A 72089-nucleotide genomic window follows, 5' to 3' on the forward strand; every position below is an offset into this window, starting at 1 on the left:
ATGTGCAGCCAAATTGAGCACAGAACATTTTTTTATATGTAAAGTGTAATTGATTTTCCTAAACTAGACAATTCAACACAAATAAGTTAAAAAGAATTGTGAAATTTTAGAACCATGTATTTCTTACATAAGCACACATTTAAGAATAAAGTCAAGATTGACATGCCAAAAACAAAATAATTCCAGATATTTGTTGTTCATGAGATGTGTAGGAAGAGGAATTCAATTATTCTACACAAGGCACCTGTCATAATGATCATTGCAGCAAATGTTAAGGTTTGTTAAAAGTTTTAATGTTTTAAATATGTTTCATTTTTGGATTTGCTTAGATATGGCAAAATCAAGACTGTTTGCAGGTCATAAAATTTTTCGATAAAGTATATAATTTTTCTGGTAGCATGTACTAGTAAGTATGTACATTTCATAGTTTATAGAAACTTTACTAATGAGAAGTTGCAAAGACTGTGTAAAGAAGCAGAGTGAAGAGGTAAAATTTTAAGTACACAGTTTCTGTTAAACCTTTAGGGCTCCCTTACGTTATATGTTTGTGATGAACAAATAATGATATAAGACACATACAAATGGTGAGATGAACTATAAATAGTAATCTTAGTGGGTAAATTTAAAAGCTACTCATAGCTTTATCCAGTTTTAAATGTACAAGAATATGAGAAAATAGTAAAATCTACTGTGTGCACTTCAAATACTGAAAACCCTGGTAATTGTTTTCTTTTTTATTTTAGTAATCATTAATATTTAATTATTGTTTGCTTTATTTATAGCATTTTTTCCTTGTTGTAATATAATACAAATTTTTGTGAGTAGTGATTAAGAGGTACTTTGAGAATATTATTGGGATGGCCATACCATATTTCATAGGTGCATGTGAATGTACAAAGAGCAAAACTAAAAACAAAATATTGATTAAAAATTTTATCAAGTAGAGTCTGAATCAGGAGTGTTGATAAATGTCCACACCTAAATCTTAACCCTCAGCTGAAGTAGTGTTATTACAGAATTGAGGCTACAAAATTGTTTTGTTTTGTTATGTTTTGTTTTTTTTTTGCTTTGGTTTTGTTGGTTGTGGGGTTTGAACTCTGGGTTTTGGTTACTGTCCCTCAGCTCTTCAGCTCAAGGCTAGCGCTATCACTTGATCCACAACACCACTTTCACATTTTTCTGCTTATGTCATGCTGAGGAATGAAATCCAGGACCTCATGCATGCAAGGCAAGCACTCTACCACTGAGCCACCTTCACGGCACCTGAGAAACTGTGATTTAAAAAATCATCTGAACAATATTTGCTTTCTGCTTTGGATTATATAATGAAATATGTGAACACATTTTTATATTTTTACAATTGTCATACTTCTAAATTTATACTAACTGCAGCCAGTTTATCCTTTTCAAAGTCAAGAAATATTTCTGAGAGTTTGCTTCTGTGAAGAATGTTTTTGCATTTATAATTTCTCCTGTGTAATTTTTATTTTTTATCAAAATCATTTTATATTTTATGTTGATGAGTTATCATACATCAAATACCTTCAAATGTATATGTAGAGTCTCAAGATAGCAATATGAATATTCTCGTAAACCTCTTGTTTATCTGTTACGCACTATAAGTATTATGATATTTTTCTCTCTCTTTCACTCTCTCTCATTTCCGCTCTTTCTCTTTCATGCTCCTTGTCTGCTACTTAGAATTTCTGCTGGTCTACTATTATCCTTCATGGTCTACTGGTTTTGTGGGAACACGATAGGGACCATCAGTTACCCTTGCATTCTTTAAGAGTTATAGTAGTGACGTGAAATTATTCTTTGCCATTCTAAATGGCAAAACAACAGATCTAGGCATTCCTTTTCACTTTTAGTACTATTATAAATTTTATCTCATACGAATCATTGAGACTGATAAGATACTTTTAGCCTGAGTCCTAAAAATTCTTTTTCTTTTACAAACAACCTTTTTCTTTTATTATCAGTAAGTAACAAAAACAACGCTATCCTATGGAACGTAGCCTGAAGTTGTTCACAGGGATGAAAAACAAGGTAATGGGGGAAGTGAGTACAAAGGATACCCCTCATATAGCACAGATACTTAGAGCAGTTTATCATGTACACTTTGTGATAAGGAGAATGCGCTGGGAATTCTAGATTAAATCAATGAACACCTGATATATATGAACATATATTTATGTTTGTATATTTATTTATATATGCATATATGTGTATATCGGCCCATATATATAAACATGAATGTTACTATACACACAAATACACACATACGTACACACATGTACACATGCACAAATGGAAAAAGACACATATATAGCAAACACAAGTTTTACTAGTTGTTCAATATGCCTTAGACAGACTGCTTGGAAATAAATGTGTTGAAGATGTATTTGTCTCTAAGAGTTCTTTTACCACTCCTCTTAACTCTTCCAACTTGTAGGTTTAGAGATATTCGACTTGAAAAATGCAGTACAAGTGATAGCAAGTCACTCAGAAATCTCAATAAGTATAGGTCATATGATGTCTCCCTGCTCCCCATGGAATGCTTGCTCTTGTAGACACTCTCAACAGCCAAATTAGTAGAACAATATCCTTGTTAAGAATAAAGTTATAAGGCTTTAAATGGCATCCTTCCGTGGGCTCTTTTCCAACAGCCAGCATCAATTCCTAAGCAGATGAGTGACTCCTCAGAAGACGAGCGCAGGTCAAAATTTAACCAAACCATATGAAATGTCTAAAGTGAGAAATGCTGACTGAGGTTGTGCCGATGTCCTGGCAACGAAAATAAGAAAAATGAAAGTTTTTTAGGTATTAAAATTTTAGAATAATTTGTAACCTGTCAATAAATGTGTAGAACACAATTATACTAACTCACAAAAGATGATGTGCATTTCATTTATGTGCTTTTGGACTTGGAAAGTGTTTTTAAGTGTGTCTACACAAGTAGAATCAGCATGAAACAAGCCAGCATTTCTTCATTTAAGACACAAGGAAAGGATACAGGTTGTCCCATTGTATCAATGAGATTTGCAAGATAATATTAGAGGGGGATGTATGGAGGTGTTGGGGATGTGTGAAGGTAAGGAATAGTAGGGGAAAAACAAAGGAGGTTGTAACAATGCTCAATAAAAAATGTACTCATTACCTTACTTATGTAACTATAACCTCTGTGTACAGTATCTTTACAATAAAATATATATTAAAAATGCACAAGGAAAACTTACTTATAGCAAGTTGTATTTGTCACTCAATATAAGTAAGGTATTGGTTTTAGGAGCACAGGCATATTAAAATTTTGCAAACTCAAATTCTCTACATAAACACAGTTTATTATTTTCATTAGAATCTGCCCACAACCTAGTACAGTGTAATTTCTGTGAAAAATTTTACTACATTCTATGTTTGTAATGGAAAATAAAATATTTTCACTATCAACACATACAAATTTATCTTAGATAATTTTTGTCTGCATTTTGTGGATGGAATTGTGAGAGCTAATTTGAAAAGCACAAATTTAATCACCAAGAGCCGTCTTCAAGATGTAACAAAGATCTAATACAGCATCATTGAATGGTATGGGACTCTAAGGAGAAGTACTTGAATTGAAACATTATCAGAAAGTGTAAGCACACAAAGACTATTTAGAAATGCAGCTGCTAGATTTCTCATGGAGAGCTTTTATAACATTTGTGAAACACAAGTCAGAACCTCATGGAAGTGTAGACAATTTTCCTTCACCTTTCTGTTAATCTTGGTCATTATCAATCATAATATAGCTAATCTAGAATAATCTATAATAAGAAAATGCTTATGAGAAGTGGGGGAAGACGGTGGAGAAGAAGCTGGAGGCTAAACAATCTCTTGCATGGAAAGCTGTTTTAGTGTCCCAGTGAGTGAACAGTACTAGGCTAGAGTATCACACCCAGTGTGCCATCACAGTACAGAGTTTTGCTAGAGAGGGAAAATCCAGGGAAGGAGACAGATCAGGGCAGTTGCTGTAGCCATGGCTGAGGCAGCTTTGGTGGTGGCCATAGCCAACCCGCCATATCTACAACAGAGAGGGTCCAGGACAAAGGCAGCAGACACATTGGATGAGCAGATTCAACTCAACAACAGCAACAACTTAAAAGGAGCAAATGAATTAAACCATCTTAACAGGCCCATATCAAGCATTGAAATAGAAAAAGCAGTAAGAGACCTCATGTCTAAGAAAAGCCCAGGACCACATGGATTTACAGCAGAATTCTACAAGGTTTTCAAAGCAGAGCTCATACAAATACTCCTCCAACTCTTCAATGAAATTGAAAGAGAAATCTCAGGACCAAACTAATTCTATGAAGCCATCAAAACTCTCATCCCAAAACCATGCAGGAACTCATCAAAGAAAGAGAATTATACACCCATTACTTTGATGAACATTGATGCCAAACTTCTCAACAAAATTTTGGCCAAACAATTCAACAATTCATCCAAAACATTACATACCATGATAAAACAGGATTCAGTTCAGGGATCCAAAGATGATTCAATATACACAAATCAATTAAATAACACCACTTTATGATGAAGTTTCTGGATAAACTAGGAATCCAGGGAACATTCCTCAATAAAATAAAGGCTGTATATGACAAACCTGCTGCCAGCATTGTACTTAATTGTCAAAAAGTAAAGACATTTCCTCCAAACTCAGGAACGAGACAAGGATGTCCACTCTCTCCACTTCTCTTCAATTTACTATTAGCATGCCTAGCTACAGCAATAAGAAAAGATGAAAACTGAAAAGGGATCCAAACAGGGAAAGATGAAGTAAGACACTCCTTCTTGCAGATGACATGATCTTGTATTTAAAGAATCCCATGGATTCCACTCCCCAATTACTCATGCTGATTCAAAACTATGGCAATGTATCAGGGTATAAAATTAACCCTCAAAAATCAGTGGCTTTTCTGTATGCCAACAATAAGAAAAGCGTGGCTGCAATCAGAAAAGCAACTCCATTCTTAATAACCCCACATAAAATAGAATACCATTGAATTAACTTAACCAAAGAAGTAAAGGATCTCCATGATGAAAACTTTGAAAACCTGAAAAAGAAAATCAAAACAGAACTTAGAAAGTGAAAAAACTCCCTTGATCCTGGATTGGAAGGATTAACATCGTGAAAATGGCAATACTTCCCAAGGCATTCTACAAATTCAATGCAATACCTATCAATATTTCAATCTCATTCTTCAAGGAAATAGAAGAGGCAATCCAAAAAGTCATATGGAATGATAAAAGGCAATGAATAGCATAAGCAATCCTTAACAGAAAGAACAGTGCTGGAGTAATATCAATACCAAATTTCAAACTCTACTACAAAGCCTTAGCAAACAAAACAGCTTGTACTGGCACAAGAACAGACCTCAGGACCAATGGAATAGAATTGAAAACCCAGAAATGAGCCTACAGACCAATAGATACTTAATCTTTGATAAAGGAGATAAAAAATAGAATGGAAGAAAGACAGCCTCTTCAGTAAAAGTGCTGGCAAAATTGGTTAATCACTCATAGAAAACTAAAGCTATATCCTTATATATCATCCTGTACCAAATCAACTCCAAATGTATCAAAGACCTCAGAGTCAAAGCAGACACCCTGAAAACATTACAGGATGGAGTAGGACATACCGTAGGTCTCCTGTATAGAGGCGGAAATTTTCTTAATAGAGACCCAGAAGCACAACAAATCAAAGAAATGTTGGGTAAATGGGACTGTAAGAAATTGCAGAGTTTCTGCATGGCAAAGGACATAGCTAGCAAGATCAATAGAAAGCCCATTGATTGGGAGAAGATCTTCGTTAACCATACAATAGACAAGGTTCTCATATAAAATATATGTTGAACTCAAAACATTAAATCCCCCAACAACAAATCCTAAAAGAAACAACTTCCCAATAAATAAGTGGACTAAAGACTTCAAGAGAAACTTCTCTGAAAAGGAAAGAAGGAAGGCCAACAGACACATGAAGAATTGCTCAACCTCCCAAGCCATAAAAGAAAAGCAAATCAAAACAACATTGAGATACCACCTCAAGCCATTTAGAATGGCTATAATAGAGAAGTCTAATAACAACAGATCCTTGAGGGGATGTGGCCAGAAGGGAACCTTACTCCATTGTTGGTGGGAGTGAAACTTGTTCAACCACTTTGGAGTAGTATGGAGGTTGCTCAAAAGATTCCACCTAGAACTTCCCTATGACCCACCAATCTACCTTTTGGGCATTTACCCAAATGATCACAAACAAGACCATAGTAATGCTACCAACACAACTATATTTATTGCAACATTATTTACCATAGCTAAGATATGGAATCAACCCAGAAGCCCCTCAGTAGATGGATGGATCGAGAAAATGTGGTATTTAACCATGTCCTAATCTTAGAGAGGGAAATGGTTTGGATAGAATGATAGGAGAGAGATTACAAAAAAAAGAACAAGAAAAAATGGAAAAACCAAAATTTAAATTTAAGTAGTGAAACACTTAAAAATTATGTAAGTTTAAACAAATGATATTGAGAGAAGAAAAGGATAAGATGAGAAGAAGGGATGGATTGAAAGGAGAAACGAAAACTAAAAAATAAAAATTCTTAAAATTAGTTACTTGAAAATTATATGCATATAAAGAGATAATACTGCTATTAAAAATTTAAGCCTAAGAGGTTGTGAATTGAGTAATAAATTTCTGGATTAAATGTGTACACAATGGGGTATAAGGTCTAATAATCAACGACAGGTTATATAACTGGGAATGAGCCAAACAGCAATTTTGTCACGCAAAAAAAGAAAAAGAAAAAAAAATGAAAAGAATACGTAAAAAGGACCAAAAATTCAGAGGAGATAAAAAACGCGCATGCGCGTGCGTGCGCGTGCGCGCACACACACACACACACACACACACACACACGTATACACCTAAAATAAACATTATGGGAGGAAAATAAGATTAATAGAAAACAATTTTAAAAATTAAAAATTTTTTAAATGGTTCAAATAAGAGTTATTTGATTGCAACAATGAGATGTACAATTCACTATGTAGAAAAACGAAATTAACAACTTTGGTGGGGTGGTGGGAGAGGATCGGGTGTGGGGAGGGGAGAAATATGGGAAGGGATGGGAAGGGGAAACAACAAGGAGGCAAAAATGCTTGATAAGAAATATACTCGTTACCTTGCCCATGTAGTTGTAACTCCTCTGTACTGTATTCTCACAATAAAAAATAAAATAAAATTTAAAAAAGAGTTCTTTGATTTTTTTGGGGCGGGGGAATGAGGGCAATGGGATGATTGTGTATCTCCCATGTCCATAACCAGTCTCTTGGTGGAGTCTCTGGTCTGCTTGTGGTGTTTGGTTTTCCTGTGGCTTGATTGTTTTCTTAAGTCAGTTTGTTTGAGCAGGCAGAAAAATGCTTTGCCTATCCCATTGTCTTGTGATCCTCCTCCCAGGCTAGTTCAGTGGGAGGTAGATTTGCTTTGAGTATCCCAAAAGAGGGAGATGGGAGTTTCCTCTAGTTTGGAGATGCTGTGATGAGACTAGGTTATGGGTAGAGTTGAGGCCTTTCAGCAATCAGTAGCTTTTCCTTGTTGGGCTAGCTCCTGAGACTCTCAGAGAGCCCAGCTTGGAGCCATTCTCAGGGTTTATGTTTACTGAGTTTTGTTTGTCTAGGCTGCTGTAGGGAGGGCAGCCTCTGGCTATGTTTACCCAGTGATGAAAGTCACTCTTCAGGGGGGAGATTTTTCTCTGTCTGGGTTGGTTGACTTTCCCCTGGGTGGAGCTGAGCCTGGCAGGTCAGGGCAGGTTCCTGTGACCTGCTAAATGACTCTTTTTTTTCTTCCAAGGCCTGAGTTGGAGCTAGTTGCTCAGCTGGGCCTTTGTTAGTATCAAAGACAGAGATCTCCAGTGGTAGGGGACATCTTTCCCTCCTCTGCTTCCTAAGAAGGAATGAGGAGATCAGGGTTCTACTCATGCCAGAGTCTTGTTCCTGGGCAGTTTCTGGTCTTTGATCTGCAGGATGAAGATATCTGCTCCTTGTCAGTTCTTGCTTGTGTTGGGTAGAATCCACTTGCCTGCCACATCTGGCACTTTTGTCCCAGATTCTCTCTGTAGTTATGGCTGCTAAGAGTGTCTCTGCTACCAACTCTGCCACTGCAGCCATAGCTAGCTGCATGTGTTCAGATCTGTTTCCTTGCTTGGATTTTCCCTCTCTGTCCAAACTCTCTGTATTGAGATGACACACTTGGTGTGACTCTGTAGCCTAAGACTGTTCACTGGAATACTAAAATGCTTTCTATGGGAGAGCTTGTTTAGCCTTCAGCTTCTCCTCTCCCATCTTCCCCCAAATCTCATGAATTTTTAATGAGTGTTTTTTTTTTTAGGGAAAAATTTCATTTGTGTTTATATTTTGTATTGGCATAAAATGAGCCTACTATTGTCTTAATTTAATAAAATAGAATTCTCTGGCTGGGCACCGGAGGCTCATGCTTGTAATCCCAGCTACTCAGGAGGCTGAGATATGAGGATCTCAGTTCAAAGACAGCCCGGGTAGGAAAGTCTGTGAGACTCGTATCTACAATAAGCCACTAGAAAATCAGAAATGGCACTGTGGCTCAAGCAGTAGAGTATTCACTTTGAGCTGAAGTGTGTAGGACCATCGCCGAGGCAGAGAGTTCAAGCCCCACGACCAACCAATTAAACAAAACAAAACAACAACAACAAAAACAAAAACTCTCTGATTCTATGACAGCATAAATTTTGTGGGGAATGGTTAAGACAAGGTTGTCATTCTAAAAAATATATATATATATATATCACCCCCCAAATAAAGGAACAATAGGAAATAGATAGCAGGAAACTTATAAATCTTAATGGACTAACAGTCTGTCAGTTTGTTTTAAGTTTTTATCAAAAATGAAAGTAATACTGGATAATATTTTATTAAGACATTTAAATTTCTTTGACCTTGACATTTCAGATTCAGTTTAAAAAGTAATTCAACAGGTGACAGTGTTTTCTCCTTACTTTTCCAAAGAAATGATTATTTCAACAGTATAGTGTATAGCACAATATAACCAGAAAGCATTTTTAAGGAAAAAAAATTCCCATTCTTTTTTTGCTTGTCTGTATTTTAAGCTGCATACCACATCTTACCCACCCTATTGTCTGTCTTCTCATTTGAAACATTTCAGTAAATGTGTCAGCCAGCAAAGTTTTACAAAATAGCATGCTTTCATTCATTGTGCTTTCCAAAATATATCTCACAAATGCCAACAACAAAACACAACTTGAAACATCTGTGGATTTTTCTATTTATGGTGCAAAGTAATCACTTTCCATAATCCTTAGAACCAGCTCTTCACAGGCATTAAATGCTCTTTCACTTCCATGCTTTAGAACAGCAGCATGTAACAATGGTATACTTGTAAATTTGTTCACCACATCTGGTTTGTTTACAGCAAGGACTGTCTTCATGGAAGATGGTAATAGATGAGTTGTGCAATTATGTAGTTTAAAAGGGCTCTGAGTTAGGGATAAAGAATATCCATTTATGTGACTAAATATTTAAATTAAATCTTATAATGTATACTCCTTCAATTTTCTGGCTAACATATTCTACAATCTTGGTATTTTTAAAAGAAATATTGTACGTTGTTTCCTTGGTGACAACGTAATTGGAAGACTTAAAATTTTCCTATACTATGGCCATCTGAAATGAGATGGATGTACTTAGGTTAACATAATGAAATGTTGGGACACAATGTTTGAACTTGGATGGGATTTGATTGGAATTGTGACAGGCTTTCATAGTATGAGAAGAAAAACAAAAGACCATACTAATACTTTTATCTGCCACATTGTTTTATTAGTTTATTCAAACACACACATATAAACAGATACACATTATGAAGACCCAGTCAGTCTGCAAGAAAATATTTTAATAGGAATTCCATATAATATTTAGTCTGCTGAGATCTGATTAGAATTTTAAGAAATATCTAGTGGCTTCCACCCCTGGACAAGTTATCATTGGTGAAGATGTTGCCATTGGATTTTAGAATGCCCCAGGAAGATCTATGTGTTTAAGAGAAATGACATTCCAATTCCTCCCAGACTGTGGAGTTCTTCTGGAGATTAAGTTCTTCAGAGTGAAACACATGAGAAAATAGACTCTCATCTTCTTTCTTCTTTTATCTTTTAATCATTCTAGGTAAAAAACTTTTCTCTTTGACATACTCCCCTCCTTGACATTGTCTTGGCACTGGCCCCAAAAGCAATAAAACCAGCTGAACATACACTGAAACATTCAATCTTGTAAATCTGAGTAAGCCTTTCTGCTTAATAAATGGACAATATCAATTATTTTGGTAGGTTATAAAGCTAACCCAAAGTTCTAGTCTTTCTAAAAATGTAGAGTATATTAAATATGCTTCATTATAAAATATCTAACTCCATGTTGTATATTGTGTTTTTTATTCTGTTGATCCTAGCGCTTACAATCAGGACCTAATTGTAAAACTGTTTGCAATAAATAATCACATTACTTTTATGATTCCATAATTTAACTTGTTTAACTACATATTTATAGAATATTGTAGCTATGGAAAATCAATAAATATTGAATTTTGATATAGGATTACCTATCACTGTAAGTGTTGTCAAAATTTATCTAAACTGAAATGATTGTAGTTGATATCTTTCTCAAGATTCCACATGTTTATACTTTCAGCTGACCTTTTACAAAACTCATACCCCAAACATAATTTTTAGTTTGTTCATGCCATCATAGGAACATAAATATATGGCACAAATTGTTAATTAAATTTATCTGCTGCCATTAATGGAGTATACCTAATAGAATTAAGTATATACCCTCAGGGAAATAAGATACTTCCTTCTAAATCCAGACTTGCAGGCAGACAGAGAGACACCCACACCCACACACATACACACACACTCACACACACACACACATACTTACTACTCTGACTCAGGTTAGGTTCCAGACATTGGGTATCAGACAATGATCTATTAATCAAACTTGCTTGTCCAGATATAAAATACATTCATAATTCCACACATACAAAAACACCAGATCATTCAAAATAATGAAAATATAAAACATAACCACCCCACTATGGGCCATCTACTCGCTGATTTTATTCATTTATGTCGATGCATTTTTCATATCATAATTAAAAGTCTTTTTGTATCTCTCTGATTAGCAGATAATATGTTAACATATGAGAGAAAATGTAGGTAAAATTACTTTTTGCATATGAAATAATGACATTTCTGAGGATAAAACATGCCTGATTTTCAGTTTGGTTGCCAAAATGGAACTATTAGACCTTTTGAATATTTAACTTTAAATCTGAACCTTCTAATTTCACTGGGATTTGAATTGTGTTACTTACAACATTTATGTAAAATAAAAGCATTACTAAATAGAAAGGAAATTATAAGTTTATCACACCTTAATCCCTGAATTGACTTTATTATAAAAACAATTACATTTATGTAACATCATAAGCATCCTGAAACAAAATATGAGTTATGGAAACAGAAGACTCCATTTTTTGTTCAGTGTATGTAATCGTTATTTATAGTTTGAGATGATTCTGTCTTCTTTACCTTATGCATGGTATATTACTTCTCGTCTTCAGGAAGGTGGGGGTGGGCACAGAGCTTTAGGGAAAGGGTGAAAAAATGAAGCAGTGGAGTTCATTTAACATTGATGAAAGTGAACTATTTAACATATGGGTGGGGAAAGAAGGGAGGGAATGGGAAAATATGAGGGAACACAAGACATTTCATAAAAGGAAATGTACTCATTATCTGATTCATGTAATTGTAATCCCTCTATAAATCCACTTAATAACAGAGTAAATTTATTTTAAAAAAGCAAACAAAATATTGTTTCTTAGAATCATACGAGTATGTTTTGTTCACTGGTTTGAGCTGGTTGAGTCTATCTCTGAAAATAGCTAAATTTACATTCATTGGGCAAATTTTTGAGCTACTAGTAGTTAGAAGTCAATTATGATTGGATGTTTTTCTGAGACTCTAATTCATTTATTTCTTTAATCTAATTTGTATGATTTCTATTTACCAGTTTTTGAATTGGCTTGTTCTTGTTTTTCAAGGACCTAGTGGTACATTATTAGTGCTAATTTAAGATTGTTCTAATTTGTTGATGTACATAGTCAAAGCTATAAATTTTCCTGAGTATTGCTTGTGTTCTTGTGTCCAAGAGGAGGTAGTATTTTGTCTGTTCACTTCTACTTAATTCCATAACGTTGGAACTTCCCTCCATATGTCTTCAGTGACTCACTGATGATTTAGCAATGTGTTATTCAGTCTCTGTGAGTTTCAGAATTTTTTGTGATGCCTTTTGTTGTTGAGATCTAATTTGGTCTCATTGTGGTCTGACATGATACAAGGAGTAATTTCATTTTTATTTTTGAATTTTCATAGATTATCTTTGTGATCTAAGATATAATCTATTTTGGAGAACGTTCCATAAGCTGTTAAGTATAGCTTGTCAAACCAGGTATTTGGTTTTGATTTTTTGCTAGATTTTGAACTGGATGGCCTGTCCAGAGGTAAGAATGACGTGTTCAAGCGTTTGGATGTATGCATATTTTTAGGACAAGTAGTATTTGTCTGATGAATTTGAGAGATCTAGGATTCAGGGCATTGATATTTAGCATTGTTATATCCCCCTGATGGAGACTTTCCTTCATCAATATTTAATGTCCTTTTTAGTCTCTTTTTACTTTTATACCAATTTTAATTTAAAGCCAATGTTATCTAATTAATATAACTACTCTGGCCTGTTTATGAGGTCCATTTTTAATTTGTAAAGATGATGTACAGAAGGGATCCAATTACATAAGTCAAATGATGAGCGCATTTCTTTTTCAACAGTGTCACCTCTTCCCTCATATTCTCCGAGTTTTTCCCTTTCAACCTCCCTCCCCCATATGTTGTATAGTTCATTTACAAGGTAGTATCTATTGAGTGGCACTGCTACATTTGTTCACCCTTTGTCCCACCATTTCTGTGTTTCCCCTTGCCCTTTACAAACTTGCATATAAGACCAAAGGTGCAGAAATTAAAACAAAAAAAAAACAGCATCCAAATTCAGATGGAAAAAGCAAAATAATAAAAACCTCTCATTATCAATTCTTGGAAATCAATTTGATGAACATTATTTCCTATGATAATATTCATATAGCTATTGACCCTTTGTGATCCTCTCCAAAGGGCATACTCCTTTGATCTCACTGTATAAATGTTTAGAATCCCATGTAATTTATCATGTCCTAATGTAATGTTTTCTCTTTTAACATCCAACTGTGTTTTAAGTTGTAGAATTAAAGGCACATTCTAATACAACAAATGAGGGAAATCTGGCAACCTATATTTCTTTGAGTCTGATTTTCTTCACTTAATATAGGTTTTTTCCAAGTATTTCCATTTCTTTATGAATGGTATAATATCATTTTTTCTGGGTGAATAGAGTTGCATCATACTGAAGTTTCTTCATGGCAAAGAAAAAAGTTAGCAGGGTATATAGAAAGAGAACAGAATGGAAGAAGATTTTTACTAACTAAGCATTAGACAAGGGTTTATATAACTAACCCATATTTACAGATCAAATAAACCCTCAAATGACCAAGAGCCCAATTAATGTATGGGATAATGACTTAAGGAGAACTTCATAGAAGAAAAGTGACAATGACAAATAGACATATCTCTCTCCATGAAAGAAATGCAAATCCAAACAACACTGAGAATCTTCTCATCCCTATTACAATGCCATTATGAAAAAATGAACAATCGCAGATACTGATAGGGATGTGGTCCAAAGGAAACTCTACTATATTGGTGGAAATGTAATCTTATTCAATGGCTTTGGAAAACACTATGGAGGTTGCTCAAAAAAATGAATAGAAAGCTCCCTATGATACAGCAATTCCACTTATTGGCATTTATCCAATAGAGCAGAAACACGACCACACTGAAGCTTCCAGCACAATCATGTTCATTGTTGCATTATTTTCTGTAGCTAACATATGGAATCAGCCCAGATGCCTCTCACTGCAATAAGGGATCAAGAATTGTGTTCCTGTGTGTATATGAATTATATATATATAATTTTATTGATTCCTATTTACAAGTATTTATGTATATATACATACATAATCAAATTTTATTCATCAATCATTAAGAATAATATTGCACCATTTTTTTGGGGGGATCCAGTCGTGGGGCCTGAGCTCTGGGGCCTGGGTGCTGCCCCTCAGCTCTTCAGCTCAAGGCTAGCGCTCTACCACTTGAGCCACAGTGCCACTTCCGGCTTTTTTCTTTTTGCTTATGTGGTGCTGAGAAATTGAACTCAGGGCTTCATGCATGCGAGGCAAGCTCTCTACCACAATTTTGAGTATACAGAAATCATAGTTACTGGTCATGTATTTCTCAGGTTTGAGTATCAAGTCATTTCAGACAAAAATTGAATTTCATATATTTTATGTCAACAGTGATTTTTTAGAAATTGAATCAATCTTAATATGAGATAACTAACGCAAGATTTTCCATGACTTTTCCAATTATTCCTATAGACTTTAATATAATTTATTTTTGAATGGTAGGAAATTCATATTATACCTACTTTCTATAGAATAATTAAGAAATAAATGATTGTGATAGCATTCATTTTTCCTTCACTAGAAAGAATGAACCTAACTATAGACGACAAAATACTTCAATGAAAATGCCATAAAATTATGAAAAGTTCGAGTGACTATAAGTTGAATGAAATAGTCATTTTTGCAGGTCACAAAATGAAATCTCTTGAAGCTTCTTTATCTGTTAAATAAACTGTATTTGCATTCAAAATATTTCATTCATCTCTCCAACAGTGGTATAACCAAAACAACTCCATGCCAAATAGCTTATCTGTTTAATTCAAGTAAATATTTAGGAACAGAAGTTATCACACTTGTATAGAAATATCTACCCACCATTCTAGAAATTAAATCTGAAATCATAAAGGATTGGGATTAATAATTAGCTTTCACTATGTTGCCATAAATAGGTTGTGAACCTTTTCTAGTGCGCACAGTTGTAGAGGTATGGTCACTAAGAACTTGTGATCAAAGACGATGTCAAGATCAAAGTCTTTCCTCCTCTTCCTTCTTTTCCTTCTCTGTCTCCTTCTCCTTTTCCTTCTCCTTCTCCTTCTTCCCCTCCTCCTCTTTCTCTCTCTCCCACTCCTATTCCTCCTCTTCTCTACTTTCTGTCTTCCATGAATACACATACTCCATCACATGTTCCTGACATTGTGTTCTGTGCCACCACCAACCCAAAGCAATGAGGATAAGAAACATAAACTGAACTGTATAAAATCAGATGCCAAGGTTAATCTTTCCCCCTTATTAATTAATTTTATAAAATATTTTGTCATATTAATAGGAGACTGACACCGCATGCTCTCATTTATTATAAGGGATAGGATTTACTGGAAAAAAATCTAACATCACCCTAATGAAATGATTTATTAAATCAATATTATATTAGGACAAATCTACTTTTAAATAACAGATATACTTCAACAAGAGGCAAAAAATTCACCTCTATGGTTTGCTATGAAAAGACAGCAGAATTCAATCTGTTCCTCGTGGAAATTGACCTATAATTGGCAATATTGTCAATTTCGTAAATGATTTAAGAAGACTGAAGAACAAATTTCAACTCTAAATAAGAGATCAAATTTACTTTGTCCCTGTAAACAACCTTTGTATTCTATCTATGTTTGGTCCACAAAATGACTTGTATTCTATTTTAATCATATTCTTAATTGACTTTAAGTGGTTGCATGGGAGTATCTGATTGACCATGCAGTTTATGAATAGTGTTTAGTGAGTTATTTTGTTTTCTTTCTTCTCTTCTGAGGTTTGAACTCTGGGTCTGAGCGCTGTGCATGACCTCCATTCGATGAACACTAGAACTCTATCACTTGAGGCAAAGCAGTACTTTCAGATTTTTCTGACATTTAATTGGGGATAAGAATCTCACAGAGTTTCCTACCTGGGCTGGCTTAAACCTCAATCCTCAGCCTCCTGAGTATCTAGGATTACAGGCATCAGCCGTTAGTGCTATCTTAATACAATGCATCGTTTTCTTTTTGACCAGTCCTGGGGCTTGAACTCAGGGCCTTGGCAATGTCCAAGAACTTCTTTTCCTCACACTGGCACTTTACGACTTCTGTCACAGTGCCAATTCCAGCTTTATTTTGTTAATGTAGAAGTGAGGAATCAAACCCAGGGCTTCACAGTATTCCCCTAAGTCTACCACTAAGCCACATTCCCAGCTCAATACAAAGCTAGATGATCATTATCCCTCATTCTTTTCAGTCCTATCTCATTCCTCAATTTACATAATTTTGTAGAGTATTCATTGACTTGCAGTGTCATATACAGTCACTCAGATGATATATCACAGATCATATTTTATTGAAAGTCTTATTCATCAACATATTAAACGTGTGCATTATAGAATTCTGTGACTTTAAATTCTAAATTATCACTCAGATTCACCCATTACTATTCTAAAATTTTTCTTAAGGTTAATGCAAATGCAATCTGTAATTCTTCGATAAAGTACAATGATTAATAGAATGTTAAAGAGTTGGACTATGAATATCACCTTCAGTTCTAGAACATTTTTTCATCACTACCCTCTCAAAGTACTCCAATATCTATTATTAGTCACTTCCTGTGATCATTTCAACCTATGCTCCACTTTACCAACCATTACATCATAGTCTACCACTACGGCTGTGTCCATTTTAAAAAGCTCATATAATTAGAAATTGAAGTTTATTTTATCCATTCCTCCCAAGTAAAATTAGTTTCCGAACCAAGTCCATATAAATTTTTCCCAGGGATATACCATATTGATTTGTGTGTGTGTGTGTATAATTCTATAATACCCTCAATGGGCATTTCAATATTTTATTATATGTTATTATAAAAGTTTTCTTTTTTGGGGGGGAAGGGTATGGTCGTGGGGCCTGAACTCTGGGCCTGGGCGCTGTCCCTCAGCTCTTCAGCTCAAGTCTAGCGCTCTACCACTTGAGCCACAGCTCCACTTCCAACTTTTTTCTTTTGCTTATGTGATGCTAAGGAATCGAACACAGGGCCTCATGAATGCAAGGCAAGCACTCTACAACTGAGCCACCTTCCCAGCCCTATAAAAGGTTTTCTTATGTATGTAATTGTACATGTGTTTTGTTGGACATATGTTGAAATATATTTTGTATATGAGATTACGATTCAAAATGCTGGATCATAGAGGCAACTCTATGTGTAATATCTTAGATTGCCAGTATGTTTAACAAACTGACTATATCACTTTAACTGTCAAGCACCAATATATAAGGATTCCAATTTCTACATATTGGTTGTGCACTGCTATTCTACTGTTTTTTCTATTTCCACTAATCTCTATATGTATGCAATGTATAGGTCGGGTATGATTTTGACATATATTTTTTGGATTTTGGTATATTATTATAAAGATATGTATTTGGATTTTTTAAAACATATTTAGGATAGTTAAAGCTTTTCATAGGCAGGATGGTTAATGTTTTTCATAGACATTAATGTATTTCTTATTCAAGTCTCTTTAAATAAATGTATATGTATGCACACTATGTGCATATTCATATATTTCATAATTATATGTGTTCATACACAAATACCTATATATGTATGCATTTATATGAATATACATATATATGTTTATTATTATTTTCATTTTTCTGTAAGTTAACATTTTACTTTATTTGCCAAACGTGTCCTTTATTGATTTTACTTTATTTTATTTTATTGTTAAAATGTTGTACAGAGGGGTTACAGTTACATGAGTAAGGCAATGAGCACATTGCCTGTTGATCATTATTACCTCTTTCCTTCCTTGTTGTTGTGCCACTAACCCTTCCCTCCCCCAGCTCCCACCTTCCTTTCTCCCCATTCTTTGCAGCATGAAGTGGTAAGGTTCATTTCCAATAAAGTCTTATTTGTATCTGTGTTGCAATGGGTCATCCTGTGTCCTTGTTTCAGCGTTTTGTAATTCCCTTTACCCTCCCCAGATTAGACATGTATATACAAGATGCAGGGTATCAAAATCAAGTACAGTGACAACAGAGGATATTCAATAGGGGAAAGAACATACTAAGGAGGGCTGGGAAGGTGGCTCAGTGGTAGAGCACTTGCCTTGCATGCTCGAGGCCCTGGGTTCGATTCCTCAGCACCACGTAAGAAAAAAGCCAGAAGTGGCACTGTGGCTCAAGTGGTAGACTGCTAGCCTTGAGCTGAAGAGCTGAGGGACAGTGCTCAGGCCCAGAGTTCAGGCCCCACGAATGGACCCCCCCCCCCAAAAAAAGAACATACTAAGGAAACAACAACAACAAAAATGAATAAAATGACATTGTACATTTACAACAGTAACAATAGAGACCGAACTCCCAAACATGTCCCTTATTACCAAGCTAGTTATTGCAATTCATGTCCTTATCATTTTTGGAACTTCACTAAAATGTTTTGTGGCCTTCCATGTGGACTTATATGTTCAATTTTTCCTAAATCTATCTATTCCTAAGATACCAGCCAGCTCTCTTCTGAAGCCAAAAAGCAGCCTTATACTGCTTGGTTCCAAATCACTTGTATTTTTTCTTTGTACTAAGAATACTGATTCAAGCCCAGTGCTGGTGGCACATTTTATAATTGTAGCTACTCAGGAAGCTGAAATGAGGATCGTGGTTCAAAGCCAGCCTGGGCAGGAAAAGTCCATGTGACTCTTATCTCCAATAAACCACCAGAAAACCAGAAGTGGCGCTATGGCTCAAGTGGTAGAGATCTAGCCTTGAGCTAAATAGATAAGTGACAGCGCCCATGTCCAGAGTTCAAGGCCCACGACCACCACCAGCAACAACAACAACATGGACCAAAGGGTCCTACCCATAATACCTTCCTTCTATAGCAAATCACACAACCTCCAAAATCCACATAATTGAATCATTTAAAGACAAATGATGAAGCAACGTCTTCATTTGTAGAAATACATACTTGCGACAAGGATGGAAAAGGCACTGAGACCCAAAGGAAGATTCCATAGATAAAGGAATGTGTCCCACACACTTCCAACTATAAATCTGGGAAAGTCAGTCATCTTTGTCATACTAATAAAAACCACAATAAAGCTAACTGTGGAATTCAAAAGGATTGCATGAGAACAAGTGTTCATTGTGACAGCACAGTAACTTCAGTTCAAATTATTATGTCTCTCTTTCCTTGTCTTTTCCCACCTCATTCTTGAATTCTGAAGGTGAGATTCTGGGGAGCCAGTTCCCTTTGGTCCAGTAATTAATGAAAGTGGACAGGTGATTGGAGATTCAATTTCTTCACATATTTATTGGATTCTCATTTTTATTAAGATTATGGAGAAATAATGTGATTGCAAAACACAAGAAAGTCTTAACTTTTCCACTAATTTCTAAAATGCCTGCTGTAAGAACAATAAAATTAACGAAAGAAACAACAATATAAAGGTATTTGTGGTGTGTTGATACCAGGAGAAATTGAAATGTCACATATAAATATCAAATTACATTTACAAAGCACAACCCCTAATTCTTCACTGAGCTAATGTGATAATTAAACATTTATATTTTCTAACAAAATCACCATTGAGAATACCACAGTCAATTTCATTCACAGAAGCAAAGCTTCAAAGAACTGCTAAAATTTTTACCTATTCTTTCCTGGAGTTGAGAGGGTTGATTCTTCTGACGTTGACTGTTTGATCCTCTTCCTCCTCACAAATAAGTGTGCCTATGTAGAACAATTTATACCTATACCTTAACTTCATGGGTGTCTAGCCTTTCTGGTTGGATCATATATAGTTTATGAACATGGACCATGCCTTAACAAGCAAAAACATGCTCTAAACCAGTTATAACAGAAACATCTGTGATAATGGAAATATTCTATATATGCATTGTCTAACACACTAGCCACTAGCAATATGCGACTAATGAATCTCAAATGTGAATAGTTTCTGAAAAATTAACTCTTCCAATTTCAGTTAAATGAAATTTTAAATAATAAGATTCATCTACTCGCTGTTATCTGAACAGCTCAGTTTCCAAATAAGGAAGCTGAAGTTCTCACAAAGATGATGATAAAATATAATCCAAGTGAAGAAGTTTCCATTAGATACTAGCTGAATGCCTATGAATTATCTGAGCTTTCCTGTCTTATAGAATTGAGCCATCACTCACCTAGATTGACAGCTTGGAGGAAAGGGGTGGGAGATAAACACAAGCTACTTGGGATACTGAGAATTGCTCCTTGAAGCTGAGGGTTATGCATGAATATTTTCTATATTTAGTAGACAGCAAAGTGTGTGGAATCCTGTAGGTAGAAAAATAATGATTGTATTTCAATCAAACAGGTGATCTGTTTATCAAAATGGGAGAGAAGTCAGACAGGTGAATTCTATAAATATACAAACTATATAGAGAAATTTTGCTATGTTCTATTCCATGATAGGCCCTGGCATAAACGTTGGCACTTAGTACATACTCTGTAAATATTCACACACTAAAAAACAGAAATGTAATCCTTTATTACTGCTAAAATAGATAGAATATCTTCATAATATATATTTGTGGGCCTATTTTTTCCCTTAATTTTTTCCACACCTACATTAAGAAATGGCTCTAAGAGAAAAGCTTCTAGATGTGTTAAATTTGAATTCCATCAATTTCTTTTGTTAAATTGTACTCTAGATAGGATTGAGGCCTTAGGGTTAGAATAATAGTAAGAATTCTAAACAAATTGTCATGCCTCATTTTTAAGGGGAGCTATGGCTTTATTAGGAAAAATATGTATTGGTCTTGGTAGCCAGGAACATTCAAGAAACAAAAGAAAAAGAACAATTCCATGTCAGTCTCAACTGTTTGCATATCTTCAGTGAACACTAGCTGCTCTATATTCCGTAGTATATTTGCAAGCTTTTTCTAAGCTATTGTCTTCCTCCAGAGTAAAGTTCAGGCATGCCTATTGCTCATTATAAAGATCGCAGTTGCTCAAACTCAGAACCCATTGTTTGTATAAGCTTCACATGGCTATCTTTACTTCACTCAGTGGCACTGAGGGATGAGAGATACACTTGAAATATGTAAATATACACATATACATATATCTCACTGGCTTTCACTATTACTGTAAAAATTAAGACCTTTTTGTCTCTGACCCAAGAGCATCATAAATCGTCTAGCATCCATTAAAGTGTGACAAGTTCATTATTAACTTGTAAGTAGGTTAAATCTCCAGCTTCACACAATTCTAAATACTCATATGAAGAAAAATACATACCAAGAGTTTTGGTGTGCTTCTATATTACGAAGATCTCAATATTCATCTTATTTGCCGGGAGGAGGTAAAAATGCTTGATAGGAAATGTACTCATTACCTTGACATGTAACTGTAACCCCTTTGTACAGTATTCTTACAATCAAATATGTACAAAAAGGAAAAGAAAAGAAATTGGAAGTCACGTATTTCCATTAAAACTAACTAAATTTAAGGCCTGTAACTTTCTACAGGTTTTTAAGGACCAAATAAGTTGTGGATATGTCCCAAGGCCTTTACGAAAAGCTAAGGGAGAGATATTCAAAAGTGGCAGTAGATAGGTGACCAGAGCGTAATTATGTAGCTTTACTTCACTGTTACCATAGCAGGAGTTCAAATCAATATGATGGTTCGTAGTTACAGGACCAGAAGACATACTGGAAACTGACATCAATGAAGGGTCATTCATTGTTGGAAAACATAAATCAGGATGCACCAAAGGTTGCAATCAACAGTGTCCAAAAAAGCAACAAAGAATGGGATAAAGTTATTGCAAGTATATATTTGATAAATGCTTCACATCAAGAATATATAAAAAACGGGGCTGGGAAGGTGGCTCAGTGGTAAAGTGCTTGCCTCGCATGCATGAGGCCCTGGGTTCAATTCCTCAGCACCACATAAGCAAAAAGGAAAAAAAGCAGGAAGTGGCACTGTGGCTCAAGTGGTAGAGCACTAGCCTTGAACTGAATAGCTGAGGGACAGCACCCAGGCCCAGAGTTCAGGCCCCACGACCGGAACCAAAAAAAAACATAAATAAAGAATATATAAAAAACATCATTGCAATGAAACACAACCTGATTTTACAATGTGCAAAGAACTCAGATGTTTCTCCAGAGAAGACAAACTGTTAACAAGCCCACGAAGAAGGTGTTTAACATCATTAATCACCACTACAGTGTAAGTCAAAATAATGAAGAAAATAACTACTTCATATGAATTAGGTAGGTTAACTACAAAAAAATAAAGTAACAATATTGACAAAAGTGTGGTAAAATTGGAACAGTTCTATGGGAAACAGGATGGCACCTTTTCAAACAATTAAAAACAGGATTATTCATACCTATAATCCTAACCACTCAGGACAGGAGGCTGAAATGCAAGGATCACGGTTCATAGCTAGCCTGGGCAGAAAACTAGAAGAGGATCTGTCGTTTAAAGTGGTAGAACTCTAGCCTTGAGGAAAAGTTCAGGGACAGTGACTTGGCCCTGAGGTCAAGCCCCATGACACAAAAATTTAAAAGAAAAGAAAGAAAAGAGAGTTTTCATGTGATCCAGTGGCTACAATTCTGGACATACACTCTAACCATCTAAAAGCAAGGTCTGGAAGAGATCTTGTACACTCATATTCATTTTGTATAATACTCAAAACATGTAGGCAATCCAGTGGCCATCAACAAATGAATAGTTAAAGCAAATGTGGTTTATACATACAGTGGTATATTATTACAACTTCAAAAAGAATTATGGGGCTGGGAAGCTGGCTCAGTGGTAGAGCGCTTGCCTTTCATTCATGAGGCTTTGGGTTCGATTCCTTAGGACCACATAAGCAAAAAGAAAAAAGCCAGAAGTGGCACTGTAGCTCAAGTGGTAGAGTGCTAACCTTGAGCTGAAGAGCTGAGGGACAGGGCCCAGGCCCAGAATTCAGGCCCTACGACCAGACCCCCCCCCAAAAAAAAAGAATTATGTGACATATACTATATTATGGATGACTCTTTGGAACACTGCTAAGTGAAATAAGCCAGTCATAAAAAAGATCAAATATTACATGATTTACTTATATCAGTAGTTACATAGAACAGTATAATTGATAGAGAAAGGAAGCAAAATCATATTTGATGTATACCTTGAAGCAGAGGAGAGTGGAAAATTGTTTTAATAAATAAAGAATTTGAATCTTAGAGGATGTAAAGAGTGTGGACATTGAGATTGTACAATATTGTAAATGCACTTATTACTACTATTTTATATTCTTAAAATGATTAATAAAACCTGGGAGAGAATAATGAAGGGGTTAAGCATAATCATGGTACATTGTATGCCTATGTGGATATATCAAAATGAAAAAATCCACTTATTTAAGTAGGTAATGCTAATAGAATTGAAAAAATGCAATAAATTTTAAGTTAATTGTGCAAGTTTAAGTCAGAGGCCTTTGCTTCTTCAAAACAGCAATTTAGATATCCAATTTATCTGTCCACATATTGTTGATGGGACATCACAATGTACAGTGCCCTGTGAGTAACAAGTGCTTATGTGCCACTCAGAGGGAGTTAAACCACTTCATCTGGGTAGTTATGGATAAAAGGTAATGGTTGGAACTGGCTCCAACGTGGTGGGGATGAATGATGCAGCAAAAAATACACACCCTTTTCCCATGAAGCTTTAGGTGCTAACACATGACTTTTTCTGAATATGGTCTGGGGAGTGCCCCTATACTTCCCATCCAATCAAAAGTGTTTTCTGTGCTTGTGCTCTGAGATGGGGCATCCAATAAGGAAAAATTCCATACTTATGTTCTGAGACTAGGAAACCAATTATGAGACAATATGTCCCTCTTTACGCTGGGGAGTCTGTTTCACTGCTCTGTTTTTGCTTTGAGGTAGAGACTGTTGCACTGCTCTCTTTTCACTTTGAAGAAAAAATGCTTTAAAAACTGTTCTGCTCTCTAATTCTTTAAAGAAAACAAACCCGAGACATAGACAATACTGTTATTCTGAAGATGTTGAGGGCAGGGAAGCATTGACCTTCAGCTTTGAGACTAGATTTAGATTAGAATTTGATATGTTTGGTGCTGTGGTTTCAGATTAATCTGAACCATGCTAATGTCTGCATTTTCTCAATTTTTCAACTAGAATCTCTAAAGTATTAGGAAAAAAAGAAAACAAACAAATAAAAAACAACAAGAACCTGATATTAGGCAAGCAAAGGCTCAAGAAATTCTCAGATTTCTTCCTTTTATCTTGTATGAATCTAGTAAATGAAAATTAATGCAGCAAACTAGCATGTTTAAGGTGTTAAAGTCTGTAGAATGTGGTTTCTTTTCTTCCTCTTATTCTGAGATAGAAATTGATCTATTCTAAAGCCAGAGGATATGTTTTCTTCACAAGCTAGATCAGGTTCGCTGAATTTTGCTTTCTTAAAAGTTGCCTAACTCCTGTAAGAGGGAATTGAAGACTGCTACGGAGGTGGGATTGAGTGTGAGATGTGGGAAGTGTTCTCATACTCTGCATCTAGAGGGCTAGAAAATATGATGATCTGCTCGCTGCCTCAAGCAATTCAGAAAGTGGCTCGCATTTTCTAAAACTTACTTCCAAACATTCACCTTCTCCTTCCCACCAAGAATTCCCCCTCAGGCTTCTTCTTGCCATAGTGTCTTCACTGCTTAGAACTGCTTCGCCTCAGAAATGTGGCATCAGAAGTGTGCCCTGTGGTCAGCCAAGCAGCTGGTATCTGACTGATTCATCTATGGCTCTGAAAATGCTGCAGCTCAATCTGTGCTCTGTGCTCAGGGTTCAGTAAGCATGCTTAAGTCCATAGTTACATGCTTTCAGACAGCAGTCTTTCCTCTTTATTTAGCGGTAGGAGCACAAGTATAATGAAGCAGCCACACATAACTTTTGGTTTCGTAACCACTTGCAGAGGCGAGTTGCCAAAGGGAACCAAGGCAATATGCGAATAAGGTGTTTTTACCTGGAAGCTCATAAGCCTCCATTCCAAAAAGGGAGCTGCTTATAATAAATTCTGTCTGGGAATGGACTGTGTAGGAGTTAGAATAATATTTTTCTCTGAAAATGATGGATTGAGGGAAAGCATTGACTAACCTAATCATCTTCCAAAAAGCTATATAACTAAAGTATATTCTGTTACTAAAATCATTCTAGGGACTTGAAGAATAGTTTAACTCATAAAGCACAAGCTGAGTAAGAATTTTCTAACAATTTCTGGCCTGGTTGTCCTGGTTTACTGGATTGCTCTCAAATTGTTAACCCCTTTCAAAATAACCAGCTGAGCTGCAAAAGAGCCAATAGAGCAAGATTGTGAATACAACTTGTGATCAATACCAGAAGTAGTAACACATTAGGGGTATAACCTGGGCAGACTTCCCACTCAGAGTGGTTGCTTCCTGTCAATAACATGCCTTTTAACAGAAATAAACTTTGCCATGCTAAGTTCCTTTCAAACTAGTGGTCTTTCTTGGGATATTGGGTTACAGTAGGGGAGTATTCCCAACAATGGGGGACTAGTCCAGGATCTATGTTATGCAAGGGGGATGTAGGGAGATCCTCAGGAGGAGACACATCCTGACTTGTTGAGATAGCTCAAGGTTGGGTTAAACACCATCCGTTGTGGTAAAGGATGCAAAGTGTATCAGCAATTTCAGGAAAGGGCCAAGGAAGCACCTCAATAAAAAGTAATCTCATACATCAGCCATGAGAGAAAAAATTGGACTAGAGCATACTACCTGGTTGGTTGGGGATTTTTAGGGGCTGAGTGTGTCTTAGGCACAAAGAGAACTTGAGTCTCGATGTGTGTTTTCATTCCCTGGCCCAAGAATAAAAATGTGGGAGCTGGAAAAATCTTCAGTAACGGGAGAGTTAAATGTTAAATATGAGAAGGGTGCACAAGAAACTTACAATAGGGAGTTTTACATGCACCAAAAACTGAAATCACAAGAGACCTGCTAAAATGGGGAAATAAGAATTCTAGGCCTAAGGAACCTAAGAACAATGATCTAAGGACCTGCTTCTGATAATCCATAGGGAGAATGTTGACAAAGGTCTGAGAACACTATTATATAATGGATGATTTTCATTATGGAGCTCCATAATGTGCACGTGTCCAAACAAAAACTTGTTATGAATATGTGCTTGCATTTGTGTGTTTTAAATCTTAAATCCTGAAAGGGGATCTCAAAAAAGTCCTACTCACTAAACTCCCTCAGCTGCCCACTTTGACTCTGAAGCCTGGATTGATCCTCCAGCTGATCCAAGGATGTATGGAAATGAACCTTAGTTTCAGAAGCAGACTCTTTGGGTAGACTTAAAATTCAAGTCAAAAACCAGGTGCCAGTGGCTTGCACCTGCAATCGTAGCTACTCAGGATATGAGAATTAGAGTTCAAAGCCAGCCCAGGCAGGAGAGTCCTTGAGACTCTTACTTCCAATTAACCACCAACAGCTAGAAGTAGTGCTGTGGCTCAAGTCTTAGGGCTTTTGCCTTGAACTCTGGGCCTGGGTGCTATCCCTGAGCCCTTCAGCTCAAGTCTTATGTCAAAGAAAATAATGCTTTGGTGAAATGGGTTAAATATTCTGCCCACCATTACTCTTAAGATTCTGTGGCACAGAAACCAGAAAAACAAGTGGTCCACTTCCTACTATGATGAATCTCCGATCCTCAAGGGCATGGATGCATGATATGTCATTCAAACACCGCCTGGGGAAACTTGTAAAACCCTGCTGTTGCTGTTCACAAGAGTATGGATCTAAGACAAAAACCCTATCTTCCCAAGCCAACTATACCCCTTGCTTCTCTAGGTACGGGGAGGGGTAATTGGCATTTCTGGGAAACTTATCAAGATGCAGTGGAATCAAAACCTTGAAGAGATGAGCAGTAATCACTAAGTATAGTCAGGGGAGATATCTAATGGTATTGTGGAGGACCAGTGTTGTAGACCTTCCTGGCCAACTAGAGTAGAACCCGTACTTTGGTTCAATTGGCCATCCCTTTCACTCTAGCATTTCATGCACTTGTCCATTCTCAAACATTTTATACTAGTTAGGAGAGACCCCTTCCCTAGAGGGTCATTCGTATTTTCTAATTACTTAGGTGCTTTTCAGGATCGCCCCTGACAAAGTTTCAAAAAATTCAAAGCTTGAAACCAGAAAGCACCTTATGAATCAGTTTTATTCTTATGATTAGTATAAATAAAATATTTTGGGTGTTGGGAATATGGCTTTGTGGAAAATTGTTTTTCCAGCATGCATGAAGCCCTGGGTTTTATTCCTCAGAACCACATAAACAGAAAAGGCTGGAAGTGGCACTGTAGTTCAACTGGTAGAGTGCTAGCCTTGAGCAGAAGAAGCTCAGGGAGCCCTAGGACTGGCAAAAATAAAATATAGAGTAGAATAAAATCAAAAGAGGTTTGTTATTTATACTAAATTTTTTTTAACCCATAAACTAAATGCTCTAGTAGGATGGCATGGGAAAATTAGCTGTAGAAACATTATCAGACAAGGTAAGAGCTTCTGTGGTGATTGGAGACAAAAGTTGCACAAAGAACTTTTTTTTCGGGGGCGGGGGTTCCAGTCATGGGGCCTAAACTCTGGGCTTGGGCACTGTCCCTCAACCCTTCAGCTCAAGGCTAGCGCTCTACCACTTGAGCCACAAGCCACTTCCGGCTTTTTTTCTTTATTGCTTATGTGGTGCTGAGGAATCAAACCCAGGGCCTCAGGCATGCAAGGCACACACTCTACCACTGAACCACCTTCCCAGCCACTGCACAAAGACCTTAGAAGGTTTGAACATTGGAAAGTGAGCTAACTAAAAACTCTGACGAAGAGCTGGGAAGGTGGTTTAGCGGTAGAGAGCTTGCCTTGCATGCATGAACGCCTGGCATCGATATCTCAGCACCATGTAAGCAGAAAAAGCACTGTAGCTCAAGTGGTAGAAAGCTATCCTCGAGCTGAAGAGCTGAGGGACAGTGTCCAGGCCCAGATTTCAGGCCTCACAACCAACAAATCCAAGAACAAAGAAAAGAAAAAAAGAAAAAAAAATATGGGCACTGGTGGCTCATGCCTGTAATCCTAGCTACTCTGAAGACTAAGATCTGAGGACGGTCATTCAAAGCTAGGCAAGGCAGGTAAATTCTGTGATACTCTTATCACCAAGAAACCACTCAGAAAACTGCAAGTGGTGTTGTGGCTCAAGTGGTAGAGGACTAGCTTTGAGTTGAAGAGCTGAGGGACAGCACCCAGGCAAAGTGTTCAGTTGCAAGACCGACCAAAAAAAAAAAAAAGGCAAGCTACACCTAAAGGGTTTCCTACCAAGAGGGATATGATGCAAATTTATTCTTGGAGCAGACACTCTGTGTATGTATTCCAATTTTGAGTCTACCTAGATTCAAATTGAGACTGAATAAGTGAGGTAAATACTGTGGTGATTGTGTCCACAAAAGGACTACTGCTATGACTGTGTGGCAGGGAGGCCACACAAGAGGTCCTATTTGTGCTGTCATGGAGCTCAGACCCCATGTGCATGAAATTCATGATAGGTCAGCAAAATGTGATCTGAGACAACTTGGAACACCTTGTTACTCTTCTCAGAAGCAAGAGTCTATTTCAAAAATCCCTGAAACTGATCAGCTCTATTCTTTCCAGGTCAACTACCTGGGGAAAATTGGACATTTCTGGGAAACTTACCTGGATGTAGTGAAGGCCAACCCTTTGAGATGAGCAGTAAGTACAAATCATAGCCAGGGGAAATGTCTGGTGGTATTCCAGGAGACTACTAATGGAGATGTTACTGGCCAACTGGAGTGGAATCTGTGCTTTGGTTCCAGTGGCCAATCCACACCTGACCATTCTCAAACACCTTAAATTAAGTAAGGAGAGACTTCTTAGTTAGAGGGTCCTTCAAACTTCATATTTGCAAAAACAAACTACATATTTACAAATTTCATATTTACTTAGGAGCCCCTGAAAAGTTCCCAAAGAGCTTAAAGCTAGAAACCAGAAACAGCAGCTTAAATTAGATTTATTCTGTTGATCTCCATAACCTATGATCTTCATAATTGAATTATTCCAATATGTGCTTTTATTTATCAGCAGGATTTGTTTATTGGAAATGCCACCATGTAAAATAACTAGAAGCCCTTGGTAGGATTGAATGGGAAAAGTTTGGTCTAAATATAATACTTGATCAGATAAGATGGTGATAAGTGAAATGAACCCCAACATAGGGGCACAAGTGTTTTTTTCATTTCTTGCTATTGTTTCTAACATAGTTATAATGTTCCATGTGATTTTTGTTTCTTTGTATTCTGTCCCCCCCCACCCAAAACGGCATAACCACTGTTTCCAATGTTTTTGATGTTGGTGCCCTCCATCTTGTATATAAACTTCACTAGATTGGGGAGGAAAAGGGGAAAAAACTTAAAGGGGAATACAGGTTGACCCATTGTAACAATGAGATGCACAAGACACAGTTGAAAAACAAACTTTACAATTTAGGCGGGGGTCGGGAAGAATGTATGGAGTAGTTTTGGAGCTAGGAGTTTAGGGATGGTAGGGGACATATAAAGGAGGAGGTAACAATGCTTGATAGGAAATGTATGCTTTACCTTGGTCATGTAACTAACCCCTCTGTACAGTATTTTTACAATAAATATATAAAAATAAAAGAATAAATGTGCTTCAAAGGTAATCTGTGTGGTGGTTGGAGGCCAATGATACAGAAAGATTACAAGGATTGAATACTGGAAACAAATTACCTAAAAACTGAGATGATGCTGAGTATAATCCTAAATGCGCAGATGGCTGAATTCTTAGGATCTTTGTTTGAAGCCAACCCAGACAGGAAAGATGAGACTTTTATTTCCAATGAAGGTGCAAAAAAAGATACTACTGGAGTTGTGGCTAAAGTGGCAGCCTTGAGTAAAACTGCTCTGGCACAATGCCCAGAGCATGAGATCAAACCCAAGACCAATCCTCCAGTCACTTATAAAAAAGGTTGTGTGTCTGTGTGTGGTGGCAGATCCCTTTACTAGTTTGATGACAGAATGAGTATTTTAACAATGAGTCATGGTGGCAATATTTACCTCTTTAGTAATTGTTTCCTTAGTAATATGTGCACAGGTGCTTTATCTCTTCTATAACAGGTTTTGTTCAGTGACTGACTGAAAAACTGCCTTAATCAAACCCTTTTTTAAATCAAAATATCTTATTGGATACTCCTGAATAGGAAAGTCAATGATTATTGTTTGGAAGAAAAGAAAGCAAAATCAGATGCGAGAATTGTAGAAGTTAAATCTTGAAGTGCTTGACTGATATAAGCACTGCCCTTGTAAAGGTAGTCAAAACCTTACTAATGCTATTTTAGAGAACTGCGAGGGGCTAGAGACATTGCACTAGTAGTAGAACACCAGCTGAGTAAAAGTTGGTTATTTTTCATATGGCCAGGTGTTCGGATTTGGTTGATTATTAAAGCTTTTGACTAGTTTGAAAGGGGTCAAAATTTTGATCCATCATGAAAGATGATCCCAAAGCTCAAATTCATGGGAGCCAGTGGTGGGCTGCCTAGCCAGTGTGCTTATTCAACTTGGACATGCGACAGGATGCCTTCTGCAGGAGTAAACTTTGCCTTGCTGAGATGGTGTTTGTAGGATACCTTAATTGACCCCGGTATTTCCAAGACAGATCTTCTGTGCCATTCATGAGGCATCCTACACATCCAGCCGCCCTGTTGAGTCAACCTCCTGGATGGTCTAAACATGACATTCCTGGTAGCTGATAATGGAACTAGGTATAAAGTTAATCTGCAAAATCAGGAAGAGCTACAAACAGACACACTCAGAAGCAAGCAACCTCATGCATTGGCCTTGCTAGAAAAAAATGAAACTATGTATCCTGCTTTGGTACTTGTGTCTTTGTAGGGATGGTGTATGAGAGAAGTGACTTAGACTCAGGCTCTTAAATTCTTTCTGTCTAAGAGTCTTGATCTACAAATTCATTTGTCCAGCTAGGAAGAGTGAAAAGTTGAAGATGGAGTCATCTCTGAGAAAAATCTCTAATAATGGCGCTGAGAAAAGGGAGGAACGAGAAACAAAGTCTGAAGGGACAAGTGTACCAAAAAATCTTACTCCCATTACAGCATGTCTTTGTGATTGAAGAATTCTAAACCTAGGAAGCTCAAGAAAATTGGATGCCCCTCAGTAGATGAATGGATCAAGAAAATGTGGTATATATACACAATGGAATTCTATGCCTCCATCAGAAAGAATGACATTGCCCCATTTGTTAGGAAGTGGAAAAACTTGGAAAAAATTATATTAAGTGAAGTAAGCCAGGCCCAAAGAAACGTAGGTCCCATGGTTTCCCTTATTTGTAATATCTAGTATATGTATGAGTCAAGCGGAAAAGGTCAGATAATGTGATGTCAGGAAAATGAACCCTTAGATGTGTATTTTAATGTTTTTTTTCTTTCATGCATGTGTTTCTAACACATTTATAAGATTATCTCTTTGTTGCTTTGTATGTCCCTCCCCCACAGTATAACCCCTGCTTTCACTATATTTGATGTCAGTATAACTTTTGGAGGAGATGGGGAAAAACCAGTTGTTTAAGGATACAGGTGGACCTGTTGCAACAATGAGAAGTATAAGTTGTCATGTCCAAAACGAGCTTTACAACGTTAGTGCGGGGCGGGGGGGAAGAGGGGGAAGGGGGGGAAGGAGAAGGATTGGGATTAGGAGGGGAGGGGGGAGGCTGGGAAGGGATGTGAAGGGTAAACAAAGGAGGAGGCTGCAATGCTTGGTAAGAAATGTACGCATTATCCTGCCCATGTAACTGTAACTCTTCTGTACAGTATGTTCACAAATAAAATTAAATTAAATTTAAAAAAAAAAAGAAAATTGGAGCTAAAAAGCCTCCCTCAGACATTCTTAATATTGTCTTCTTTTAGGGAGAATGTGGGGAAAGCTATGAAAATGTGTGTTAAGGCTGATTTTTATTTTTGAGCTCTAATTTTAATGTTCACTTGGTAAACTAAATCCTCTATATGCCTATCTCTGTGTAAATACTCATCAACATGAAATATAAAGTGATTTTGATAAAAAATAAAAATGACTCAGAAGAAATTATAAATACAAAACAATCTTCACAGAAGCAAACTCTCAGAGATATTTCATGAATTTGACAAGGATAAAGTGGGTGAAGTTAGTATAAATTTAGAAGTATGACAATGCACAAAAACATAACAAGATACTCATATATTTCATTATATAACCCAAAGCAGAAAGCAAATGTTGTTTAGATGATTTTTAAAATCCAGTCTCTCAGGTACTGGGAAGGTGGCTCAATGGTAGAGTGCCTGCCTTGCATGCATGAGGCCTTGTGTTTTATTTCGCAGCATCACATAAGCAGAAAAAGATGGAAGTGCTGCTGTGGCTCAAGTGGTATCACTAGCCTTGAGCTCAGGGACAGCACCCAGGCCCCAAAGTTCAAGCTCCATGTCCAACAAAATAAAAATAAAAACAAAACAAAACACAGTCTCTCACTTTTCTGGCTTCAACTTTGTAATAACTCTGCTTCAGCCTAGGGCTAATATTTTAGGTATGGACATGTATCAACACTCCTGAATCAGACTCTACTTGATCATTTTTTAAATACATATTTTGTTCTTAATTTCCCTCTTTATAAATTCACATGCACCTATAAAAAATGGTGTGGCCATCCCAATACCCTTCTCAAAGTACCTCCTAATGACAACTTACAAAAAGTTGTATTATATTACAAGGAAAACAATGCTACAAATAAAGAAAACCAATAATTAAATAAGAATGATTAATAAAATAAAAAACAAAACATTTACCATTTTTTCAGTTTTTGAAGTGTACTACAAATTAGATTTTATTATTGTCATATTTCTTTACATTTAACACTGGCTAAGATTATGACGTTCAACAAGAATTTTATAGGCTATGAGTAGTGTTTAAATCACCCACTAAGATTACCATTTATAGTTCATCTCATAATTTGTATATGGCTTATATCATCATTTGTTCCTCACTAACATATAAAGTAAGGAAGGCCTACAGTTTTAACAGAAACTGTGTAGTTAACATAGTCAACTCTTTATTCTGCTCCTTTACACAAAGACTTTGCAACTTCTCATTAGTAAGGTTTCAATAAACTCTGAAATGTACATACTTAGTAGTAGTTATGTGCTACCATAAATCTTAAATACTTTATAGAAAAGTATTATGACTTGCCAAACAGTCCCAGTTTTGGCATATATAAGCAAATTCCCAAAATTAAATATATTTAAAACATTAAATATTTTAACAAACCTTAACACTTGCTGCAGTGTTCATTATGACAGGTCCCTTGTATAGAATAATTGAATTCCTCCTCCTACACATCTCTTGAACAACAAATATCTGGAATTATTTTGTTTTTGACATGTCAATCTTGATTTTTTCTTAAATGTGTACTTATGTAAGAAGTACATGGTTCTAAAATTTCATGAAATTCTTTTAAGCTTACGTTTTGTTGTATTTTCTAGTTTAAGAAAATCAATTAGAATTTATATATAAAAAATGTTCCTTGCTCAATTCAGCATCACATACACTAACATTGGAATGATACAGAGAAGATTAGCATGGCCCCTGTGCAAGGATGACAGGCAAATTTCTGAAACATTCCATCGCCCAATTTGTTAGGAAATGGAAAGACTTGGAAAAAAATTAAGTGAAGTAAGCCAAATCCAAAGAAACATAGGTCCCATGGTTTCTCTAATTTTCAATAACTAATGTATGTCTGGGATAAGCAGAAAAGGTCAAAAGTTATGTGTATATGACCAGATAAGATTGTGTTAAGGGAAATGAACCCCAAGTTAGGGACACAAGTGGTTTTTTATTTTCTTGCTATTTTTTCTTACATACTTATGACGTGCAGTGTTTTTTTTTGTTTGTTTCTTTATATGTTCCTCCCCCATGTTATAACACCTGTTTTCAATGTATTTGAAGTTGGTGTGCCTACATCTTGTTTATACTCTCCTCTAATTTTTTGAGAGGAAGGACAAAAAAACCAAAATGCTTAACTAGGGATACAGGTTGACCCATGTAACAATGAGATGCACAATTCACTATGTTGTAAAGTGAACTTTACAATTGAGGCCGGGAAATGGAGGAGGTTAATGGACTTGTGGAGGTGGGAGGGAAGGGATGGTAGGGGAACAATAAAGGAGGAGGTAACAATGCTTGTTAGGAAATGTACTCATTACCTTGCTCATGTAATTGTTACCCCTCTGTACAATATTTTTACAATAAAAATGTATAAAAATGTTCTGAGATGGAAGAGTTTATTTCCTTTATTTTACTCATATAATTTCGTTAGCAAAGAAATTCATGCAAAACTCCGATATGAAGGTAATTTGAATAAATATGTTTGTGAACACACGCATGTGCTTAAGCACTTGCATGTGTGTTGGCGTGTTCAGAGTTTGAAATCAGGGCTTCAAGTCTTGCAAGGCCTTTTCTCTCTAGATTGGTGTGCTACTAAATGAGCTACATCTCCATTCTTGGCCCTTTGCTAGTTCATTAAAATTTTTGAAAAATAATCTCATGAATTTCGTTTGCCCTGATTGGGTTCCAACTGTTATCCACAGATCTCAGGCTCCTGAGTAGATATCCCAAGTAGTTAGGATTACAGGTCTGACAAACCAGCAAAGACTTTCAGAATAACGTTAAAAGTAGAAGAAAATTTACTTCAGAGTGGCATGTTTTAGCATCTCCAATTTTAAAGCATTTTGGAGTGATTATTTATGATTTTTTAAATTTTTGGTTACTTATAAGAAAGTAGATGATGATATTTAAAAGTTTTAGTACTTTTTGAAAAGGATACTGGAATTGTGGGACAGAAGAAATTTGCCTCTCTTTGGACCTCAATGTTTAAGCTCAGCTCTGAGCATGATAACCCAATGTCACCAACACAATCTGTGTTGAAGACAAATGTGACAGAAAACAATCACCATGGGCAATATGAATATTGAATTGAGAGTGTTATAGAATGGAGAGATTTTATCTACCTTTTGTGTATTGCTGAAAGACTTTTGGAAATTTGACTCATTTCCTTCCTCACTGTGTGTGTCTTTAGGTCATGCACTTACTGCCTTTAATTGCAATTCTTCCCAACACTAAAATGGTAATAACATTAGCATTATAGCAAATGTTATCTTAACAATTAAGGGAATAAAACTTGTGAAATACTTAACATAAACTTGTAGGAATGAGCTTTGAGTTTAGCCAGCATTCTTTTTAAAATACTAAATAGAATGTGATAATAGTACAGAAACCATTACATGTAGTGAGCAAACAGAAGTAATATCTATTGATCATGCTCTGCTTCCAAGGAAGCCAGGTGGATAACTTCTCTTGCTGTAAATCAAACTGGTCATCTTATGTCTTGATAGTGTAAAATTATCAGGGACAGAATGATGAAAGAATGTTGTAGACTGAGATGAAATCCATAAGAAATTGTGCAAAACGGATAAAACATAAAATTATCTGAGCAGTATATTGTGTTTTACAACATTTAAGTTACATCGCAAAGATAAAGAAGACATAGAAGAATAAATTCATTTTTTGTTGTCCCATCATATGTCCTTAAAAGGATTAACTCTTTACTCATTCTTATACAGGCATCATCGGATGAGAGGAACTGTATTTTTTTTTGTTTGCTTACTTCCATTTATTCTTCAGTTTTAAATCTGAGCTACTTGAGACTGAAAGAAACCAAGGGAAATTAGACAAACAGGCTTTGGAAAGAACAATCAATGTAAAATAAATAAACTACAGCCTTGTAACAGGTCTAACTAAATTGAGTTACATACTGTCAATTGTTAACACAAAATGATTTAAGCAATACCATGTTATTAAAAACTGAAAAATGTTAAGAGTTGCTACATTTTTTTTCTTTTATACTACCTTGAATTAATAATTGATCTAATTTAGCGAGATTAAAGATAAGATTAACAGAAACTGGATCAAAAATGGACAAAAGGTTTGAATAGACATGTTCTCAATAAAGCCCTGAAAATTGCCTGTGGGTTTACAAAGTTGTGTTTAATACAACTTCTATGCTGCCGTAATGCTTTTTGAGCAGAAGTCATTAGAGAAATATAATTCAAAATTACTATGATACAACTTCATAACTATTATAACTTATCAAAAAATTAATGGAACCAGTTATGGTGGTAAAGGCTTGTAATTTCAAGCATTTAGGAGGTTGGATTTAAGTCTAAGGCCAGTCTAGGGTACTGCAGATAATAAAAACCTGCCCTTTATTACCTTTGAAGAAAAGGTAATAATGTTGGTGAGAGTGTGGAGAAAATGAAATTATCTACTCTATTGGTCAAAAAACAGGTTAGCATTCTTGTGGTAGAAAGTAGTATGCAAGTTTCTACAGAAATTCAAAGTTGAGATATCATGTGACCCACCAATCATGTGATTATTTCTCTCTAGGTAACTCGAAAATAAATCTGTAGTTCATTGTTATTCACATTATTCACAAGAGCAGCCAAGATATAAGTCAATGTTCAGTGTTCAACTGCAGACTATTAAAGCAACCTTGGTACAAGCACAAATATCTTTTTCTGTTTCATCCTTAAAATAACAAGAGACTGCTGCCATTAGCCATAACTTACAATGACCTGAAAAATGTATTGGAAATGAAGAAAAATGTTGTGTTCTGATCTTTGTAAACTCACTTCTCTCTCTCTCTCTCTCTCTCTCTCTCTCTCTCTCTCTCTCTCTCTCTCTCTCACACACACACACACACACACACACCAACCTCAAATATTAAGACAGCATTTTTTTTAAGTAAAGCAAAGTGGAACATCTGGGGCATTTAGTTTACAATGTAGAAGATACTAGATATACAGTATGAGGTATAGAGTTGAAATGTTCATGAGAATGCAGGGGACAACATTGGCCTTACATAGGAATGAAGCTAAATAAGTAGGAGTTGTTCTTCTTAGTAAGGGTTGCTCTTTTAGTTGTTGTTCTTTCAGTAATGGATAAGATGAACATAATTTTTTCAATATACCTGCCTGTTTGGAGAAATGATAACAAACAATATAGCAATAATGTTGCACGCTCAACATAGAACAAACTGTCAAATTAAAATACATGAGATTATCCTTGATGTAAACTAATTATTACAAATAAGGGAAACCATGGGAACTATGTTTTTTTAAGTCTGTCTTATTTCACTTAATATGATTTTTTCCAAGACCTTCATTTCCTTACAAATGAGGTAGTATCTTTCTTTCTGATGGAAGCATAGTATGTGTGTGTATGTGTGTATGTGAGTGTGTGTCTCATTTTCTTGATCCATTCATCTACTGAGGGCCATCAGGGTTGATTCCATATCTTAGCTATGGTAAATATTACTGTGATAACCATAATTGTGCTTGTAGCTTTAGTGTGGCCTTGTTTGTGGTCATCTGGTTCAGTGCACAGAAGTAGGATTATTGGGTCATAGGGAGCATTATTGTGTACATCAAGTATAATCTTAGTAGATGAGTAGAACAGCTCAATAGCTATGTACATATGACCGTATAAGGTGATTCTAAGTGAAATGAACTCCAAGACATGTTCTTTGTTGTTGTTGTTCTTAATGTACTACATGATTTATTTTTATCCTTTTTATGTTTTCCCACCTATGGTTTATCCCCTGTAGTCACTGTATTTGATTTTGGTACCCTGTGTATTGTAAATATGTTGATCCGAACTGGGGAACGGGAAGGAAAAAAAAATAGTGAGACAAAGGACAAAGGGGGAAATTATACAACAGTGTTACTCACAAAACAATAGCTTGGAAACGATCTTGGGAGGTGCGTTGTTAGGGAAGAGGGAGAAGAATGGGTGAAGGGGTAACAAGATAGAAAATAATTAATTCATGACCTTAATTATGTAACTATAACCCCTCTGTACATTACCTTGAAAATAAAATTTAAATAAAATATATGAGAGCAGCAATACAGTCGGTGGGACTAGGGGAAATGCTGTACTATACAAAGAAAAGTAGAACAGCTGTGGAGAGCAGCAACTTGACTTTAATGTAGGAAGTAATAAACTAGCGTATAGATTTTCAGCCTCATGTCAGTCACTAAAAAGGGAAAACAAAATGCATAATCAGCAAACCAATAGAGATAAAATAGAAAACTAAACAATTGAGGTGAAGAGATGACTTGCATCAAGAATAACAAATGACACAATTAGAAAACAATAACAAGATGGTAAGTTTAATAAACATTACCCATAATTCTATTAAATGTTGTTTACATCACAATTTGTTAGAACTATAATTCAAATCACAGTTTAATAGTATATCATTTTAGTAATATTTTACTTATCATTGATTACTTCATATTGAATGTTTAATATATAATTTTACTTTCTGCAGATATAGAAAAAAATGAAACTAATTTCAATAAATTAATGTAATAATTCAAAGTGTATCCTACACTTAGCACTCATCTTAACATGAAAAAATAAATTATTGCACCTCATTGTAGTAAAATTCACACCACACAATACAGGAGGGTATGACTCCTCTAATCTAGCTTAAATTGTTGAAATTTGAATTTTACATGCATGTTTAATTCCTGTCTAGGTGAAATCTAAAACATATACAATCATATACACGAAGAGTATTTCAGATGATACTTAAAAGTCACATTCATTAATTAAATTTTTATTATTTTGTACTAAATAAATATTTAAAGAGAGACTGAATTTCTGAGTAGATGATGATGTATGTGTGCCAGATTATTCATATTGAGGCTTATTTTATATTTCTGACATTGATTCTACAGTCGGATTTCAATTTCCATAAGGGGTTAAGTGCTTTATATTGGATATATGAAAGTAAACTGAATGTTTATTCCATTAATCTTTTGCCACTTGTCTAATCCCAATATAATTTATCCATGTGTTTGATGTAATGAAAATAACAACAGATAAAAGCAAGATAAATCAGTCTGTAGTAGACAAGTATTTTCACCTTTATTTTCATAGTTGGTCCTCTTTTATTTATTTTTTTTTTTAATTTAATTTTATTTTATTTGAGAACATACTGTACAGAGGGGTTACAATTACATGGGCAGGATAATGCATACATTTCTTACCAAGCATTGCAGCCTCCTCCTTTGTTTACCCTTCACCTCCCTTCTCAGCCACCCCCCTCCCTCCCACCCAATCATACCACCCCTCCCCCCCCCCGACATTGTAAAGCTGGTTTTGACATGACATTTTGTACTTCTCATTGTTGCAACAGGTCCACCTGAATCCTTAAACGACTTGTTTGTCCCCATCTCCTCCACATGTTATACTGACATCAAATATAGTGAAAGCGGGGGTTACACTGTGGGGGAGGGACATACAAAGCAACAAAGAGATAATATTATAAATGCGTTAGAAACACATGCATGAAAGAAACAAAAACATTAAAATACATATTTGAGGTTTCGTTTTCCTAACATCACATTATTTGACTTTTTCCGCTTGACTCATACCACATTACAGGATGGAATAGGAGAAACCCTGGGTCTCCTTGGCACAGGCCGAAATTTTCTGAATAAAGACCCGGAAACACAACAAATCAAAGAAAGGCTGGACAAATGGGATTGTATAAGGTTGCAGAGCTTCTGCAGGGCAAATGACATAGCTAGCAAGATCAATAGAAAGCCCACGGACTGGGAGAAGATCTTTACTAGCCATACAACGGACAAGGGTCTCATATCTAAAATATACTTGGAACTCAAAAAATTAAACCACCCAACAACAAATCCTCAAAGAAACAACTGCCCAATAAGTAAGTGGGCGAAAGACTTAAAGAGAAGCTTCTCTGAAGAAGAAAGAAGGATGGCCAATAGACACATGAAGAAATGTTCAACATCCCTAGCCATAAAAGAAATGCAAATCAAAACAACATTGAGATATCACCTCACTCCAGTTAGAACAGCAAAAATCAAGAACTCTAACAACAACAGATGCTGGAGGGGATGTGGACAGAAAGGAACCTTACTTCATTGTTGGTGGGAATGTAAACTTGTTCAACCACTTTGGAAAGCAGTATGGAGGTTCCTCAAAAGACTCCACATAGAGCTCCCCAATGACCCAGCAATCCCACTTTTGGGCATTTACCCAAATGATCACAAACAAGGCCACACTAAAGCTACCAGCACAACTATGTTTATTGCAGCATTATTTACCATAGCTAAGACATGGAACCAACCCAGATGCCCCTCAGTAGATGAATGGATCAAGAAGATGTGGTATATATACACAATGGAATTCTATGCCTCCATCAGAAAGAATGACATTTCCCCATTTGTTAGGAAATGGAAAGGCTTGGAAAAAATTATATTAAGTGAAGTAAGCCAGGCCCAAAGAAACATAGGTCCCATGGTTTCCCTTATTTGCAATATCTAGTTGGTCCTCTTTTACACTACAGAATATTCTTGGAAAATGTGCTCCAGGCTGGCCACAACTGCAGAATATTATGGTTTGATGAATCATAAGAGAAGGAAGGAAGGGGACCATTCTTCCAAAAGTCTGCTCCATGGGATGTGATCTGTTTCATGGTGCTGAATTGGAAATGAACATTTTTCACAGTCAACCTTGAAAAGCCATCTTGATAGACAATTTCTATAAGTAGTTACAGAGGATTATTGATGGCTTTGCAAGGATGCCAGATTGACCCATTTTGAGACAATTAACAGGAATTTAGTTAGCTGTTTCTTTGTATCTTTAGGAGAAAAACTCATTGACTCTAGGTCAGGGGATCATTGGGACCCAGAGAAGCTACTACCTTGAATAGTAATCCTAGACCTCTAAAACAAACAAAAAAAATACCACACAAAACCAACCAACAAACAAAAACTCCAGTAAGCACAGCCAGTCAGGTCTGTTATCACAGCCTACATGAAGTCAGGTAAAAAACAGAAGCTGAAAGTCATTTAGCTGATCAATAATGTATTTTTTATGAGGCAGACTCAAATGAGACTCCAGAGAGTCAGAAAGACTGAACGGAGAGACTAAAATTGATCACACAAAGATTAGAAAGTAAAATTCCTTGTAGAACAAGTAAATCATAGAAAGCCTATGCATGTAAGAACAAGCCAGAAAACCAAATTCCAGAAATGCACATTTTCTTAGAGGTCAGCTTAATGAATTATCAATGGAAATCTTTGAATTCTTAAATATTTGACCACATGTGGGAGAAGGCTGAAGAGAATGAAAATGTCATTATTCACATTAGGAAGTAATCAAGCAAAGATTTGTTATAAAAAGAGAAAACAATTATTCCAAAAGTGGGTCTCATTTGTTTTGATGTAACAGTTCTTGATTTAGGTGCTAGCAATTGCCATACAATTGTTCAGTCCCACAGCTGAGTTGATACTGGCTGCAGTATTCCTGCATGAAGGAAAAGAGAAAATTTACAAATGTCTGATGAAATGAGTTGAAGGTGAAGTGTTCTAATAGTGATATATGAGGTGTAGACACAAGTGAAGAGGTGGATTTTCTTTTCTAAAAATTCTCCATTTTTAGCCTGGTGCCAGTGGCTCAGAGCTGTAATCCTAGCTAACCATGAAGCTGAGATCTGAGGACCGCAGTTCAAAGACAGCCTGGGCAAGAAAGTCCTTGAGACTCTTATCTCCATTTAACCACCAAAAAACCAGAAGTGACACTGTGGCTCAAGATATAAAGTACCCCACCTTGAGTTGAAGAGCTCAGGAACAGTGCCCATGCCAAGACTTCAAGCCCCTCGAACAACAACAACAACAAAATCTCCCTTTTCTTGGACTGCCTACATCTTTTCCTAATATTCAACAAAGAAGCCATTTTGTCACCCACTACCTTTAAGTCCTTTGCTAGCTATTGCAAATAGAATGATTTGGTATCTTATGTCAAAGGGTTCATTTTTGTGGAAACAAATGCCAGCAGTGGTAACTTTTTTTCCAGTCCTTGAACTCTGGACCTGGGCACTGAACATGGTTATACTTGTAGCTTTCATGTGAGCTTGTTTGTTAATTTTTGGATTACTGCCCATGTGGGGAATTACTGGGTCTTAAAGGAGATGTATATTTACTCTTTTCAGGAAACTCCGTACTGCATTCCACAGTGTTTGAACAATTTAATTTCCAACCAACAGTGTGATAGAGTTCCCAATTGACTGCATCCATGCCAGCATTTGCTATAGTTAGCTTTCTTCATAATGAACGTTCTAACTGGGAAGAGGTAGAATCTGTCTTGTTTACTTGTAGATACCAAAACTGAATGAATCCATGAAACCTATATTATTTTGTCTGCATTCCTTTCTCTTTTCTCTTAGTAGAATTTTCCCAAGCCTTTCATTTTTTCTTAAGACTGGTGAAAAGTTATCCTTTCTAATGGGTGAATAGAATTCTATTGTGTGTGTGTGTGTGTGTGTGTAAGATGACTATAAGCCCATGAGTTCATTTCTAAGCCTTCTGTTTCATCTGTAATTTTGTAATTCCATATTAAATTTGAATTGCTTTCTCGAATGCATTGAAGAATATTGTTGGAATTTTGATAAGTATTGCATTGTTAGTAGTTTGGGGGCAGTATTGCAGTTTTCACTATATTAATTCTTACAACCAGGAGCATTGAAGGACTTTCCATTTCCTTGAATCTCCTTCAGTTTCCCTTTTTATATTTTTAAAGTTTTCACAGTAGAGGTCCTTCACATATTTAGTTAAATTAATTAATTCTCAGTTTTGTTGTTGGTCTTTTGTTTAGATTTGTTTTGATTTTGAGGCTAATACATATGAGGTTGTTTTTTGGGTTTCAGCCTGGTTCATCCCACTGTTGGTAACAGAAAAACTACTGATTTTTGTGGGCTATATACCTTGCTACATTGCCGAAGTTTAACATCACTTTTACTATCTTAAGGCAGGAAGCTATAGGGTCATTTCATCTGTAAAAAGGGATAGTTTACTTCTTCCCTATTTGGATCCTCTTTATGTTTTTCTCTTCCCTATTGCTTTTGCTAGATAGTCCACTACCATATTGAAGAGTAGTAGAGAGAGTGGACATCTTTGTCTCATTCCTGATTTTAATGTCTCCATACTTCCATTGTTACGTAATTGCTAATTATCATTATCATATACATATTCAGTAGTATATTGAGGAACGTTCCATGCATTCCTAGCTTCTCATAACTTTTTAATCATAAAGTGGTATTTCAGGTTGTTAAAAAGCTATTTCTACATCCAAATAGACAATGATGTGTTTCTTGTCCTGGCTTCTGCTGATGGTTTGTATTATGTTTACTGACAAGAATATTGAATCCAATTGTATCCTATGCTCAATCCTATTTGATCATACGATGTGATTTTTTTGTTAGTGGCAGAAATTGGTTGGTGAGAATTTTTTAAGAAGTTCTGTATCAATGCTGATCAAAGAACTGGGTTCATAGTTCTCTTTCTTTGGTGAGTCCCTATGTGATTTGGGAAAGAGTCTAATTCTAGCCTCATAGAATGTGTTTTGATAATTCCATTTCTCTTTCTATTCCATTGAAGAGTTAGTTCTAACTACTGTAAGTTCTTTGCAGGCCTTAATTTCATGGTAAATTCATTGAGTCCTAGATTTTTCTGGAATGGAAAGTGGTTTATTGACATTTCATTTTCATTACTTCTTATGTGTTACTTCTTGGTTCAGATCAAGTATAGGAAAGCATGAATTTCTCCAGGATTCTCCAGGTGATTGGCATACGGTTTTCAAAGTACTCTCTTGCAAACTTCTTAATTTTTTCTTATTTATGTTGTGATGTCTCATTTTTGTCTGTAATTTTCTCTATTTGGGTGAGTTCTCTTATTTTTTAGGGGGGGGATTTTATATCATGAAGGTGATATACTGAAGGGTGGGTTACAGTTAAATAAGTAATGAGTAAATTTTTTTGTGGGGGGGTCCGGTCATGGGGACTGAACTCTGGGCCTGGGCGCTGTCCCTCAGCTCTTCAGTTCAAGGTTAGTGTTGTACCACTTGAGCCACAGAGCCACTTCTGGTTTTTTTCTTTTTGCCAATGTGGTGCTGAGGAATTGAACCCAGGGCCTCAGGCATGCAGGCAAGTGCTCTACCACTGAGCTACCTTCCCACCCCCATGAGTACATTTTTTAACAGTATTACCCTTCCTCATTTTGTTCTCCTTCCCCCAACCCTGACATCCTACTCCCCCAAAGTTGTGAAGTTCATTTCTAACATATCATCAGTATATCACTGCTGCTTTGGTTAATCTTTGTCCCACCATTTCTGTGATTTCCCTTCCCTTCCCCAAATCAGATTAATTTATTTATAAGACAAAGGGTACAGAAATTAAAAAACAGTGACTACAGGGAATAAACCAAAGGGTAAAAACTAAATAGAAATAACTAAAAATTGTTCACTATACAATCATCTTGTATCCATGTCTTGGAGCACATTTCAATAAGCATCATTTTATATGGTGATATGCATATTGTTATTGAGCTATTTTGAATATCCTACACATATTCTATTTTTTCCAAATGAGTGGACTGTAGACTCTGATTCTTTGGGTCTGGCTTGTTTGACTTATGTTTTCCAAGTGATTCCATTTCCTTACTAATGGGGCAATATCATTCATTCTGACGCAAGCATAGAGTTTTGTGAATATATTCGACATTTTCTTGATCCATCATTGCTGGGTCATATAGGAGCTCTATTGAGGAACCTCTATACTTCATTACAGAGTATTTGAACAAGTTTACATTTCTACCAGTAGTGTAGTAATGTTCCTTTTTGGCCACATCCCCACCAGCCCAGCATCTCTTATTATTAGTTTTCTTCATAATGGTCATTTTAACTGGAGTGAGGGTGGAATCTAAATGTTGCTTTGATTTGCATTGCTTTTATGGCCAGAAAGGTTGAGTATTTCTTTATGTGTCTTAAGGCCATGCACATTTCTTCTTCAGAGAGGTCTGTAGCCCACTTATTAAGAGGGTTGTTATTTCTTGGAGGATTTGTTTTTTGGGTGACATTAACTTTTTGGGCTCTAAATATATTTGAGATATGAGGCCATTGCGCGTTGCAGAGCAACTAAAGGTCTTCTCCCAATCTGCATGCTTTTTATCTATTTATCTACGTAAGTTCTCATCTTAGTCAGATTTAGTAAGGGTCTGTCAAGTCTGTTAATTTATTTAAAAAACCAATACTGATTTAGTGATTCTTTCTATGTTTTATTTTGTCTTTATTTAGTTATTTCTGATTTAAACTTTTTATTTGTTTCTGTCTATTGCCTTGGGTTAGGGCTTCTTCCTGTTTTCAAGGAGCTTGAGCTACATAATTAAAATATTCATTTGAGATTTCCCCAATTACTTGCTGTAGGCACAGAGAGCTATAAATTTTTGTGTAAGTACTGCAAATATCAGAGTAGCTGGTATTTTGTGTGTTCCTTTTTGTTAAATTCTAGAAACTTTCAGATTTCCATTCTAATCCCTTCAGTGCTGCACTGGTCATTCAGTAACTTTTTGTTCAGTCTTCATGGGTTTGAGTTTTTTTTTTTTTTTTGGCTTTAGCTGTTAAATACTAAGTTTGTTCTGTTATTCTGTAATATGCTTCCCATCCATTTATTTTCTTGCTCTTCTCCTTCTTGATACCTATTTCCCTGAAATTTGATCTTCTAACTGAGTTTTGAAATTCTGGAAAGATCATTTCTTATTTCTTGGAGTTTTTCTAAATGATTATCTCCTCTTTCTTATTAGGCCTATTCTGTTTTTGACACTGAGATTATCTTCTATGTCATCTATTTACTGTGGAGACATTCTACTTTGTTTTTTATTTCCCTGTCTTCTAATTGGTCATTTTTAGGGGTTCTATCCTACTAATGCTTTGTTTTAGGTCTTGCATGGACTTTCTGTACATTTTTTTTCTTTGGGTGGGGGAGTTGCAAGGGTTGTTTTCTTAGCTCTGTCTTCTCTCATATCTTTTAACTAGGCATCCATTTTATTCTTGGACTCCTTTGTATTTTCAGAATTTATTTATATTTCTGTTTGTAGTCTCCGTGAATTATTTTTCTAATGATTGGTTGGTCTCATCTTGTTCACAAATTTTCTTGTAGAGGTTTTCTATCGTTCCATTAATCACATTTTTCAGCTGTATATGTAATGTATTTTGGTAACTATCTTCTAGATCCTTGATTGTCTGTTCTAATGCCTGGTTATTTACTGTGTGAATTATACTACTTTGACATCACTTTTCTTGTATTTTTCTGATTTGTTCTGTCCATTTGGAGGTTTTCTTTTTGGGGGATCTATGATCTTAATAGGTAAATCTCTATGTTCTTGGTTGATTTGCAAGTGTTGGTTTAGTCTTCTGTTGTGATTTGCTTTTCTGAAATTAGGTTTTTGTTTCGACCATTAAGTGTAGGAGTAGAAACCAGTTGTGATGAGATGTTGTGATGATCAAACTTGTGGTTCCAGTGACAGTTCAGACTGTCCAGTGGTATGGTGGATTGTCTCTCTGAATGGATGTGGCTTTCTCTCATGTACATTTCTGTTCCTACTTTTTTCCATGTTACCTTTTTATTTTCACACTGCAAATGAGTTTTTGAAAATGTTGGCCAAAACAGTCACAGCAGTCACCTGCCTGGCTGGACACCTTTTCATAGATTTCTGTTTCCTTGTGAAAACAGTATAAAATCTTCTTTTGAATTGTATATTATAGCTGACTTGGTGTGACCCTCTAGAAGAGGAGTACCTGCTAGGATACTAAATCTCTATTTTATCAGAGAGAGCTAGAGTAAACTTCTGTTGATCTTCTGCCATTGTTTTTCTCTTCCTCAGATTTATTTTTTACATTGTGGACTTTTTCACATAACTTAGGGTTTCTGATTTTTGTATTTGGTTATTTTTGTTTTTCTCTTTGTGTGACTTTGAGGTAGTGATTTCAGGCTTGTATTAAGAGACAGTAAATTATGCAATGTGTGTTAATATATTGAAGGAAAGAGAGCGAATATTTTAACATATTTGCTACACAAGTAAATTAATATTAACCAAAGCTAATTTAAATAATTACTGATGTACATTTCTGAGGATGAGTATAGTACTCTTTGATATATTGGAGGATAATACTTTAGACTCATTACAACTGAACACTTACTAAACTAAACTTTCTTCTTCAGAAAAACAAAAGCTGCATTTCTTTCATATTAGCATTATAAAATCATAATAGCTGCATGTTGAATTGTTTTCCTCTGCTATTTTCTATTCCATTCTTCATCCATTAGGTATCTAGAGCTTTGAATGACCAAATCTTTAATACCTATATTGTTTATATTGTGATGTAAATCTCACTAATATAAATATGAATTTATCTTTGAGTCTCATCTTGAGCTATATTGATATGAAAATTATGCAAGAAACCTGACTTTTTTACTCTTTTCTATGTTTTAATCAATAAATCCATTCTCCTTAAAAATAAGTTCTCATCTTTTATATTGCTCCAGTAAACATCATGTATTTGTAGTACTTTTACTGAAGTACACATAAAAATTGGAATAGGAAGATGCCTTCCCCATTATCACTTTAAATTAAATGCTTGGGGACTATTTTATTTGTAAAAAATTAAAAAGTGTAGTGCACATGTTCATACATGAATAAGATAATGGTTAACTCAATCAGACACAAGAACCACCACATCAAGACTCAATTTACTTATTGGCACCAAAATATTGTGTTCATGAATATCACTCATTTTTAGAATATGATTAGTCAATACAAAGTTTATCTTATATTTGAAATTTACAAAATAAAAATTACTCTCAAATTTTCTGTGAATATCCTGTTTCCAGGAATATATTTATTCAGCAAACAGAGAAACAAAATTAAGGATTCGTCACATAGAATGAAAGATGTAGTAGCAGACTGTCTCTTTAAGATTATAAGTACATGCAAATCCTGTGAATTATTCAAAGATACTATAAACATTCATAAGAGGATTTGTGATCAGAAGTGATAGGTAAGCAAAATAACTGGAAAATTGTATATATAAATTGACCTTTCAATAAAGGATGAGAAGTATTCAATAAATGAGCCTATAGAAGATGATGATTCTCTATCTCTAACACACATACAGTATTCTACATTTTCCCACATACTCAAGTTCTCTTACCTCAGTTCCTGATCAATATTCTTCTACTTTCATGATGTCAATTCCTACTAAAGTAACAACGTGTATTTTTTTGGTCTCTAGATCCTATACATTTTAATATTTTGGAACAGTAGTATGAATTCATGGAGTTTGACTTGAATGTAAAGTTTGAGGATATTGTATTCAGAGTACTGTTAATCGGCCTGAAGCATACAAAGAAACACAGGATACTAAGAACAAGGGACTTGATCTCAGGGAAACATACAGGTCCAGTCAATCAACTACAATTACAAAGAAATGGAACTGATCTCTGATGTGTCTGGGTGGCAGCTCTGTGAGTGTGTGTGTGTGTGTGTGTGTGTGTGTGTGAGACAGAGAGAGAGAGAGACAGAGAGAGAGAGAGAGAGAGAGAGAGAGAGAAAGAGAGAGAGAGAGAGAGAAAGAGAGAGAGAGGCTTCCATATTTACAATCCATAGAGCATTACTTCTTAGGGAGCAGGTGCTCATAACAGAGCTCTGATACAACTGTCATCACTTTTTACTGTGACTTTATTGCTTAATCTCTAATTAAAAAGGGAAAAATGAACTAACATCTTACATTGTTTTGACAATTAATTCGTATATTGAAGGCCAAAAGGAGGAATTAGAGATCAGTATAACCTTTTTTCTCTCTTCTGAATATTACACAGGAATAGCTGTGATTTGCAGGAGTCTCCTGCCATCTACTGACAGGTGAATTACTAATATGCTTAATAATATGAATCATATGAGAGAGAAAGATATCAGCCAGCAAGCACAAAGAACTAGTGATAAGATTGAACTTTAGAGCTGGGTTGCCACATCTTTTAGGAATGTAATTCCTTCATATGAACTTCAAATATTGTGGCTTTCCTTGTGTGTTTAAATGGTAAGAATGTACTGTAGGAACAAAAATTCCTGTTCAGCCAAGTAGAAAATGCTCATGATCCCATCCTCACGTTGCAAATTTCCATTCCATGTACTTCAGCACCTCAACTTTCCCTGTGGGAGACAGGAAAAAAGATAATTTTGTTTGAATATTAAATTATGCAAATGAGTGTATACAGGCATGATTTGTATAATTACAGAAGTTTGTAATAAATGTAAGTAGGGATCATGTCACAAATAAAAACTATAATTAAAATTAAATAACAAGACTAGAAGTCACAGCATTTTGTGCAGGAAAGCATACATTAGATTAGTTGCAGAATTTCTATTTTGAGATAACCTTTATATTAAACTATAATGCACTTTACCTAAGGATTGAGACATTTTATTGAAAAATATATTTCTTAGAGATATTTTTGCTGCATAATGGACCCATTGCTACAATGAGATGTATGAGATGTTATGTCCAAAAACGAACTTTCCAACTTTGGCTGGGGATGGGGGGTGGAGATGGGAAGGGATGGGAAGGGGAAACAAAGGAGGCAAAAATTCTTGATAAGAAATGAACTCATTAAATTGCCCATGTAATTGTAACCCCTCTGTACGGTATTTTCACAATTAAAATAATAATGATAAAAATATTTAGTTTCAAAATGCAAGTAAAATTTAGACCTTCACGCTGAGCAAGAGATAAGATAAATGTGAAATAGAGGCTTGCTATTAACATTATAATTTAGTCATATGTAGGTGTAGGATTAGTAAAGGTGTTGCAGTTAGAGTTGTTCTTAGGATGAGAAAAAGATGTAAGATATAGTGTAAAACTGCAACAAATTTAAGAAGAATGAATGACATCAAAGTAAGAATGAATGAAAACCAGTGTCGATGTTACTTTAAAAATTCAGATATAATTTGGTTTAAAGTGTGAGTTACTGTTTTAGTTCTTGTTAGGATTAAAGAAAGATAAGCTTTAGGGTAAAATTTAGTTTTCCTCTAAGAAGTAGAAGTAAAAAAATGTGTGATTAAATAAAATAGAGACAATTTTCCTTACATTAACCATTTGGTGCTAATTCAGATTGTGATTAGGATTAGGTTTCATGTTAAAGGGGGTTGAGGATAGAGTAAATAAATAGATTAAACTGGTGGCTTACAGCTATTATCCTCAGGAAGCTGATTTCTGAGGAAAAATCCAGCCTGGGCAGGAAAGTCTGTGAGAATTTTATCTCCAATTATTCACCAGAAAACCAGAAAGTAGTTATGTGGCTCAAGTGGTAAAGTGCATACCTTGAGCGAAAGAACTCTGGGATCATGCCCATGCCTAGAACTCAGGGATTATGCCTAGGCCCAGAGATCAGGCCCCACGAACAACAAAAAGAAAAAAAAAAGGAATGAGATAAATGTTAAGTAAATCTGACCTTATTTTAGGTTCTAGGACTTCAGGAAATGCTGGGATAATGGAAATACAATGTATTTCATTAGATCAGGATTTGAGGAAATGGGTATGATGATTCCTCTTATGGAACAAGATAGATTCAGGATAAGAGTGAGAAAATCTATAAGGTTTTGGAAAAGCTGCAACTTATTTCAAGAATTCCAAGGTGAATTTCAGTTAGAATAACACAAAATGAGCATTTTTCATAAAATTTAGAATTGGGATGGCATTAGTGTCAAGGTTATGGTTAGGATTCCACCCATGGTTAGGATAAGAGTGAAGGATAAAAAAATGAGGCTCAAATTGAAGATAAATTTTAGAATAATCCTTTTAAGAATTAGAATGAATGTTTTATTTATTTATTTATTTATTTTTGGGTCTGGTCCTGGGGCCTGGACTGTGGGCCTGGGCACTGTCCCTCAGCTCTTCAGCTCAAGGCTAGTGTTCCACCGCTTGAGCCACAGCGCCACTTCTAGCTTTTTTCTATTTTGATTATGCGGTGCTGAGGAATCAAACCCAGGGGCTCAGGCATGCAAGGCAAGCGCTCTACCACTGAGCCACCTTCCCAGCTAGAATGGATGTTAACTAGAGTAATGCTATTAATATTAGAATCACCTTGCAATTAGGCTTCTGTTAATTCTCAATGTTACAGTCAAGATTAAGTTTATGGTTAGAAAATGACTAAGATTTTGGAAAAAAAATTGAAACCTATGTTTGGAAGGCTTATTTGAATCAAGTTAGGATGCGTGAAAATTAGTGTACTTGTGTGAATGTTAGTATTGATATATATTTTGGATTAAGATCAGGGTCAGTATTTTGTTCTAATTATAATTAGTGTTATAAATAAGAAAGTTTTTTTTTATAAAATTAAGATTTCACTAAGAAATGAAGCAAAAATGTCAGATTGAATAGTCACTATAGCATTATCATTATATTTTTTTTCTCAGTGATCATTCTTGTAATTATTAATGAGAGTTTTCCAGCCAGGTATTTGTTGAGAGTTAGCTTTAAGTAATGGACTAAATGGTAAGTAAATCTGAAACTGTTTTAGGATATAGTGATTTAGGAAACGGTAGGATCAATGGAAACTACAGTATTTTTCCTGATAAGAGAATTTGAGGACAATTAATATAATAGTACATATTAGGGAACAAGATCACTTCAGAGGTAGAGTTAGGAAATTTGTTGGAATTAGGGCAAATTGAAACTCATTTCCAGAGTGCAAATTGGAGTATTCATTAGAATGACAAAAATTAGAGTATTTTTTAAAATTAATTTTGGACTCTCATTAGGTGGAAAGTTAGGTTTCAGTTCCAGCTGTGCTTAGTTTTAGCATTAGGAAAATGGAAAATTTAGCGTCAAATTGGAAGTATATCTTCGAATAACAAGTCAAGTTAGAATTAGGATGACTATGAAATAGGAAACTGCTAATAATATTAGGATTAGGGTATGATTAGTGTGAGGGTTAGCCTAAAACTTCCAGTTAGAGTTCAGGTTATGGCATGATATGGAGTAAAATGTCACGATATGGAGTAAATCCACAAACTGTTTTAAGAAAGATGAGTTGAAACAAAGATAGGATGAATAAAATCTAATGTATTTGTGTGGCTTTTTGAATCCAAAAGCAATTGCTTCTAAGGTTAGGGTTACTTTTCTAATTTATGAACTACTGAATTAAAGGCACAATTATTTCATTCTTACAAACCAAAACAGTCAGGATTTTGGGAACAGTTTTCTACATGAAAATGTGTCTTGCAACCAGGATTAAATAATAATGAACAGGGTGTCATTTATTAAAATTAGGTAAGTTGATGCTACAGCTTTCAAAAATATCCAAAGATATAGGATAGTTACTCAGAAATGTTACCGGGAAAACAGATATTCTACTTGCTCTAACTGGGAAATGTGTGTGTGTGTTTGTGTGTGTGTGTGAAGTCACCACAGATCTTCAACTCAGGCCTGGGTTATGTCATCAGCTTATTCTGTGCAAGGATGACACTAAACCACGTAGCCACAGGTTTTCTTCTGTCTTTTTAGTACTTAATTTGAGATACATATCTCATGTATTTTCCTGTCTACACTTAATCTTCTGATCCCCAGCAATCCTTGGATTAGTGTTACTGTGGCTGCTACGGAAAGCATAATCAAAACCTACTAGCTACAATGTAGGAAGTAGTACATATTTATTTGTATAGCTATATTTATTGTATTACTGTGCATGAAGAAATTCTGGAGATTTCTGGTTAATTCATAGGGCCCCATGCAAAAATATAGGACAAGAGGGAAGTAACTCTTTTTAAATTATAATAGGTTATCATTGATGAAAAATTTTAGTAGATGTCTTTCCTTTTTATTTCTTTTTTGCCAGTTATTCAGTGCTGCAGCAAGCCTGTGCCCTGGAGCAATTTTCAAATCACAGCGTGAACCTCCATTTCTGTAGTCCCTGTAGGTATGGTGCACGGGCAGTGAGTGGAAGTGTTTGCATGCTCTCCAGCATTGCTGGATGAGCCCCGCCCACCCTGCCCACCTAACTTCCTGGTCTCTGTTGCTCAATTTCACCCAGGAGCTGGCAGCCATGGGGCTGCAGTTGAGACCACTGCTGCCCTATCCTCCTCCAGCTGTGCTGGTACTAGTCTGCGGTGGTCCTGAGCATGTGGGCCATCCCAGGACACTGTGTTCTGGGGTCACTCCCTGCCCCCATGAGTGTGGAGTGGGGGGACACCATGCTTGTACAATGCATGATCCATGGAAGAAGGAAGGATGCACATGCAGTCTGCACCTTTGAGGCCAGGCAGCCCAGCCTTGGTTCACCTCATCAGTCTGTAAGGCGGTCTGGGAACTGGAGCCATGTGCTGGCCGCTCTGCCAGCCAGCTTGAGACAGCTGCAGCAGCTCAGCAAACTGGAGCCCCTTCAGCATCTCTGTGGACCTCCATTTTATGGTCCCTGTGGACTCAGAGTATAGGGCCATCGCTGCATATGCCCATCAGTGCCAGATGAGCCTGTACTTGCAGTGCACCAGCTACAGCACCTGGGGCCTGAAGCCCCCTTGGCTTTGTTGTGTAGCTTCCTCCATTGTCTTTCTGGTCCACATGGGCCCAGCTCTCAGTGCCATTCCGGGGATGCTCCGTTTGGAGGCAATGAGCTCACCCCCTAACCTCACTGGGCTCCAAAGCAGGGCAGCAATGGGTCTGGCCTTGTCAGTGTAGGCTGCACAGATGGAAGGCAGGAGTTAAGGTCTGCCTTGCCTTCCCTCCTGGCTTTGGCACCTGAATCGGGTTGCTTGGTTTGGTCACTCATGAAGCTTCGTTGGCTACAGCCCACAGCAACAAGTGCTGTCCATGCAGCAACAATAAAGAGGTGTCCTGAATCTCCTCAAACTCACCACACAGACCTCTGATGGGTCTACATGGGCTGGTGTGGTTTTCATCCCAGGACTCCCATTAGGAAGTGCCACTCCCCTTCGTGGTACTGCAAGAAAGAGGTGCCACATATAATTTCTACTTTCTAACATTTTCTTTCACTGAGATAAAAAGAAGTGGGAGATATAAATAAGTTTTAAAAGCATAGAACCCATGGTTTCCCTTGTTTGCAAGGACTAGCACATGTCTAGGACAAGCAAAGAAGATCATATAAGATGATGTTAAGCGAAATGTACCCCAAGTCAGAGACACAAGTGTTTTATTTTTTCTTGCTTTTGCTTTTAATATACTTATAATGCACTATGTGATTCTTTTGTAGGTTTATCCCTCCATGGTATAATCCCTGTTTTCACTGTATTTGATTCCAGTGTTCTGCACCTTATATACATATATTGTAATTTGGGGAGTGGAAGGGATATAGCAGAATGCTGAAATGGGGATGCAGGTTGACTCATTGTGACGATGAGATGTACTGGACAATGAGCTAAAAATGAATTTACAATGTTGGGCAGGGGTCAAGGAGGGAGGAGTTGAAGAGTTGTGGAGGGAAAGGGTAGTAGGGGAAAAACAAAGGAGGAGGTAACAATTCTCTATAGGAAATGTACTCATTACCCTACTCATGTAACTGTAAAACATTTGTATAGTATTTTTACAATAAAAATATTTTAAAAAAATCTCTCCCTGGGGTAGATTTCCAGTGTTCCCCTCAGCATTGCATTTTTTGCCTTTTCTGGCTGTGGTTAGTTCCACCTTCCCAGTGGATCAGTAGATTTCAAGGCATCTTGGTCCTGAAGTGGGACATGGATTATCCAGTGGTGGTTGGAACCAGGCCAAGGACAGGACAAAACCACTTCCAGGGCATGGCTTCTTCATTCCCCATGCAACCAGGATTGCAAGCAGAATTTTTCTGAATTTGACTCCAGAAAACAACCACTGAACCAAAAGGCAAGTTCACCAAACACCTCCCCTCCTCCCCCATTCCTTCCTTTCTTCCTCCTTGGGAAAGTACAAAATAATTTTGAAGGTTTTGGCAAACACACAAATTGCCCACCACCTCCCCTGGTAAACTAAGTTTAAAGTCACTAAGTCATGTAAATGGATGATGCCTCACTCATTATTCTGGACAACATCTTCAGATTGTTTGATGCTTTAATTTGTTGCTGTTGGTGGTGGTGGTAGGAGGGCCTGAGTTCTGGGTCTGGGCAATGACCCTTATGAGCCCTTCAGCTCAAGGCTAGTGCTCTACCACGTGAGCCACAGAGCCATTTCCAGTTTTTTTCTGCTTATGTGGTGCTGAGGAATTGAACTCAGGACCTCATGCATGCAAGAGAAGCACTCTACTACTGAATCTCCTTCCCAGCTCTAATGCTTTAATTCTTTAAATTTTATTGTCTTTGTGTCAGTCATGAGGTTTAATCTCAGGACCTGGGTGTAAACATATCCCTGAGTTTTTTAGCTCAAGAGGAGCCCTTTACCACTTGAGCCACAGTGTGTGTCACTTCCTGTTTCTAGATAAGCGTCTTTCAGACTTTCCTGTCAGGGTTTGCCTTGAGCCGTGAAATTTTAAATTATATTTCTTTAATTTTATGGGAATATTACAGTATATCTGAAATTTAAATTTTTCTGTAAACCTTTGTCTTCAAGTAATCCAATAGCATTAACTATTACATTTAGAATCTATTCTTTAGCACATCCATTTATTTGTTTTATTGTGAAAATACCATACAGAGGGGTAACAATAACATGGGCAAGATAATAAGTACATTTCTCATCAAGCATTGTTGCATCCTCCTTTTTTTCCCCTTCCCATCTGTTCTCATCCCCCCTTGGCTCTCCAGATAACCCCTGCCCGCCCCACACTCTCACCAGCCAAAGTTGAAAGTTCCTTTTCTACATAATGACTTGTACATCTCATCGCTGCAGTACATCCACCAGTATCCCTGTTTGAATGATTTGTTTTTTCCCATCCCTCCACAAATTATACCAACATCAAATACAGTGAAAGCAGGGGTTATAGCATGGGGGAGGGACATTCAAAGCAACAAAGAAATCATCTTATAAATATGTTAGGAACAATTGCAATAAAGAAAAAAAATCATTTGAATCCTTATCTTGGGGTTCATTTCGCCTAACATCAACTTGTCTGACCTTTTTTGCTTGTCTCAGACACACAGTGGTTATTGCAAATAAGGGAAACCATGGGACCTATGTTTCTTTGGGACTGGATTACATCCCTTAATATAAAGTTTTTCCATTTCCTAACAAATGCGGAATGTCATTTTTTTCTGATGGAGCATTGAATTCTATTGTGTATATACACCACATTTACTTGATCCATTCATCTACTGAGGGGAATCTGGGTTGGTTCTATATCTTAGCTATGGTAAATAATGCTGCAATAAACAGAGTTGTGCTGGTAGATTTAGTATGGTATTGTTTGTGACCATTTGGGTAAATGTCCAATAGTGGGATTGCTGGGTTATAGGGGAACTTTATGTGGAGTCTTCTGAGGAACCTCCATACTTCTTTCCAAAGTGGTTGAATAACTTTACATGCCCACCAACAATGCAGTAAAGTTCCCTTCTGTCCACATCCCCTCCATCATCTGTTGTTATTAGAGTTCTTGATTATAGCCATTGTAACTGGGATGAGGTGGTATCTCAATGTTGTTTTTTTTTTTTTTAATTTTATTTTATTTGTGAACATACTGTACAGAGGGGTTACAATTACATGGGCAAGATAATGCATACATTTCTTACCAAGCATTGCAGCCTCCTCCTTTGTTTACCCTTCACCTCCCTTCCCAGCCTCCCCCCTCCCCCCAATCCAATCCTTCCCCCCCCCCCCCCGCTCCCCCTCCACCGACATTGTAAAGCTCCTTTTTGACATGACACTTTGTACTTCTCATTGTTGCAACAGGTCCACCTGAATCCTTAAATGACTTGTTTTTCACCATCTACTCCATAAGTTATACTGACATCAAATATATTGAAAGCGGGGGTTTGCACTACTTTTATTGCTAGAGAGGTTGAACATTTCTTCATGTGTCTATTGGCCATCCTTCTTTCCTCTTCAGAGAAGTTTCTGTTTAAGTTTTTAGCTCACTTATTTTCGAGTTAGTTGTTTCTTTGAGGATTTGTTTTTGGGGGATTTAATTTTTGAGTTCCAGGTATATTTTAAATATGAGACCCTTGTCTGTTGTATGGGTAGTGAAGATCTTCTCCCAATCTGTGGGCTTTCAATTGATCTTGCTAATTATGTCCTTTGCCATGCAGAAGCTCTGCAATTTCATGCAATCCCATTTGTCCAACCTCTCTTTGATTTCTTGTGTTTCTGGGTCTCTATTAAGAAAATTTCTGCCTGTACCAAGGAGTCCTAGGGTTTCTTCTCTTTCATCCTGTAATGTTTTCAGGGTGTCTGTTTGACTCTGAGGTCTTTGATCCATTTGGAGTTGATTCTGGTGCAGGGTTATACATAAGGTTCTAGCTTAATTTTCTTCAAGTAGTTAACCAATTTTGCCAGAACCCTTTAATGAAGAGGCTGTCTTTCTTCCATTCTATTTTTTAGCTCCCTTATCAAAATTTACATGGCTATAGGTCTGTAGGTTCATTTCTGGGTTTTCAATTCTATTCCATTGGTCCTGAGGTCTGTTCTTGTGTCAGTAACAATCTGTTTTGATTACTATGGCTTTGTAGTAGAGTTTGAAATTTGGTATTGCTATTCCTCCAGCATTGGTCTTTCTGTTGAGGGTCATTTTAGCTATTTGAGGTCTTTTATTGTTCCATATAAATTTTTGGATTGCCTCTTCTTTTTTTTTTTCTTACAATGTTTTTTTTTTTAATTTAATTTTATTTTATTTGAGAACGTACTGTACAGAGGGGTTACAATTACATGGGCAGGATAATGCATACATTTCTTACCAAGCATTGCAGCCTCCTCTTTGTTTACCCTTGACCTCCCTTCCCAGCCTCCCCCCTCCCCCCCACCCAATCATACCCCCCTCCCCCCCTACCGACATTGTAAAGCTGGTTTTGACATGACATTTTGTACTTCTCATTGTTGCAACAGGTCCACCTGAATCCTTAAACGACTTGTTTGTCCCCATCTCCTCCACATGTTATACTGACATCAAATATGGTGAAAGCGGGGGTTACACTGTGGGGGAGGGACATACTAAGCAACAAAGAAATAATCTTATAAATGCGTTAGAAACACATGCATGAAAGAAACAAAAACATTAAAATACATATTTGAGGGTTCGTTTTCCTAACATCACATTATCTGACTTTTTCCGCTTGACTCATACCTATACAAGATATTGCAAATAAGAGAAACCATGGGACCTATGTTTCTTTGGGCCTGGCTTACTTCACTTAATATAATTTTTTCCAAGCCTTTCCATTTCCTAACAAATGGGGAAATGTCATTCTTTCTGATGGAGGCATAGAATTCCATTGTGTATATATACCACATTTTCTTGATCCATTCATCTACTGAGGGGCATCTGGGTTGGTTCCATATCTTAGCTATGGTAAATAATGCTGCAATAAACATAGTTCTGCTGGTAGCTTTAGTGTATTTCCTTGAAGAATGAGGATGTTATATTGATAGGTATTGTATTGAATTTGTTGATAGCCTTGGGAAGTATTGCCATTTTCAGGATTTTGATCTTTCCAATCCACGTGTATGGGAGTTTTTGCCACTTTCTAAGTTCTGTTTTGATTATCTTTTTCAGGTTTTTAAAATTTTCATCATCGAGGTCCTTCACTTCTTTGGTTTAGTTAATTCCTAGTTGTTTTATTTTTTGTGGGGCTATTATTAATGGTGTTGCTATCCTGATTTCAGCCATGCTTTTCTCATTGTTTGCATACAGAAAAACCATTGATTTTTGAGGGTTAATTTTATACTCTGCTACTTTGCCAAAGTTTTGATTCACCTTGAGTAATTTGGGAGTAGAGTCTGCAGGTTTCTATAAGTATATAATCATGTTATCTGCAAAGAGGGAGAGTTTTACTTCTTCTTTCCGTATTTGGATCCCATTTATAATTGCATCTTATATTATTGCTGCAGCTAGGCATTCTAATACTAGATTCCGTGCTGTCCCTCAGCTCTTCAGCTCAAGGCTAGTTCTCTATAACTTGACCCACAGCATCACTTCTGGCTGTTTTCATTTTGCTTATGTGGTGCTGAGAAATCGATCACAGGGCCTCATGCATGCAAAGCAAGACTTCTATCACTGAGCCACCTTCCGAGCACCTCTCTTCTCTTTCTAACAGGATTTGCTAAGGATCTGTCAATTTGTTAATTTTTTAAGTACCACTTCTGTTTTGTTGATTCTATGTTTTTATGGATTCTAATTCATTTAATTTTGATTTAATTTTAATGATTTCTTTCCATCTACTGGATTGGTGTTTATCCTGCTGCTCTTTTTCAAGGAGGCTCAGATGTCTCATTAAATTATTGGTTTCACATCTCTCCAATTTGTTGATGTAGGTATTCAGAGCTATAAACTTACCTCTGAGTACTGCCTTTTCTGTGTCCCAGAGGAACTGCTAATTTGTGTGTTCATATTTGTTGAATATTATGAACATTTGAATTTTGTTTCTGATCTCTTCCATGATCCACTGTTGATTCAACGGTGTGTTCTTCAGCCTCCATGTGTTACAGGACTTTCTTTGGTGGTTTTGGTGTTTAGTTCTAATTTTATTCTCTTATGGTCTGAAAGAATGCAAGGTATAACTTCAATGTTTTTGAATTTGTACAAGTGTGCTTTTTGACCTAAATCTGTGGTCTAATTTGGAAAAAGTTCCATATTCTGCTGAGCATTCTGATAATGCTGTGTGAAATATTAAATCAAGGTGATCTATGCAGTTGTTTATATCTGTGGTTTCTCTATTGATATTTTGCCGAGTTGATCTATCTAGTGGGGGGAGTGGTGAGTTAAAGTCCCCAGCAATTAATGTCTTTGGATCTACGTGAGATTTGAGAGAAAGTAGTTTTCTTGAATAAATTTGGGTGCTCCATTGTTTTGTGAATAGAGATTTAGAATTTCAATATCCTCCTGAAAGAGAGATCCCTTAATTAGTATGTAGCAACTTTCTTTATCTCTTCTCACTAATTTAAATTTGAAATCTATTTTATCTGATATTAGGATTGCAACTCCTGCCTCTTTTGGGGGACCGTTTGTGCTTGGTAGATTTTGTTCCAGCCTTTCACTTTGAAGATGTATTTGTTTTTATGGGCAAGGTGTGAGTACTGAAGGGAGCAGATGGAAGGATCTTGCTTTTTAATCCAACTAGACAGTCTATGTTGCTTAATTGGAGAGTTAAATCTCTTAATGTTGGGAGATTGGACTGAGATGTATTTGGGAGTTCCTGCCATTTAATCCACCTTCTTGAGGGCTGCGGCAAATGGGTTCTTCCTATGGTTCTTGGATTCTTTGTTTGGATGTGGTTTCTTGGCCTTTATTGTGGTCCTGTTGGTTTTCCCTGTGTAGGACAACTTTAAGTATCTTTTGTAAAGCTGGTTTGGTAGAGATATATTGTTTCACTTTTTCTTTTTCATGGAAGGTTTTTATTTGACCTTCAGGTATGAAGGAGAGTATAGCTAGGTACAGTATTCTTGGTTGATAATTGTTGGTCTTTAGGGCATGGCCTACATCAATCCAGGCTCTTCTTGCTTTAATTGTCTCTGCTGAGAAATCTGAGGTGATTCTAACTGGTTTCCCTTATAGGTGAGTCATCTTTTCTCCTTGACAACTTTGAGGATGTTTTCCTTGGTCTGAATTGATCCTGTGGGGATTATAAGGTGGTGATATGGCGTCCTCTTCTGGTCTGGTCTATTTGGGATTCTAAAAGCTTCTTGTATTTGAATAGACCTATCATTTTGCATGTTTGGGAAGTTTTCTGCTAGGATCCTGTGAAACAAATTTCCTAGACCATTAACTTCTGTTTCTAGGTGCTCCTCTACACCTGTTATGTTCAGATTATGCCTTCTGATGGTGTCTTCCAAATGTTGAATAGGTCTATCATATTTCTTGGATTTGTCTTGGATAGTTGTACGTTCTTTCTCTATAATATCTAAGCTGTCTCTAATCCCCGAGTTTCGATCTTCTGCATCATCTTACCTACTGTCAAGAATTTCTATTTTGTATTTTTAGTTCTTTTGCTTCTAATTGCTTGGCTTTGATGGCTTCAAATTCATTGTTGGAGCTTTGTTTTAGATTTTGTTTGAATTTCTTTACTTCCTTAATTTCGTGTTCAGTGTTTATTCTCAAATCACTTAGTTGATTGGTTATGTTTTTCTTGGACTTCCATTCCTTCCGTTGGCTCCATTCAGCATTCACTTTCCGGTCTCCCTGACTTTTTTCAGCTGTCTTTTAATGGATTCCATGAATGTCTCTAATTAGTATGAAAGTAATACTAGCTATGTGCTAGAACACAATTTTAAGGCAAGTATCAACCAAAGTCCTGTAGTTGTACAGTCAAAAGTCTGCAGATACAATCTAGTTCAACAGAAACAATCTATTGAATGTCAAAAACTATGTATTAATGGTCTAAGAACAGCAAAATTGAATTTGGCGAGCCAGAAATTACTAGGTTTAGGGAGAAATGTGGGGAAAAATAGAATTAGAGAGATGTGGAAAGGTAAAAAGAAAGTAAATTTAACTAAGTCCTAATCTTAAAGAGGGAAATGGATTGGACAGAATGATAGGAGAAAGAGAAGAGTAAAATAGAGACAAGAAATAATGGAAAAGCAAAAATTTAAATTTAAAAAGTGAAACACAAAAATTATGCAAGTTTAAGGAAATATTATTGAGAGAAAAACGCAGATAGGATAAGAGGAGAGGAGGAGTAGAAAGAAGATTTGAAAAATTAAAAAATAAAAATACCTAAAATATTATATACAGATAAAGAGATAATGCTGTTATTAAGGAATTTAAGCCTAAGAGGTTTTGAATTAAGTAATAAATTTCTGGATTATATGTGTACACAACGAGGGATAAGGTCTAATAATCGATGACAGGTATATCTGAGGATGAGCAGAACAGCAATTAAATCACCAAAAAAAAGAATGAAAGAGAAGAAAAATTGAAAAGAATGAGAAAGAAAGAAAAAGGACCAAAAGTTTAGTAGAAATAAAATAAAAATAAAAAAACATACACACGTATATTCACCTAAAATAAAAATTATAAGAGGAAAAAAAGATTAATAGAATACATTTTTTAAAAAAAAGTAATAATTAAAAATATGTATACGAATATCGTTCTTAGATTTTTTTCGGGGGGCGGGTGGGGGAAGGGTGAACAGGAAGATCCTGTCCCTTGGTGGAGTCTCCGGTCTGCTTGTGCTGTTTGGTTTTCCTGTGGCTTGATTGGTTTCTTAAATCAGTTTGTTCTGGCAGGCAGAAAAATGCTATGCTTTACCCAGAATTTTGTGATCCTCCTCCTTCCCAGGAGGAAGATCTGTTTTGAGTGTCACAAAAGAGGAAGGTGGCTGTTTCCTATAGTTTGGAGATGCTGTGAGGAGGCTAGGTTCTGGGTAGAGTTGAGGCCTTTCAGCAAACAGTAGCTTTTCCCTGAGAGGCTAGCTTCTGAGACATTCACAGTGCCCAGCCTGGAGCCATTCTCAAGGTTTATGTTTACTGAATTTCAATTGATTATCTAGGCTGCTATAAGGAGGGGCAGCCTCTGGCTCTGTTTACCCAGTGAAGAAAGACATTCCTCTGGGGGCAGAGATTTCACTGCCTGGGCTGAGTGACTTTCTCCTCCATGGAGCAGAGTCTTGTTTCCTTTGTAGTCTCTGGTCTGCGATCTGTAGGATGAAGATATCTGCTCCTTGTCAGTTCTTGCTGGTGTTGAGTAGAATCTGCTAGCTTGCTGTGTCTGGCACCTTTGTCCAGGATTCTCTGTGTTGTAGGTAGCCACCACAACCGCGGCTACCAGCAAGTGCTCAGATCTGCCTCCTTGCCTGGATTTTCCCTCTTTGGTCAAACTCTCTGAACTGTTATGGCACACTTGGTTTAATTCTCCCCCTAGGACTGTTCACTGGAACACTAAAACTACTTTCTATGCAAGAGCTTGTTTAGCCTCCAGCATTTCTCCGGCATTTTCCCGGAACTACTCCTCTTTTTTTACCTCTCCTGTATATTTTTTGTTTTGGAACAGGTGTCATGTCTGGCCAATCATTCAAAAGGAAGCTTATTCCATTAATTTAATAGAAAAGGAATTTCTTCATCTCAAGGCAACTTTGAGTATAATGTTAATGTGGTAATTCACATCATTGAATTTTCAAAGTCGTTTTGATAATTTTTTTGTTAAACCGTTCATTAAAGGTGTTCCAAATAGCAAAAATAAAAAACAATGTTTTGCTTTCAAAAATGTTTTAAAAGCTAGTAATTCAAAAAAACACCTTCTATTTTTCCAAGATTACATGGTGAAGAATTTCTCTTTTATCATAACCCTTATCACTCACCCCCTCACTTCAACTTGTAGCTTTATTCAGTTTTATTGTTCCAGCTTTCATTTTGGTACTAGCATCTGTAATCTCCTTGTAGTACTTGACAATGAAATTCCATTTGTTGTTAGAGAGCTAAATTCATATTGCCAAATGCAGACTCATGAGCATATCATAGTGATAGTATGCAACTATTCCATCAATTAATATAAGTACAACATAAATGTGCATCTTCATATAATTTTTAAATGCAAAGTAATTACATATCTATGTTATAAAATAATTCAGACCACTAGTAGAAGAGACTAAGCTCAACTTTTGAATAATCCCCAATATTTTTTGTAAAATTTTCTTTCTCATTAACTTTCACTGCAAGTCCTTCTTTCCTAGCAATAAGTAATAAGTCATGTCCTTGGATTTTAGTCAACTTTGAGTAAGCTGTTTTCTTTCCACAACCAGTTAGTTCTTCGTGTTAAATACCTGAGGAATTACTTGTCCAAATGTGCCTGCAAAAGGAGTATCCAACTCGAATGTCTGTGCCCACTATTCCCTTGCTTTGTTTGGGAATGGAGTATCAGAGACAGGGGTGTCAGGGTTCAGATGGCTGGAACCATGGTGTTATGAATTATGAGTAGCAGAAAAGAGTAGTAGAGACTAGGATACCAGGTAAAGGGTAACTGTCACTGTAATTACTGAGTTACAGAGTCAGGAAATTTGTTAGAAGCAACAGTTTCGCACAAGTTGGGTGAGCTAATACAGGCATACAGAACTTTTTAGCAGGGAAAAGGAAGCATAGACAAAGTGAAAGAGTAAAAGTTGTGAGGGACTGTGGGGCACAATCAGGGTAACAAGGTCATTGGTGTGCAAACTGGGTAGACAGTACTATGGGAGAAGCAATTGGCATGGTGGCCTGATGTGGTGCAGAACTCTGGGTTTGCCTGTCCAGTTTTGGCTGTTAGATCTTTAGGGAAACTACCTCTAGCAGCTCATTATCAGCTTGTTGTGTTCAGGCACGTGCCATCTATAAATGTCTACTCCAAGTAGATTGCATTCTTTGACACCAGCTATAGGATCTTTGCTCTAAGCAGCCTGAGAGACCACACTCCATAATGCTACAGAACAAGCTCCACATAGTGAGCTGCAATCACCTCATACAACTCTTGCTGCTCCTCTCCAATATCAACTATAATGGTAGCAAGGGATCTGAGATGTGCTCAGCAGCAGTGCTCTGGGAAGCTATCAATTCTTACGTTGTCATTCTGGGAGTTCCCTAGAAATAGGCAAGAGCACTTGCTGATGTTCTTCCAACTTCTCTCTGTGTGGCTCTGCACAACCAAACTGTTGTACCTCAGATTGGTTACCTTGATGTCCAGGTGGCATCAAACGTGCGCTATCTTCTCTCTCTAGGTGCTCTTCTGTTTCAGCTGCTTTTCCATTTCCCTCCAGGTAGCATGCTTCATCTCCACATTTTTTGAATTCTGCTTCATATCAACCTGTGGCTTTCACACCAAACCCTTCCGCTTTCTCATCTACCTCTCTAGCTGTGAATCTAGCACAATAAGTTACATGTATGTTCTGTATCTGTTTATCAAGGTTTGAGCTAGAATCTAGGTGATACTAGCCAACTAAGAACATGGGGAGCTTCTTAAATACTCCCCTGCCACTCACTGCTCATTGAGACAAATGCAAATGTGTTCTGGTCAGTCTCTCCTTCTCCATTTCTGGTCAATAAAGTGAAGTCACAATGGACCTACCAGACAGCTGCTATGTCAGCAAGTGACCAAACCAAAGATAATATAGTGAGGGGATACTTATCAAGTGTAATAGGATAAATGCACATATTTGTGTATATTACTAAGGGCTTTCATCAAACTAGTTATTTTATGTCCAAAATGGCAGATCAATGTTAGGCTCTCCTCGAGATCTTGCTGTTCTTCAAGTCCTGAGGACTCCTACATACAACTAAGACCTAATGATATGGGTGAATAAGAAAGTCGGTGAGTATGGATTAGTATTCTGATAGTGTGCTAAGTTTTTGTCTTGTCATGACTATGATGAAATCAATGTCATTTCTCTGACTTAAACCTTATCTCTTTATTTGGCATAATTGGCAGATTGCTAGTGTGTCATTTTTTCCTGTTAGTTCAGTGCACAAGGGAAAACATTAAGCATGCCAAACCATGAGTTTCCAATGTCCTAGTAAATGCTTTGCCTTCTAGGACCGTCCTTCCAGGTAACTCTCTGTTTAGCATATTGCACAATGTCCCAATCAATGAAATATTTTTGAGCCAAGGAGAAAATGTCCATTTATAAAACAGTACACATAAGAAGCAGAAGATGCCCTACACTCAAATGCTCCTGGAGAACAGAGTGTAAGGGTGTGTACACAGTTGGGAAATAGGATTCTGAGGGGTGGGAAAGGATGAGTTTAGATAGCAAACCTAGAAGTAACTATAAGTTTCTGAATTCCTAACCTTACTTCCTTCTGCCCCTCGGGTCGAATTCAGGAAGAGGTGGAATGTTTATGATCACAAAAAGGAGTTTTTAATCCCAGGCCCAAACTCTAGGTGTTCCTGTTACATCTTCCCACCTGACCCTGATGTTAAAGGTCAGAAGGGCAAAGAGGAAGGGAGCCCCATGCTCAGGAATATAAATGGAGCTTACAAGTAACTTCAGTCTCTGACTTTCTATTTTGAAGGTAAGATAAAAGTCAGTTTGGGTTTCTACAAAATCAGTTTCTAGGCTCTATGGTTCCTTCAGAACTTCTTTCCCTCCTTCTATCTTTTGACAGCAACAGTTAGTACAGTGCTTCTGTCTTTTAGGGGCAATCTTTCTTTTCACACAATGCTTAAAGTAGACAATAGGTGGAAGCTTCCATTAAATCAAAAAGTATTTAATAGCACACAGTGAGTGCTTTACCTGAATTTCTGGACCTAACAAATTCCCAATTCTGAAGAGAACGTGATTATGTGTGAGTACTAACAACCTCCACTGAATGGTGACCTTAGAACACTTTTCCCAAGGCAGGTTCTCTCCAGGTTATTAGGATGGCTGAGATCTACTGGATCAATGAACTTACAGACAATTCAAGACAGAAAAGTCTAAGAGATTGAGTTCCAAAAGAAGAAACTACACCAAGAAGAGAAAACTTATCATTGCTGGAAAAGAAGGAAGACTTAAGTAGGAGAACGTTTTTCTTAATACAGACAGGGGTATAATTATAACAAAGTTCTAAGTTGTGGCTCCTCAGTAGAAACTATCAGATCAAACCTCACTAAAGCTAAATATAAAACTTATATAATTAAAAAAACTATTTGGATTTCCGTACTAATATCTTCCTTAAGGGGAGTGATTGTGGTGTGTGTGTGTGTGTGAACGCCCGTGTGTGTGTGTGTGTGTGTGTGTGTGTGTGTGTGTGTGTGTGGTGTCTGAGATTATGTATGGAACAGCATTGGTTCTTGAAAATCATCATATTGACACTACCTTTTACGTTTCCCATTCAAGTCTGGTGGCATTGTAGCTCTACCACTTGAAACACACAATTCTCACTTTCTTCTGTTTAACTGGAGATAAACATGTAATGAATATGTCAACCTGGGTTGGTTTCAGATCTTACTCTCTGGAGTAGGTAAGGTATAAGAGTGAGCCACTATGCTCAGCACTGTATTTCCAGTAGGTTACTTAATCTTTCTGAATCTCGGCTTCTTCCTGGGTGGAAAGTGAAAATAATTACTTTGTGGACCTTAGAATCGGGTGGGAAATATGACTGGGTGCAGGAAGTATATATGTTTGGGATGTGTGTACAGAGCCTGACACTCTCATAAAACTACTGATGTTTATATTGAAATGTATTCCAGGAATTGGAAACAAGAGGGATTTTTCTGTTCTTGTTTATCCATTTATGGGCATTGAGGGAGTCAGAGATATTCAAGGAGAACAGAGAAACAAAGGCAGCACTTGTACTCTGTATATACTGTATTCACAATGAGCTATACCTCTGAGGACAGAGACAGGAGGGATGGGATTGTCAAACAAGAAATGAACTCATTACTTGACTTACAATAGGTTTATCTGTATGTACACTCCCTTAACAATAATAATTTTAAAATTACAGGTTGATTTTCTCCTCCAGTTTTTGTATGTTCCCTTAAGACTCAGGCCCACCAATGGAGTTTTTGAAGGTCAATTTATTTGATAATTAACATAAAGCCATAATTTCTTAAGAAATGTTATAAAAAGTATTTCATTTTTAGTACTGGTTTCTCTTTGAGTGGCAATTATACATGTTGTTGGCAGAGCTAATGTTTTACTTTCTGTTTTGAGTATTTGTCAGGTGATCTATCTTGGTACCCTGCCCTTATACAAAATGGTAATCAACCTTTGAAATTAATGTACTTGAGTATGAGTCTAATTTATTAATTTAATTTGTTGTTGGTGGTGAACTCTTGGCCTGGTCACTGTCCTTCAGCATTTCTGCTCAAAATTGGTGCTCCACCACTTGAGCCACAGTACAACATCTAGCTTTTTCTGCTTAGGTGGTGCTGTGGAATCAATCCTAGGTTCTCATACATTCAAGATAAGCTGACTAACAGTGATCCACCTCCTCAGCCCCTAGGACTGGTATTTTTGTGCATGGGTATATTGAGCAAATGCATTCATTTGAAACTAGACATATTCAAAATTATGAATTATCAGATATTTTAACAAATAAAACAGTTAACATTGTTACTAGGAATTGTTTGTCTCCCCAAGCTATAAACATGGAGGATATATTTTAAACTAAAACTACAAAATAAATTTTAAGATCTTGTTGCAAACAAATCTTTCCAGGTGTTATTACATTAAACAGAGAATTCAAAATTATTTTTCTTCTTGAATACAGATATCAAAGGTCTTATAATACTTATTTCAAATTGCAAATTAAAGGGAAAATCAGTAAGGAGGTAAAATTTATATTGAATGTTAATTTTTGAAGAAGTAAAAAAGATCCTAGATGGCAGACTAAAGACAAAGCAATATCAGAGCCCTATATGCTCAATAATAAATAAGAAGTTTTAATTGAAAAAGTGATCTGGAATGTGCACATCAGGCAAAGCAAGCAATCAGATCATACAACCAACCAAAAAACACCATAATTATATCTCAGAAAAAATAGACAAGTTCAGACCAGGGCTCAACGTCCTTATCCTTGATTTCAATGATACACATACACCCCTCTACACACACACACACACACACACACACACACACACACACACACTCACACACACACACACAAACACACAGGGATGTATGCAACAGCTCAACCTACTCACATCCATTCAACATGAATCAAAGATCTTCCTGTAATATTGGAAACTTTAAAACTTTCAAGTCTTGTAAATAATTGATAACAGATGCATAAGCAATTATTTTCTGAATAGACTCTGCTATAGAAATGAGAGTTCATGATGGTTATAACTACTTAAACATCTCTGAATCTTGAAAGAATTAAACAAGAGACAATTCGAATTTTGGGACTATACTTCTACCAGCTATTCTTCAAAGGCTTGATAAAAAGTTACAAAATCAAAAATTAAATATCAAATTAATACAACTAATACTTGTGTAAGTAAGTACAACTAATATTGTGTAAATGAAGTGACACTGGTGAAAAACCCATGCTGCCTCCATTTCTAAGCCGGCTGCACATTGTGGAACCTTTGATTCTGCTGGGCCAGGCCCACAGTTGTCTTCCCCAGAGCAGTGGCCCTGCTGGGGTTGGCACTGGGAGCTGTGTGGAGAGGTGGGGAGGCTGCGGGGGAGACTGAGCTGGGGTTGGGGATGGGGGTAGTAGGGAGAGTACTGGAGGCCCTGGCAGAGGCTGGTGAAGGGAGGAAGGAGCCAGTAGGCCAATGGCTCAGGAATCAACAGCCCCAAAGGCAGCTGGGTTCTGGATAGTGTCTGTAAAGTGTGGAGTTTGGCCCCTGGGGCCTCGTGGCTGGGTGAGGAGAGGAAGAAGTCTCAAATCCCACCCAAATAGGCAATGAGAAATGAGACAACCAGTGGCTGAAGAATTTCAAGAAAAAAGGCAGGGACTTGCAAAGGGGGTGGTCAGTGGCTATAGGTATGTCCACAAACTAAGGCATCAATCTAGCTTGTGGTTACAACTATTAACATGAGGTATTGTTTGTATACATACTGATAATTGAATCCCTTATTGTTAGGGAGCAGAAGAGAGCAATAGTCATTAGAACCAGAACACAGACATCCATCTTAATCTTTTAGTGTCCAACTGCTTGAACTTAAATACTCTTGAGATAATAACTCATACCTCTGTCTTCCCTTGACTGTTTGACCTTTCCAGAGAACAGCTCTCAGCCTTTAGATTGTTGTTTGCGATGGCTTCCCAATCTATCCTTTTCCAAGTCTAACAGCTTGACTACAGAATCCCTCACAAGTACTGTGACAGATGTATTATTTTGAAAACTATATTTTTTCTAGGATAGGTTCAATTTTTAAATTTTATTTTATTGCAAAAATAGAGTGGTTACAGTTACTTGAGTAAGGTACATTCTTTATTGAATATTGTTAACCACTCCATTGTTGTTCTCCTATCCCTTCCCATCCCCCACACCTCCCCCTCACCCCAAAGTTGTAAAGTTCACTTCCTACATAGTGTCTTTTGCAAATCATTGTTGCAATGGGTCACTCTTTGTACTTCTTTCATCACTATAATTTTTCCCTTTCCTTCTCGAAATCAGATAAATGTATATACAAAGTTGAAGGTACCAAAATCAAGACAGATTGCCAGGGATAAACCAATGTCAAAAGACAAATGAAATAAAATAAGATGTAGATGCTCTATTTTACCGACATCAAGGTGGACATCAGAAAAAAAAGAACTTTTTCCACGTTTTGGAGTTCATTTCAATTAGCATCATTTTGTAATGTCAAAAGTACATATCTCTGGAACCAGAAATCCCACTCCTGGGCATTTGTCGAATGATCTCAAGCTAAAATACACTAAATCTTCAACTACGTTTCTGGCAGCATTTTTAGAACCAATCTAAATGCCCCTCTATGGATGAATGGATCAAGTAAATGTGGTATATATACACAATGGAATTTTATGCTTCTATCAGAAAGAATGACAAAGCTCCTTTCATAAAAAATGGAAAGATTTGGAAAACATTCACATTATGTGAAGGAATCCAGACTCCTCATTTTATTAATTAATATATGCTTAGGATACTCCTTAAACTCTTAATATTCCTTTTTTTCCTCTCTCCCTCTTCCTCTCATTCCATTTGTGTGTGTGTGTGTGTGTGTGTGTGTGTGTGTGTGTGTGTGTGTCTGTGTGTGTGCATGTGTGAGCGTGCATGTACGCACACACAGTAATTAAACTTGACTCAGAGACTCAAACTCTTGCTTGGTTTTTTCACTCATGACTGACTGAGTCTGTACTATTTGAACCAAGATTTCACTGTGCTTTCATTGAATAACAGAACATAAATGTCTCATGGACTGCTACTCCAGCCATATGTGAACCATGATAGTCAGGCTCGTGACTATCTAAGAATAGGGATGAGGCACTGGTATCCTCTATTGTCTTTTGCTTTGTTTTGTTTTTGTTTTTTGTTGATTTTGTACATCCAAAATCTGTAAGGAAAACAAATCATTTATAATCAGGACTATTCCCATAAAATGTGTGTTGTTTAAAGATTACCTTAATAATGTTATGCTTTTGCATCTACATTATGAGATTTGATTTTTTGAACTCTATTGTTGCAGTCAAGTCACTTATACACAATTTGAACCTTCTTGTCTTGGTTTTATAGTTTGTTAGGTATTTCAAAACAGAATTTATCAAGGTTTACCTGCACTACTGAAGCAAGATCTTTATGATTATTCAATGTCTTGTAAATCGTAAGTTCTTCACTTCTTGTGCCACCATATGAGTACAGGTAGTTTACTATAATACCTCCACATAGTTTAGACCTCAATGCCATGCACTCTTCTCCCAAATATGCAAGGGCATCCTTTGTAATTCTCCTTGCATTTTCACTGTTCTTGTCTCTACTCTCCCATGCTAAGTCCTGTGATGATCTTGTTGATTTTCTCTCTGTTACATTCATCTTTGCATCTTGGAAACTACTGTTATGCACTACTGTATTTCTGTCCGTTCTCCCTGTGCTTCATCTTGTACCCTTCTCACAGCAGAGGGCCAGACATTGGGGATATTTTTTTCACTCTTTTGCTCAGACATCTATCTTTACTTTCTAGCAATACATTCATTGAATTCTTTCTGTAAATTCTAATGTCTTGAAAATGATTACTGCATTTTCATGGCTTTGTTATTTGGCATTAGAGGAGAACATAAGTCAGTAACTAACTTAGGTAAAAGAAAATTGCAATCAAGCTTCAATAGATGTTCATTGGGTGATATTTACTTC

The 72089-nt window shown here is 36.5% G+C and overlaps 1 non-coding gene and 1 pseudogene across 1 annotated transcript in view; one reads left to right on the plus strand and one right to left on the minus strand.

The window, feature by feature from the left end:
- Window positions 1–21, minus strand: part of LOC122095424 — a 106-nt gene extending 85 nt beyond the window's left edge. Inside the window, exon 1 of the small nuclear RNA XR_006145129.1 lies at window positions 1–21. This exon is cut by the window's left edge and continues 85 nt beyond it. This is a non-coding gene — a small nuclear RNA (U6 spliceosomal RNA).
- Window positions 22–33854: 33833 nt separating this feature from the next.
- Window positions 33855–33967, plus strand: LOC122095426 (annotated as a pseudogene).
- The last annotated feature ends 38122 nt before the right edge of the window (window positions 33968–72089 follow it).

The sequence above is a fragment of the Dipodomys spectabilis genome, unplaced genomic scaffold, assembly GCF_019054845.1.
Source record: "Dipodomys spectabilis isolate Male_0828 unplaced genomic scaffold, ASM1905484v1 ptg000350l, whole genome shotgun sequence".
In the NCBI taxonomy this organism is placed as follows: Eukaryota; Metazoa; Chordata; class Mammalia; order Rodentia; family Heteromyidae; genus Dipodomys; species Dipodomys spectabilis.